At 35.9% G+C, this 72,089-nt stretch overlaps 3 protein-coding genes and 1 long non-coding RNA gene across 4 annotated transcripts; 2 read left to right on the top strand and 2 right to left on the bottom strand.

The window, feature by feature from the left end:
* Positions 1-10,906: 10,906 nt before the first annotated feature.
* LOC138337868 (secreted RxLR effector protein 161-like) lies at positions 10,907-12,621 on the top strand. The gene is made up of 2 exons (XM_069288305.1): positions 10,907-11,090; positions 12,020-12,621. Exons 1-2 carry the CDS (start codon positions 10,907-10,909, stop codon positions 12,619-12,621), a joined length of 786 nt encoding a protein of 261 aa, XP_069144406.1.
* A 29,579-nt stretch (positions 12,622-42,200) lies between these two features.
* Positions 42,201-43,927, top strand: LOC109120873 (uncharacterized). Its single transcript, XM_069288304.1, has 3 exons — positions 42,201-42,775; positions 42,873-43,423; positions 43,527-43,927. The coding sequence occupies exons 1-3, from the start codon at positions 42,201-42,203 to the stop codon at positions 43,925-43,927; spliced, it is 1,527 nt and encodes a 508-aa protein (XP_069144405.1).
* Positions 43,928-45,576: 1,649 nt separating this feature from the next.
* LOC138337634 (uncharacterized) lies at positions 45,577-48,028 on the bottom strand. The gene is made up of 5 exons (XM_069287754.1): positions 47,911-48,028; positions 46,786-47,697; positions 46,581-46,713; positions 45,960-46,488; positions 45,577-45,860 (listed from the first exon to the last, which is right to left on the bottom strand). Exons 4-5 carry the CDS (start codon positions 46,409-46,411, stop codon positions 45,635-45,637), a joined length of 678 nt encoding a protein of 225 aa, XP_069143855.1. The 5' UTR covers positions 46,412-46,488; positions 46,581-46,713; positions 46,786-47,697; positions 47,911-48,028; the 3' UTR covers positions 45,577-45,634.
* Positions 48,029-48,518: 490 nt separating this feature from the next.
* LOC138337635 (uncharacterized) lies at positions 48,519-50,459 on the bottom strand. Its single transcript, XR_011211005.1, has 2 exons — positions 48,846-50,459; positions 48,519-48,730 (listed from the first exon to the last, which is right to left on the bottom strand). It is a non-coding gene; the product is annotated as an uncharacterized lncRNA (long non-coding RNA).
* Between the last annotated feature and the right edge of the window lie 21,630 nt (positions 50,460-72,089).

Below are 72,089 nucleotides of genomic sequence, written 5' to 3'. Positions count from 1 at the left end.
ATGAGTTGTGAAGCGACCGCCCATACAATCCCTTGTACACACACTTAAGAGATCCTATAGATTCTCTAGAATAGAATCATTCTCACTTAATACACCAACACATTCATGATATGACATTCTCCTTCCAAAGAATATCAAAAGACCTACTTAAGTAAATCAAGAAGATAACGTCCATAATTGACCTTTTCAAGCTTACCTAAATAATCCTTAAGACTACCTATGTCTTAGATCATGTCCACAAAACTAAACATCTTCCCTAACTAAAGTCATCCTCAAGTTTTCAAAGATAAGACATGAAGAGATCATCTCTTATGCCCTCTTCACACCTTAGATAAGGAATCCTTAAGTCACTTTAGATAAGTTATTTATTCATTTACATACTTCTTAACATAAGTAATTAGTTCATTATAATACACATACATCACATAAAGGACATTCAAGTAATGGTCTTAGACAAGGCCTAGGAACTCCATATAACACCTTCAAAATATATTGTGCAATGTCTAGATAGTTTTCCATACCACAACCTAAACCTCATAAACTTCTCTAATGCTAATAGGTATTCCATATGATGAGAATAGTCAATAAATGACATAGACCATGATAGCAAGACATGGAATCCGGTGTTCTATCCTACTTCAATGAGGTTGTTCTACTTGTCAAGGAATATGAAGTGCATACATTGTAATCTAGTCTCACTCTTAACTAGAACAACTCCCCTTGCCATACTCATTCGGTGCAAGCCTTCTTTCTCATAAAAGAGTTCCATAACAAGTTCATAACCCTATTACATTTACGCTACCAAAGAAGGTCCACTAGGGCTACCTCAAAATGGCGACAAGAAGCTCATGATGAATTTGCTAAGGATTAATATGATGTCATTCAAGTAAATTAAATTTAAGTCTATCATTCCTTTACCTTGAACGATACCATTACGGCTTACAACTTTAACAATATTAACCATACCACTAATTCAAGGTTTTCACATAAAAGACTCTCTTAAGTTCATTTAAAGTCACCTGTCATTCATACATTCAAGACTAAGAGTTCTAAAACCCTAAATAAAGACATCACGTGTTCATAACCAAATATACATCAAGCAAGGGACACAAGTCAACCAAGTCAAGACACAACATACTTCACTTTTAACTCATAATGCAAGTCATTGTAGATGCACCTAAAAACAACCCAAACATCTTCAAATCATATTATATACTATCATAACATCATCAATATAATCAACATAGACTCATATAGTCAAGTAGAAATAACTAAGGTCCAACCCTAAAACTACACATATAAGTTAAAGGCATAGTCTAACATGGTCACCTAAGACAACATGAATAGAAAAATACACATATCAGTGCACATGTAGATAGATATTGTCATGCTTCACTTAATAAACTACACAAATAGTCATATTACTTCAAGTAGTTTTCAACAAGGCCAAGATCATCATATTGCATAGAATAACTTCGATAAGGCCTCATCAATTGAAAGTAAAGCACATAACATTGCCACCATAAGTGGACCATACAAATCACAATAGAATCGAAGTATAAATAACATCAAATTAAATTAAATAGGTCAGCATACCCCCACATCATCCTCAACACTTCAATCCAAAGTCAACTTACTCAAATCGCTAATACAAGACACTTACTCAAGGCCATAAAAACAATTGAACATGAAAACTACATTAATCAATGAACTAGGTCAAATAAATGTAAATTCATAAATATAATACAACCTAGATATCAATTTACTACAATTATTACATCAATGAGTAACCTACATAAAACTACATAAGAATTCATCAACATTAGATCAATAATAAGTAACCCAAAACTTAGTCAAAAACTAGGCTTCATCCAATTCATGTGTTCAGTAATTTAGGTTAAAATAATCAATACAACATCAATCTAATCCATATTAGACGTTCAAAAATAATTGATGCAAGAACCATGGTAGAATCATGAAATTGGACAATTCAACTTTGAAAACTTTAGAAAACATCTAGAGAATTGGAGCTCCTTGATGAAACGAGTTTCAAGGATAAATATTCATACCTCAATGATTATAATTCTTTACTTTGATGAATAATTTCAACTCCAAACGTCACACCAAGATCTTCCTTGATTTTGGACTTCAACGGAGTTTTTGGGAGTTCTTATGGGATTTTGGGGTTTTGATTTCGAAGAAAGAAATATTCTAAGTGTTAAACACTTATATACTTGTTCAAAATACCCAAAAGACCCTTAATAAACCACCAATACATACATTTAGAAGTGGAGTGAAACTACAACATCACCCCTTAATTTAACAGTGAGTTGCACGCAGGCCCAGGCTCACAAAAGACTAACCCATCGACGGGGCGTCAGTCCATTTACGGACCGTGTTGTCCACCGTCGATAGGTTAAGATCGTGGAAAATGTAAGCTTGGTTTCCTATTATATGGATACAACAACACCCACCGCCTACGGTGTGTCGACCAGGCCACTGGCCGTCGATTGCCCTCCGTAGGTGGATTGCCTTTGGGTAGTTTTGGCCACCAACATAGGTCCTTCTTAAAGGAACCTCGTTTGGTCCTTGGGGATGTTTTCCCGGACGTTTTCAACCCAAACATGATCATATATGATTTTAACATCTCTCAAATGAATTTCATCCGAAATGAACACGTAAAACTCGATGAAACATGCCTAGACACACAAGGTAATTTTAAGGCACATCTTTCGAACATCATGTACGTTCTTGGACGTTTGACCTCTAAACTCCACGAAACTTGACACACTGACTATACATGATATAAAAACTCATTTAAGGACCTGAAAACCACATGAATCACACATACACACATAGAACCACATATGAGGCACCTAGATGACTTAGTCATCAAACGTCTTGGTCGTCCCTTGACGTTTGACTTCCAATGCACCTAATACTTTAGCTACTGCCTCTATGCCATATATTAGACCTATTTAGGACCTTATAACATCAATACAAAACATGTTAGGCTCCATTTCACCTAAGTTATTTTTGGGTTCTTACAATCTCCCCTACTTGGACAACATTAGTCCTCGAATGACACTTGCCACTCTTAGAACATTTTCAAGAATAGGGATTAAACTATAAGCTAATAAATATTCCATAAAACACATAACCAAGAAGAAAATATAAATTTCACAGATTCATAACACAACAAGAAACTAGAAAACAATTCTATAACTCATCATGCTAGAAAACTCACATGCTTAATTCCAAATAGTAAAAACTCATTTTGTAATAAATATAATACTTATATACATAAGTTATAACCACATTAGAACAATTTTAGACCAAAGAATCAAATAGCCAATTTTCCAAAAAATTTTATAGTGAATAGTTTTCCATGCTACAATGATTTTTACAAAATTTTTCAAAAATTCAAATTTTAGGCAATTCATGATATAAACATACTAATATGCAAAGTAACATCATATATACACATCTTACAATATAACCATAACTTCATAAAATACACAATGCAAGAAGTTAAATAAATTCTATTACAACCAAACTCCTAAACACCATGCACATGCAACATGCTTTTATATCATTCTATTCCACTCTACTAACCATACTCCCCCACTTAGAAGGAACTCATATTACCATAAATAAGAAAATAGAACTAACCAACATCATCATCACTCCCATCCGGCTTCTCCCCTCTAGATCGGAGTGCATAGAAACGCCTCTTTGTTGGAGCATCATCCTTCGGAATACTAGGAGCAACTTGCTTACCCTCTCTTCCTCTAGAAGCAATCATAGGACATTATCTCACCTTGTGTCCTTCCTTACCACAACCAAAGCAACTCCCGGTACCCAATAGACACTCACCATAATGTTTCTTGCCACATTTGGCACAAGTAGGTTTGACCTTTTGAGAACCACCTCCTTTCTCCAATTTTACCTTATCACTCTCAGGATCCCTCTTATTAAACCTAGTTTTCTCTTGATCATTAGCACCACTCCTTTTCAAACTTCTAGCCATCCTCCTAGTTTAGACTCTTCAAATGATTGTGCATACACCATGAGTCTAGCTAGGGTCATATCATCATGTAGAATAGCGGTATGGCATTCCTCCATCACTAAGTCGGCTACTCCCATCACAAAACAACTCATTTAATCACTTGGATTAGACACAAGAGAAGGGGAATACCTACACAAAGTTAAGAATTTCAAAGAGTACTCCTCAATAGAACCCGATTCTTCCGGCCTATAATCTTTCCATTGAGTGTACCATATTTTAGAAACATCCCTCAATTGGTAAGAAGTCAACTCCGTCTTATCCCTAGATGTAACTCCCATAGCACTCAACACCTTATACACCCCAAGAAACTCTTGTGGATCCTCCACCTTAGATCGAAGAAATATAGGAGGATTCATCCTCATGAAATCTCTCAACCTAGATGTCATAGTGCTCTCTACAACCCTAAGAACCATACTCAAATTAACTTGAGTAGTCACGGCTCGGGCTAAAGCAAGAAAAGCCTCTCTAATCTCTTGATTAGTCAAATCCGGATGAACTATCGGCAACTCATTACGTCCTTCACATTAGGAATATGATCACCTTGGTGAGGAAATTGAGCACCTTGGACACCTTTCCCATCGTGAGGAATGTTCTCATATTGAGGAGGAATCTTCTCATTCATGCTCTCCTCTTTCAACCATCTAGCGGTCATCCGTCTAGTATTCATCTCCTAGAAACACAGGGAAAAAGATTAAGAAGGATACTCATAACATTTATTATACCGCACGACATAAGAGTAGAAAAGAAGGGAAACTCTATCGTCCTATAGCCTCTTGCCCATATATGTGGCGTCACTCACACTGATTGTCAAGAATCTACTAGACGTGACTTAATGAGACTTTTCGATTCATAATACTACTTTCACAAACCTATGCTCGGATACCAAGCTTGTCACATACCAAGACCATACCCTAGAAGTTAGGGTATAATCTTGGATTGTAACCGGCATACTTGACCTCTCGGAGGTCTTATACAAGCCCTTTCATATCATTTACTGCAAAACATAGTGAAAAATAGTGCAGAATTAAAACTTTTCACAAAACTAAACACAGTCTTTAAAAACTTTTTCATATAAATCAATAGGAAATACTAAGTCTCAATATCATCATCTTAATACACAAGAATACTTGGGACACGGCCCATACTTCAAAATACTAATATAGAAATACTTGGTCTATTACGATACTTCAAATGGAAAACAAAACAGACATATATGCCTCGAGTCAAATGAGAACATACTTCAACTTCTCTTAAGTAATGCTACGGTCCAAGTCTTAAATTCCCAAAAGCTCCTCACCTATCAAGAACTATATAGATAGATAAAAGCATAGAGTTAGTACAACCACATGTACTAAGTATGGCATTATGCATAAAAATCATGATAACGGACATTTATTGAAAATATGCATCTTTTCTTTTAGAAATCATATTATAATCATAAGAACAAACTCTATAAACTTATGAACATATAAGATAACATTCAAACCAAAAAATCATATTTTTGAAGCAACTTTACATTGACCTCAACATACTGTTACAGTGAATTTCTTCATTGTACAGTGAAGGTGCAAACCTTCACTTTAGACACCCTTTATCATGTAATTATCCCACTCAAAGCTATCCTAGTAGTCACTTAAGTCACACAAAAAGATACTGCCCATACACCCTCTCTACATGTGCCTAAACGACACTTAAGATTACTTATATTGAGTCACATACACTTACAAAGCATCATAAACATCAAGGTAAGATTCTTCTAGCAAAGGTGACTCTAAGTCTGACTTGAGTGAGTTGTGAAGCAACCGCCCATACAATCCCTTACACATACACTTAAGAGAACCTATAGACTCTCTAGAATATAATCATTCTCACTTAATACACCAACACAGAAATGATATAACATTCTCCTTCCAAAGAATATCAAAAGACCTACTTAAGTAAATCAAGAAGATAAGGTCCATAATTGACCTTTTCAAGATTACCTAAAGAGTCCTTAAGACTACCGAAGTCTTAGATCATGTCCAAAAAACCAAACATCTTCCCTAACTAGAGTCATCCTCAAGACTTCTAAAGATAAGACATGAAAAGATCATCTCTTATGCCCTCTTCACACTTTAGCTAAGGAACCCTTAAGTCACTTCAGATTAGGTACTTATTCATTTACATACTTTTTAACATAAGTCATTAGTTCATTAGTTCATTATAACACATATACCTCACATAAAGGACATTCAAGTAATGGTCTTGGACAAGACCTAGGAACTCCAAATAACACCTTGAAAGTCTATATTGCAATGTCAAGATAGCATCCCATACCACCACCTAAACCTCATAAACTTCTCTAATGCTAATAGGTATTCCATATGATGAGAATAGTCAATAATCGACATAGACCATGATAGCAAGACATGGAATTCAGAGTTCTATCCTACTCTGATGATGTTGTTCTACTTGTCAAGAATAGAACTTAGACATATCCCATGTAGGCACATGGTTAAAGAATATGAAGGACATACTCACTCGGTGGTAGAACTCTTTCTCGTAGAGTAATTCACACATTAGGTTCACGTCAAAGGGTTCCATAACAAGTTCATAACCCTATTACAGTTACCCTACCAAAGAAGGTCCACTAGGGCTACCTCACAATGGCGACAAAAAGCTCATGATGATTTTCCTTAGGATTAATATGATGTCGTTCCAGCCAATTAACCTTATGTCTATCATTCCTTTACCTTGAAGGATACCATTATGGCTTACAACTTCAACAATCTTAACCTTACCACTAAGTCAAGGTTTTCACATAAAAGACTCTCTTAAGTTCATTTAAAGTCACATGTCATTCATATATTCAAGACTAAGAGTTCTAACATCTTAAATAAAGACATAACATATTCAAAATCATATATACATCAAGCAAGGGACGCAAGTCAACCAAGACAAGACACCACATACTTCACTTTTAACTCATAATGCAAGTCATTCTAGAAGAACCTAGAAATAACCCTAATATATTCAATTCATCTTATATACTATCATAACATAATCAATGTAATCAACATAGACTCATATAGTCAAGTAGAAATAACCAAGGCTCAACCCGAAAACTATACACATAATATCAAAGGCATAGTATAACATGGTCACCTTAGCCAACATGAATAGAAAAATACATATATCACTTCACATGTAGATAGATATTCTCATTCTTCTCATAATCAACTACACAAAAAGTCATATTACTTCAAGTAGTTGTCAACAAGGCCAAGATCATCATATTGCATAAAATAATGCCGACAAGGCCACAATAATTGCATATAAAGCACATAACACCGCCACCATAAGTGGACCATACCAATCACAATAGAATCGAAGTATAAATAATATCAAATTAAAGAAAATAGGGAATCATACCCCACATCATCCTCAACACTTCAATCTAAAGACAACTTACTCGATTCGATAACACAAGACCCTTACCCAAAGCCATAACCAACAATTCAACATAAAAACTACAATAATCAATATAATACAACCTAGATATCAATTTACTACAATTATTATATCAACGAATAGCCGACATAAAACTACAAAAGAATTCATCAACATTAGATCAATATCAAATAACCCAAAACTTAGTCAAAAACTAGGGTTCATCTGATTCATGGGTTCATAAGTAATTTAGATTAAAATCATCAATACAACATCAATCTAATCCATAATATATGTTTAAAAAATTGATGCAAGAACCCATGGTAAAAAAATTGATGCAAGAACCCATTGGACAATTCAACTTTGAAAACTTTAGAAAACATCTAGAGAATTGAGGCTCATTGATGAAACGAGTTTCAAGGATCAATATCCACACCTCAATGATGATAATTCTTAACTTTGATGAATAATTTCAACTCAAAACGTCACACCAAGCTCTTCCTTGATTTTGGACTTCAATGGAGTCTTTGGGAGTGTAAGGGATTTGGGGGTTTTGATTTGGAAGAAAGAAATATTCTAAGTGTAAAACATTATATGCTTGTTTAGAATACCCAAAATAGCCTTAATAAACCGCCAATACATACATTTATAAGTGGGACGAAAATACAACATCACCCCTTAACGTAATAGTGAGTTGGCAGCAGGCACAGGCTCACAGACGACTGACCCATCGACGGGGCTTTAGTTCACTTATGGACTGTTCTATCCACCGTCGATTGGGTCAGAGCCTTGAAAGTGGAATCTTGGATTCCTAGTCTAAGGATACAACGATTTTCACCACCTATGGGGCGTCGACCAAGCCACTGGTCGTCGATTGCCCTCCGTAGGTGGACTGCCTTTGGGCAGTTTTGGCCACCAACATGGGTCCTTCCTCAAGGACCCTTGGTTGGTACTTGGGGATGTTTTCTCGGACGTTTCCAACCCAAACATTATATTATATGAGTTTAACACCTCTCACATGAATTTCATCCAAAAGAACACGTAAAACTTGATGAAACATGCCTAGACACACAAGGTCATTTCAAGGCACATCTTTCGAATATCAAGGATGTTCTTGGACGTTTGACCTCCAAACTCTAAAAAAATTGACACACTGACTATACATGATATAAAAACTCATTTAAGGACCTTAAAATCTCATGAATCGCACATACACACATAGAACCACATATGATGCACTTATATGACTTAGTCGTTGAACGTCTTGCTCGTCCCTTGACGTTTGACTTCCAATGCACCTAATAGTTTAGATACTGCCTCTATACCATATATTAGACCTATTTATGAACTTATAACATCAACACAAACATGTTGGGATCTAGTTCACCTAAGTCATTTTCGGGGTCTTACAGATTATATGTCTTTAAGATGGCTGAGTTGGCGAATGTGTGTGACTTCACTCTCTTTAAGGCGAGTGAATAGCTTTTTTAGGTTAAAAAAATTAAAATAAAAAAAATAAATTAAAAAAGAATTTACTAAAAAGTGTTCTTCTTCCCCCACTTTCCCAATCTTTTTGCCATTTTCACACCTAACCAAATTCTTTTTCCCTTTTCCACGAATTACCAACAATGGAGACCAGCACTCGTCGGAGTCCAACAATTTCTTCACCGGAGATTAGCGCTCGCTAGAGAGAAACAATTAATTTACTCATTTTTTATCAATCTTTATCAAGAACCCACTAAGTCGAGATTCCTCCAAAATCCAACTCAATTTTTTGAGAAAATACATTCTTGCGTCAATTTCCTTCATACCCATTTCATAAATTTCCAGAAAAATACTTTTTGTATCATTTTCATAATACCCATTTCAAGAAATCCATAAAAGTACGTTATTGAATCGGGAAACTTTTGAATAGGAGAGAAAGCAACATCAAATCATATGCCTCTTTACTTCTCTTCGTAACAAAAGTAAGCTTGTTCTTGATTCTCTCATAAGTCTTCTAAGTCTTCTTTCCAGCACCATTGTGGATTCCGGTGAGAAGGAACTACGTCGGAGATGGAGGATTTGAATAAGCAATTTTCATCGATGGATTAAAGTTATAAAATAATTAAGTACAAAATATCCTTATTCTTTATCAACTATTCCATTCTTAACATCTTGAGTCCACTGATTAACTGTGGTGAGAGAGAGTATGTTTGATTTTTCCGGCAAAACTGGTGACGGTGATGGATTCCGGTGGATGTTGGTCGGGAAGAGTGAAAATTGGGAGAATAAAATGTATGGTGTTTTACTTTAATGAATTAAGTAAAATTTTGTTATTTTACCTTTTATCAAATAATTTTAATTAATAAATTTAAAAATTATTAATGATAGGGATCTAATATATATATGACGTGGATATGACATGTCATTTATGTAAGGAGAGTGAGCTACACACATGGTTTTAAGGGGCTTAAAAGTCTCATTTTAAATGAGTTTAAGGGTTCAGTTGACAAATGGTTAAGTAAAAGGGTCTAGAATACAAATTGATACATGTATAAGTGTCTATCAGACAATTCTGCCTTCTAAGAATTGTGAAAATTATGAGGTAAATTAATATTTTTAGTCAAATATATATTGTACATACAAAGATGTCGTATATCTTTGATTAAAAATATTAAATTACCTATTAAAAATAAAATTGGCATTTAATAAACAATATGTCATAGTATCTACCCAAAGGAGAATTACGATATATTTTTATCATTTTACTGAATTCACATCATTTTATGATTTGTGAGCATGTATATCTATTTTGCAGCTATTCCTCTTCATTCGCATGATTCGTCTTTTACTGTGTTCAATGGATTGAACTTCTTTGAATGGCGTGAACAAGTGCAGTTCCACTTAGGTGTAATGGATCTTGACTTGGCTCTGCTGAATGATAAACCCACTACCATTACTGATAAGAGTAGTGATGATGACACGTCTTTTCATAAATCATGGGAACAGATTGAGCCTTATGTTCATGCGAATGATTGTTGCTGACAACATTAAGAGTACTATTCCACAAATCAAAAGTGTCAGCGAATACCTGAAGTTTGTGGAAGAACGTTTTCCTTCTGGTGATAAGTCTCTTGTTGATACATTAATGGTTGAACTCACAACCATGAAGTTTGATGGGTCCCATAGTATGCAAAATCATATCATCGAGATGACTAAAATTGCAGTAAGACTTCGAACCTTGGGGATGAAAGTGGATGACACCTTCTTGGTTCAGTTCATTTTGAACGCATTGCCTCTTGAGTATGGACAATTTCAAATTAACTATAACACTATTAAGGATAAGCGGTATGTTAGTGAATTCTCCAGTATGCTTTTCATGAGGAGTCAAGACTTAAGAAACAAGGTGGTCACTCCATTAATCTCATGGGTCAAGGAGCTAGTAAAGGACTTAAAGTTAAGGTCAACAAGATTAAGAAAAAGAAAGCACTTGTTGAAGTTCCACAGGATGCTCATAAGGAACTCAAGGCTGATGTGTGTTGTTTATGTAAAAAGGAAGGACACCATCAGAAAGATTGCCTGAAACGTAAAGTTTGGTTTGAAAAGAAAGGTATATTTAGTGCTTTTTTATATTTCAAATCAAATTTAGTAGAAGTTCCTAATAATACTTGGTAGCTTGATGCTAGTGCAATTACTCATGTATCCACTATGTTGCAGGAATTCATTACGAACCAACCCACAAATCCACATAAGGACTTTGTGTTAATGGGAAATCACATGAAGGCTCAAATTGAAGGCATAAGGACTTATCGATTGATCTTAGAGAATGTACATCACCTTGATCTATTACGGACTCTTTATGTTCCTTTAGTTTCCAAAAATTTGATTTTCCTTTCAAGACTTAATGTTTCTGGATTTGATTTTAAGTTTGGACATTGATGTTTCAATATATATAAGAATCTTATTTTTATAATTCTGGTGTTCTTATTGATGGTTTATATAGATTGAAACTCGATAATAATTTTTCTTAATCCCTACTTACTATTCATTAAGATGTTGGAATTAAACATAATTCACTAAATGAAAGTTTTGCTTATTTGTGGTATAAACGTTTGGGTCATGTATCCAAATAACGATTAAAAATATTAGTAAAAATGAAATTCTTCCGAATTTGAATTTTGTTGATCTTGATATATGTTTGGATTGAATTAAAGGAAAGCAAACAAAACATACCAAGATAGGTGCCACAAGGAGCACTCAGCTTCTTGAAAGTATACACACTGATATTTGCAGACCCTTTGATGTTTCATCTTCAAGTGGAGAAATATTTTATCACCTTTATCGATGATTTGTCACGCTATGGATTTATGTATTTATTAAAAGAAAAATCTCAAGCACCAGGCGTTCTCAAAGTTTCTCAAAAGGGTTATATCAAAAGGGTTCTAGAGAGATTTAATATGAACAATTGTTCAGCATGAATAGTTCCTATTCAAAAAGGGGATAAATTTAATCTCATGCAATTCCCAATGAATGATGTAGAACGAAAAGAAATGGAAACACTTCCTTACTCTTCTATTGTTGGAAGTTTGATGTATGTTCAAACTTGCACAAGACCTGATATTAGTTTTGCAGTCAAAATGTTAGGAAAATATCAATGTAATCCTGGAATTGATCGCTGGAAAGTTGCAAAGAAAGTCTTAAGGTACCTGAAAGGAACGAAGGATTACATGTTCATGTATAGGAGATCCAATCACTTAGAAGTTATTGGATATTCGGATTCAGATTTTGTTAGATGTGTTGACACTAGAAAATTTACATTTGGTTACTTGTTCCTATTAGCTGAAGGAGCAATATCGTGGAAGAGTGCTAAGCAATCTGTCATTGCTACATCCACAATGGAAGAAGAATTTGTGGCATGTTATGAAGCCACAATTAATGCATTATGGTTGCGAAACTTTATTTTAGGACTTGGCGTTGTCGACACGATTACCAAGCCGCTAAAAATTTATTGTGATAATATTGTAGCATTATTCTTCTCCAATAATGATAAGTACTCCAAATGTGTCAAACATATGGAATTAAAGTACTTTACTGTCAAGGAAGAAGTTCAAAAACAAAGAGTGTTACTTGAGAATATTTGAACAGGTCTCGTGATTGCAGATCCGTTAACAAAAGGCTTACAACCAAAGACATTTAAAGAATATGTTCAAAGAATGGGTCGTGGTTGTATTTAGATTAGTACATTTATGATGTTTTTACACTCTGAGTTCAAAATTATGTGTTTCTGAAATACATTAATGAATATCTTGTTTCTCGTAATGTTGTATACATTATTGTTTTAAGATTTTACAAGATAAGTCTCTATAACCCATTATTGTGGACCATAATGTTATATGTTTTATATCTTATGGACCTAGTATAATAAGTTGCTACTGTAGTATATGGAAGGAAGTATGTAGCTTAAAATTTATGTACAACCACCATAACTCACATTAGTAGTTTGTTATATTATGGTATGTGTGATGTACATTATATAAGAGATTTTTTATACGCGCAATTAATGCTTATTAAATATTAATGATATACGGTCATTGGGATAAGTGGGAGAAGGTAAGAATTATTATTTGATTATTATTAATTGATTCTTACTTATAGCCCAAGTTTACTTGTAACCCAAGTAGTATCATAAATAGTTTTAATAAGGAATAAATTTCATTCGTACATTGTTACTTGATGGACGTACCAGATTAAGTCAAACCTCTATAAATTGGTCCTTCCTCCACCCATTAGGGTTATCACATATTCTCTACAATAATCCATCGTTGACGATTGTGATAACATAAAGTTAGAGAAAGGAGGTACAAACTAATTTACAACTAACGGTTCCGCTTTTTCTCTGTAATAATATCTTCCTCATCATGCATGTGCCCCGATCTCTATGTAAGATTATCGTGTTCAAGATTCTATTATTATGTTATAAAGTATTTAATCTTACATCATATTCTAGTGGAACAGTGGGAAACTCCATAAAATGTGGATTTGAAAGTCGGATTCATTCAGAATTTGAAGGAATTGCGTCTCCAAGAGTACAACATTTCTTCGGGGAGAAAGTACTCTTACTGATTAGTTTGCTAACTTAGTTTTTGTGTTACCTGGTTAATTTTGTACAAGAAATTCTCAATGAAGGCACGAAGACTATATACTTGGATAAAGGTGGTACTCTTAGCATAAAATTTTATAGAATAGTAGGCTACACTAATGTTTGATGAAATTTTGTTAGTGTTTTGTGTTTTGCACTTAGTAAAAGCTCTGAGGTGTCCAAGTAATACTTGACCAAAACATTATTATTAATAGGGAAAAGACTCAAATATGTCATTGAATTTTCAGAAAAGACTCATTTATGTCATCAGTTAAAAATTTGGCTGATTTATGTCATTACTGTTAAAGAAAAGACTCATTCATGCCATTATTTTTTAATTGTGGTTTTTCAAAACCATTTTTGACACGTGGCTAATTATAATTCGGACATGTCATCAATTTTTTTAATTAAAAAATTGAATTAATTTTTTATTATTTTTTTATTTAAAAAATTTATGATGTGGCCTATTATAATACGGTCAAGTCATCAATTTATTAAATAAATAAATTAATTCAAATTTTTTTCAGAATTATGATTTTTTTTAAAAAATGATGACATGACCGATTTATAATTGGTCACGTGTCAAAATGGTTTTGCAAAACCACCGTTAAAAATAATGGCAAGAATGATTTTTTTCTTTAACAGTAACACTTTTAATTGATGGCATAAATTAATGAGCCTGTTTTAAAAGTACGATGACATATTTGAGTCTTTCCCTTACTAATATTAGAGTAGTTTTATTAACTATATTTGTTACGCGAATCTGCAAAGAAATTACATGGTATCATATCTTTAAAGATTGTACTTTAAAAGTGTGATTTATGTTTTAGACTAAAATTTAGATGGTGATATTAATTTATTTTGACATTTCATCTATCAAAACTTTTAGTTTAGAAAATTTATCCATAAAATTAGAGTTGAGTGTAGATTATTTTGTTCCATCACATGAGCATAAAGAAACGATCTAGTATATGCATAGTGACGATATCAATAGATTTAGTAGTATATGATAATTTCTTAGATGAGGCAAGATCCTCTATATATGAGGTCTGCTCAAAGAACACTATCAGTCTTGAAGCTCTAAGGATCCTAGCTCCTGTTGCGAGATAGAGAAGAGTGAATTTCTTTTGATTTTCAGTTAGAAGTGAAGATGGAGACAACAAGTAGCTCACACATTTAATTATGGTGCTTCTTTTGGGGATCGGAAAGTGACAGCAGCAACCTTGCCTTTCCCATGACCTGATTTCAAGATATGTTGTTGAGCTTTGTTTATTTGGTCCTTTTTTTCTTATTTTCATTTTGCTCTTATTGGACCAGGCCACTTTTGGGCGTTGTCTTGTACAAAATGATGTTATATTTTGCATTAAAAGGGGTCTATGGCCCGACATTAAATTTTTATTTTTAAAAATCTCTAATACAATATTACATGTTTGCTATACCACAAAAATTCCTAGATTTGAACTTTGGGATATATTTGGCCCTTTTTTTGTTTTTCAATTATAAATATCATTGAGTAATTTTGAAGGATAAAAGCTTAACTTAAGTAATTTAATTAATACTAAATAGAGTGACTTAATATATATATACCACAAAAATTCCTAGATTTGAACTTTGGGATATATTTGGCCCTTTTTTGTTTTTTAATTATAAATATCAGTGAATAATTTTGAAAGATAAAAGCTTAACTTAAGTAATTTAATTAATACTAAATAGAGTGACTTATTATATATTAACTCATTTTTAGCCTTAAGTACTGCACTCGTGTGTTCTTGGATACGTTATTAGTACAAGTTGAGAATATATTAGTGCAATTCGTGTGTGCCTTTTAACGTACGTGCTGCCTAAAAATCGAACTAGGTTCAAAGAATCTCTAAAATATTTTTGATGTTGGAAGGCTGTCACGACCCAAATCGGAGCCGCGACTGGCACCAACACTTACCCTCCTATGTGAGCGAACCAACCAATCTAAATCTTAACATTTCAAGGTAATATCAACATAAAGTAATGCGGAAGACTTAAACTCATTAATAAAATCAATAACTATTATTATTCCCAAAATCTTGAAGTCATCATCACAAGAACATCTATAATAAAATTACTAAACTAAGAGTATTCTAAGAAGCTAAAAATACATAAGAAGTTAGTCCATGCCGGAAGTTCAAGGCATCAAGACTTGGAGAAGAAGATCCAGTCCAAGCTAGAAGCATTAGCTCACCCTGAATTTCTGATGAAGTAAGACTGGCTTGAGTTACTGTTGAGTCGAAGATGACGGCACGTTTGCTGCACTCCACATATAAACAAGAAGAAAACAATAAAAGTAGGGGTCAGTACAAAACACGGGTACTGAGTAGATATCATCGGCCAACTCAAAATAGAAAACAGTATGTATTAAGCAATATCATAAAATCAACTAATATCCTTAGCATGCAGCATTTACAGTTACCATAACCCTTGGTTACAACACCAAGCACATCAATGAGGACTCACACCTCCTCATCATACTCATTTGAGAATTTAGTTCATTAGATTGGATATATTAACATATTTCAAGATTCATTATCTTTATTCCCCTCGTGTTGGTACGTGACACTCCGCTCCTCAATATACTATCCTGGTGTCGAAACGTAACACTCCGATCCTCATTCTATCCTGGTATCGAAACATGGCACCCGATCCATATTCTATCCTGGTGTCGGAACGTGACACTCCGATCCTCATATACTATCCTGGTACCGGAACGTGGCACCCGATCCATATTCTATCCTGGTGTCGGAACGTGACACCCGATCCATATTCTATCCTGGTACCGGAACGTGGCACCCGATCCATATTCTATCCTGGTGTCGGAACGTGACACCCGATCCATATTCTATCCAGGTACCAGAACGTGGCACCCGATCCCCTAATCTCACTACTTTCATTCATCAAGCCTTCTTTCATACCAAGGCATCATCATTATCAAAGTAGATTAGGGTTTCTTTTCAAGATTTGGGATTCAATAGCTTCATCATGCTTATTTATTCATAATTACATAATCACATCATTCATGCAAGCATACAATTAAGCATATAGAAGGGTTTACAATACTACTAACACATATCATTCACTATTAAGAGTTTACTACGAATAGCATGAAAACCATAACCTACCTCCACCGAAGAATTGAAATCAACAAGCTATCTTCTCAGAATCCTTGATATCCTTTTCGTTTCTCTCTCTTTCTACTCGTTCTCTTTCTTTTTCTGTCTCTTTTTGTTCTTTCTTATTTTTCTTATTCAAACCCTCTTTCTTTTACCCTAATTAGTATATAATTAAGAATAAAAGATGGCAATAATACCCCACTAATTAACTTAGGGTTACCTCTTTTAACCCCCAAGAATTTGAGTTATTAATATAAACCCACGAAATCTATAATTAAGGAAAGAATAGTCCCAAAACGTCCCTTAAAAAGTGTAAGGAAATCTGATTCTGCCTGGGATTTGCGGAACCTGTGACGGGCCGTCGTGCCTGCTACGGTCCGTCCTGCAGGTCGTCGCAAAGTTCAGAGAATGGATTTTCACTGAAGTCTCCGTGACGGTCCGTCACGCTTGTGACGGTCCGTCCTGCCATTCCGTCACGAAGTTCAGAGAGTCGATTTTCAGTACCCAATTTCAGATTTTCTAAGTGTTTTGAAACGGGACCGTGCGACGGTCCGTCGTGCCCTTGACGGTCCGTCGTGGGGTCCGTCGCTTCTGCCAGTTTTTCCAGAATTGAAGTCTGTTGCTCAAAATGACTAAACAGGTCGTTACAAAAGATACCAATTTACCTATCGTTCGTCCCCGAACGATCAAAAGAAGGAAAACAAGGGCGAAAAGGAGTACCTGAATCTGTAAACAGATGTGGGTATTTTTCTCGCATATCCGCCTCCTTCTCCCAAGTGGCTTCTTCAACGGGTCGATTCTTCCATTGCACCTTGATGGATGCAATCTCTCTTGACCTCAACTTGCGAACTTCTCTATCTAAAATAGCAACAGGCTCCTCCTCATAAGACAAGTTCTCATCAAGCAAAACTGAATCCCAACGGATAATGTAGTTTCCATCCCCGTGGTATCTTTTCAACATCGACACATGGAATACCGGATGTACTTCGGACAGCCCTGGGGGCAAGGCTAACTCATAAGCCACCTCCCCTACTCGCTTGAGTACTTCAAATGGTCCAATGTACCTTGGACTTAGTTTACCCCTTTTTCCAAACCGCATCCCCCCTTTCATGGGTGAAACTTTCAACAAGACTTGTTCACCTTCCATGAACTCTAAGTCTCTAACCTTTCGATCTGCATATTCTTTTTGTCTACTTTGCGCCGCTATAAGCTTTTCTTGAATAGACTTCACTTTCTCTATCGAATCCCTCAAAAGGTCAGTACCCCAAGGCCTAACCTCAAATGCGTCAAACCAATCAATGGGAGACCTACATCTCCTACCATACAATGCTTCGAATGGAGCCATATCAATGCTTGAGTGATAGCTATTATTGTATGAAAACTCTGCTAAGGGTAGGAAGCTATCCCAATGACCACCAAACTCTATCACACACGCACGAAGCATATCCTCCAACACTTGAATCGTTCTCTCAAACTGACCATCGGTCTGAGGATGGAACGCAGTACTAAGGTCCAACCTAGTACCCAATTCCGCCTGCAATGTTTTCCAAAACATAGAAGTAAACTGCGTACCTCTATCTGATATGATGGATAATGGAACCCCATGCAATCGCACCACTTCCGAGATGTAAAGTTTGGCTAACATTTCTGCATTGTAAGTCACCTTGACCGGGATGAAATGAGCATATTTAGTTTGCCAAGCAACAATCACCCAAATGGAGTCATACTTAGCCATTGTCTTCGGAAGGCCAACCACAAAGTCCATTGCAATTCTTTCCCACTTCCATTCCGAAATGGGCATTCTCTGAAGTGTTCCTCCGGGCCTTTGGTGTTCATACTTTACTTGTTGACAGTTTGGACATTTGGCAATAAAATCCACAATGTCACGCTTCATTCTACTCCACCAAAAGTGTTGTTTTAGGTCACGATACATCTTGGTTACAGCCGGATGTATAGAATACCTTGAACTATGAGCCTCTGTCAGAATAGTGTTGATCAAATCATCGACGCGGGGTACACATACCCTTCCCTTGATCCTCAAAACACCTTCCTCATCAATTTGTGCTTCATTAGCCTCTCCTCGCAATACCTTATCTTGAATTCTGCGCAGTTTCTCATCATCAGACTATTTTCCCTTAATTTTGTCAAGAAAAGAAGATCTTGACTCCACACAAGCCAACAATCCTCCCTTCTCATTTACTTCTAATCTCATCAAGTTGCTAGCTAGAGTTTGAACCTCTCTAGCCAATGGGGGTCAAGAAGCTTGCAAGTGAGCTAGACTTCCCATGCTTCCCGCCTTCCTACTTAAAGCATCCGCTACAACATTCGCCTTCCCCGGATGATACAAGATAGTGATATCGTAGTCCTTTAGTAACTCTATCCATCTCCTCTGTCTTAAGTTCAAATCTTTCTGAGTAAAGACATACTGAAGGCTACGATGATCCGTGTAGACCTCACACTTAACCCCATATAAATAGTGTCTCCATTGCTTTAATGCAAACACTACCGCAGCCAATTCCAAGTCGTGGGTCGGATAGTTACGTTCATGCACCTTTAGTTGCCTTGAAGCATAAGCAATCACACTCTTCTCTTGCATTAGTACTGCACCCAAACCAGAATAGGGTGCATCACAATAAACAATGAAGTTCTTACCCTCTACTGGAAAGGTAAGGATAGGTGCGGTAGTCAACAAAGTCTTGAGCTTCTGAAAGCTTTCCTCACACTCATCCGACCATACAAATGGAACATTCTGCTTAGTCAAGTTCGTCAATTGTGAAGCAATAGAAGAGAATCCCTTGACAAATCGGCGGTAGTAGCTAGCTAACCCAACAAAGCTCCTTATTTCTGACACATTAGTAGGTCTTACCCAATTCTTCACTGTCTCAATCTTAGAAGGATCCACCATCACTCCATCCTTAGAAACCACGTGCCCCAAGAAGGACACTGCATCTAGCCAAAATTCACACTTAGAGAACTTAGCATAAAGCTTTTTCTCCCTCAACATTTCCAATACCATTCTCAAATGTTCTTCATGTTCCTTCTTGCTCTTTGAGTATACCAATATATCATCAATAAATACGATCACGAAGAGGTCCAAATATGGTTTAAAAATCCCATTCATCAAGCTCATGAACGCAGCAGGGGCATTCGTAAGACCAAAGGACATCACTACAAATTCGTAATGCCCATACCTCGTTCGAAAAGCAGTCTTTGGCACATTCGTTGCCCGTATTTTCAATTGATGATAACCGGATCTCAAGTCAATCTTAGAGAAGACACAAGCACCTTGTAACTGATCGAACAAGTCATCAATGCGGGGAAGAGGATACTTGTTCTTTATGGTTACCTTGTTTAGTTGTCTGTAGTCTATACACATTCGAAAACTCCCATCCTTCTTCTTTACAAACAAAACCGGAGCACCCCAAGGGGATGCACTTGGTCTAATGAAGCCTTTGTTCAATAACTCTTGAAGTTGTGTCTTTAACTCTCTTAACTCCGCGGGAGCCATTTTATAAGGGGGTATAGAAATGGGGCGAGTACCGGGTTCAAGATCAATACAGAAGTCAATATCCCTATCCGGTGGCATACCAGGAAGGTCTGCAGGGAACACATCCAGAAACTCACGAACTACTAAAACCGACTCAATCGAAGGTACTTGGGTAGTGTCATCCTTGAGATGCGCCAAGAAAGCTAAACACCCTTTACTAATCATTTTCTTAGCACGAAGAAAGGAGACGATGCAGACCGGATTGGAAGTGTAGTCACCCTCCCACACTAACGGGTCTGTCCCAGGCTTGGCTAACGTCACCGTTTTAGCATTACAATCCATGATCGCAAATTGCGGAGAAAGCCAAGTCATACCCAGAATTACATCAAAATCATCCATTTCTAAGATAACCAAATCTACATAAGTGTTGCTCCCCACAAAGTTCACCAAACAAGACCTATACACCTTTTCAACTACCATAGACTCACCCACCGGAGTAGAGACACGAATAGGCATATCAAGTAATTCACAATGTAAATTTAGACCATTAGCAAATGAGGAAGATACATAAGAAAACGTAGATCAAGTATCAAACAATACAGAAGCCATGCAATCACAAACCAGAAGATTACCTGTGATGACAGCATCAGATGCCTCCGCTTCAGACCGCCCAGGGAAAGCATAACAATGGGCCCTATCGTTCGTCTGTCCGTTGCCCCTACCATGTTGTGATGTAGTGGCTCCAGGTTGCCCATCACCTCGGCCGTTCTGGTGACCACCATTACCTCGACCACCACGTCCTCCAGAATAACGGCCTCTGCCATGACCGGCCTCTGCCATGACCATCTCTACCTCTAACATTTGGAGGTCTATAACTCTGTTTTGGACAATACCTCTTAATATGTACAATCTCCCCACATCCATAGCACTCTCTGGGTTCATGCATAGGTCTCTCAGAGAAGTGTTGACCGGTCAGAGGTGGACCCCCAACTACAGTCTGTAGTGAAGACTGAATGGGTCGAACTGAGTAACCTCCGGAACTCTTTCCTCTAGAGTGGGAACCATTAAACTCACCCTCCTTTCGAAACCTTTTTGATGTCGGTGTCGAGGTGAAGTCATCGGGCTTCACTCCTTCCACCTCTATCACGAAGTCTACCAATTCTTGGAAGGATTTTGCTGTAGCCGCTACCTGTAAGGCCGAAATTCGCAACTCTGATCTCAACCCCTTCACAAACCGGCGAATCCTCTCTTGTGGATTGAAACAAAGTTGCGTGGCATATCTGGATAGTGCGCAAAACCTAGCCTCGTAAGCATTAATCGACATACTACCGTGCTCTAGGCTCAAGAACTCATCCCTCTTCCTATCCCTCAAACTCCGAGGGATATACTTCTCCATAAACAAGCTAGAGAATGAGGCCCAAGTCATAGGTGGTGCCTCTGTCGGTTGACACTCAACATGTGATCGCCACCACATTGTGGCGTTCCCTTGAAACTGATAACTCACGAACTCAACACCAAACCGTTCTACTATACCCATCTTGTGTAGTAGCTCGTGACAGTCGACCAGAAAATCATAAGCATCCTCCGATTCAGCACCCTTGAAGACTGGAGGTTTCAATTTTAAGAACTTACTGAAAATTTCATGCTGATCATTTGTCATTACAGGCCCTGTAGTCAGACGAGGAAATGTGCTTATTTCTAATGGAACATCCATGCGGGGAGCCATAGTAGCCGCATGTTGTACCTCCGGAGCCTGAGGTGCTGGTGCAGAAAACACTGGGGGTGTCTGGCCCTGATCAGATAACCCGCTAAGATAAGCCAGAACCTGATTGATCATCTCTGGGGTAGGTTGGGGTGGCATTTCCTCATTTTGCACTTGTTCATTCACCCCATCCTCCCCCTCTCTTATCACTTCCTCAGTCGGTGGGGGAGTCACTGCCCTAGTATCAGATGGGCTAGGTGCTCGTCTTCTTCCTCTAGAGGACGTCCTCCCACGACCTCTACCACGGCCTCTTGCCGCTGCTCTTCCTCGAGCTACAGCCCCAGTGGCTGGCTCAGACGCACCCTGTCTCGCCGGTGTTGGTGTTTGTGTTGGCGTAGTCGTTGCTCTAGTTCTAACCATCTGCGAAAGAGAGTAAAGATGGTTAGATACCAATTCGTATCGCCTAGATACCAATTGGACTCAAGTAGTAGCACGAAAGAAAGAATGGAAGAGTGAAATTTTCCTAAAGTCTTATAGCCTCTCAAGGAAAAGTAAAGGCATCCCCCTACCGTTCCTTAAGACTCTACTAAACCTGTTCTTGTGTGATGAGACCAACGAACCTAATGCTCATTAATAAAATCAATAACTATTATTATTCCCAAAATCTGGAAGTCATCATCACAAGAACATCTATAATAAAATTACTAAACTAACAGTATTCTAAGAAGCTAAAAATACATAAGAAGTTAGTCCATGCCGGAAGTTCAAGGCATCAAGACTTGGAGAAGAAGATCCAGTCCAAGCTAGAAGCATTAGCTCACCCTGAATTTCTGATGTAGTAAGACTGGCTTGAGTTACTGTTGAGTCGAAGATGACGGCACGTTTGCTTCACTCCACAAATAAACAAGAAGAAAACAATAAAAGTAGGGGTCAGTACAAAACACGGGTACCGACTCAATCGAAGGCACTTGGGTAGTGTCATCCTTGAGATGTGCCAAGAAAGCTAAACACCCTTTACTAACCATTTTCTTAGCACGAAGAAAGGAGATGATACGCACCGGATTGGAAGTGTAGTCACCCTCCCAAACTAACGGATCTGTCCCAGGCTTGTTTAACGTCACCGTTTTAGCATTACAATCCAAAATCGCAAATTGCGAAGAAAGCCAAGTCATACCCAGAATCACATCAAAGTCATCCATTTCTAAGATAACCAACTCTACATAAGTGTTGCTCCCCACAAATTTCACCAAACAAGACCTATACACCTTTTTAACTACCACAGACTCACCAACCGGAGTAGAAACACGAATAGGCATATCAAGTAATTCACAATGTAACGTTAGACCATTAGAAAATGAGGAAGATACATAAGAAAATGTGGATCCAGGATCAAACAATACAGAAGCCATGCAATCACAAACCAAAAATTACCTGTGATGACAGCATCCGATGCCTCCGCTTCAGACCGTCCAGGGAAAGCGTAACAATGGGCCCTATCGTTCGTCTGTCCGTTGCCCCTACCTTGTTGTGATGTAGTGGCTCCAGTTTGCCCATCACCTCGGCCGTTTTGGTGACCACCATTTCCTCGACCACCATGTCCTCCAGAATAACGGCCTCTGCCATGACCACCTCTACCTCTAACATTTGGAGGTCTGTAACTCTGTTTTGGACAATATCTCTTAATATGTCCAATCTCCCCACATCCATAGCACTCTCTAGGTTCATGCATAGGTCTCTCAGAGAAGTGTTGACCGGTCGGAGGTGGACCCCTAACTACAGTCTGTAGTGAAGACTGAATTGGTCGGACTGAGTAACTCCCCGAACCCTGTCCTCTAGTGTAAGCACCATTAAACTCACCTCCATTTCGAAACCTTTTTGATGTCGATGTCGGGGTGAAGTCGTCTGGCTTCACTCCTTCCACTTCTATAACAAAGTCTACCACCTCTTGGAAGGATTTTGCCAATGCCGCTATTTGTAAGGCCGAAATCTGCAATTCTGACCTCAACCCCTTCAAAAACCGGCGAATTCGCTCTTGTGGACTGAAAGACAGTTGGGTGGCATATCTGGATAGTGCACGGAACTTAGCCTCATATGCAGTAACCGACATCCTACCTTGCTCTAGGCTCAAGAACTCATCCCTTTTCCTATCCCTCAAAGTTCGGGGGATATACTCCTCCATAAACAAGCTAGAGAATGAGGCCCAAGTCATAGGTGGTGCCTCTGTTGGTTGACACTCAATATGTGACCGCCACCACATTTTGGCGTTCCCTTGAAACTGATAACTCACGAACTCCACACCAAACTGTTCTACTATACCCATCTTGTGTAGTAGCTCGTGACAGTCAACCAGAAAATCATAAGCATCCTCCGATTCAGCACCCTTGAAGACCGGAGGTTTCAATTTCAAGAACTTACTGAAAAGTTCATGCTGATCATTTGTCATTATAGGCCCAGTAGTCAGACGTGGAAACGTGCCTATTTCCAATGGAACATCCATGCGGGGAGCCATAGTAGCCGCATGTTGTACCTCCGGAGCCTGAGGTGCTGGTGCAGAAAACACTGGGGGTGTCTGGCCCTGATCAGACAACCCGCTAAGATAAGCCAGAACCTGATTGATCATCTCTGGGGTAGGTTGGGGTGGCATTTCCTCATTTTGCACTTGTTCAGTTTCCCCATCCTCCCCTTCTCTTATTACCTCCTCAGTCGGTGGAGGAGTCACTGCCCTAGTATCATATGGGCTAGGTGCTCGTCCTCTTCCCCTAGAGGACGTCCTCCCACGACCTCTACCACGGCCCCTTGCCGCTGTTCTTCTTCGAGGCACAGCCCCAGTGGCTGGCTCAGTTGTTTCTTGTCTGGCCGGTGTTGGTGTTAACGTGCTCGTTGCTCTAGTTCTAACCATCTGCGAAAGAGAGTGAAGATGGTCAGATACCAATTCGTATCGCCTAGATACCAATTGGACTCAAGTAGTAGCACGAAAGAAAGAATGAGAGAGTGAAATTTTTCCTAAAGTCTTATAGCCTCTCAAGGAAAAGTATAGGCGTCCCTCTACCGTTCCTTAAGACTCTACTAGACCTGTTCTTGTGTGATGAGACCAACGAACCTAATGCTCTGATACCAAGTTTGTCACGACCCAAATCCGGGCCGCGACTGGCACCCACACTTACCCTCCTATGTGAGAGAACCAACCAATCTAAACCTTAACATTTCAAAGTAATATCAACTTAAAGTAATGTGGAAGACTTAAACTCATTAATAAAATCAGTAACTATTATTATTCCCAAAATCTGGAAGTCATCATCACAAGAACATCTATGATCAAATTACTAGACTAAGAGTATTCTAAAAGCTAAAACAAGTAAAAGCTAGTCCATGCCGGAACTTCAAGGCATCAAGACATGAGGAAGAAGATCCAGTCCAAGCTAGAAGCATTATCTCACCCTGAAGATCCGATGTGACGAAGACTGGCTAGAATTGTGGTTGAGTTGAAGATGACGGTACGTTTGCTGCACTCCACAAATAAAGAAGAAGAAAACATAAAAGTAGGGGGTCAGTACAAACACAAGTACTGAGTAGATATCATCGGCCAACTCAAAATAGAAAACAGTATGTATTAAGCAATATCATAAAATCAACTAATATTCTTAGCACACAACATTTACAGTTACCATAACCCTTGGTTACAACACCAAGCACGTTAATGAGGACTCACACCTCCTCATCATACTCATTTGGGAATTTAGTTCATTAGATTGGATATATTTACATATTTCAAGATTCATTATCTTTGTTCCCCTCGTGTCGGTAGGTGACACTCCGCTCCTCAATATACTATCCTGGTGTCGGAACGTGACACTCGATCCATATTCTATCCTGGTACCGGAACGTGGCACCCGATCCATATTCTATCCTGGTGTCAGAACGTGACACTCCGATCCTCATATACTATCCTGGTACCGGAATATGGCACCCGATCCATATTCTATCCTGGTGTCGAAACGTGACACCCGATCCATATTCTATCCTGGTGTCGGAACGTGGCACCCGATCCATATTCTATCCTGGTACTGGAACGTGGCACCCGATCTCCTAATCTCACCACTTTCGTTCATCAAGCCTTCTTTTATACCAAGGCATCATCATTAACAAAGTAGATTAGGGTTTCTTTTTAAGATTTGGGGTTCAATAGCTTCATCATGCTTATTTATTCACAATTACATAATCACATCATTCATGCAGGCATACAATTAAGCATATAGAAGGTTTACAATACTACTAACACATATCGTTCGCTATTAAGAGTTTACTACGAATAGCCTGAAAACCATAACCTACCTCCACCGAAGAATTGAAATCAAGCAAGTTAATCCTCAAAGCTTGGTGCTTTCCCCTTCTCTCGATCGTTTCTCTCTCTCCCTTCTTGTTCTTTCTATTTTCTTATTTCAAACCCTCTTTCTTTTACCCTAATCAGTGTATAATTAAGGATAAAAGATGGCAATAATGCCCCACTAATTAACTTAAGGTTACCTCTTTTAACCCCCAAGTAATTAGACTTATTAATATTAACCCACTAACTTTATAATTAAGGCAAGAATAGTCAAAAATGTCCCTTAAAACGTATCAAGAAATCCAACCCGGACTGGGATTGCGCAACCTGTGACGGGTCGTCGCGCCTGTGACGGGCCGTCGCGCCTGTGACGGGCCGTCGCGCCTGCGACGGTCCGTCCTGCTGTCCGTCGCATAGTTCAGAAACTTGATTTTGGGTGAATGGCCTGTGACGGTCCGTCCTGCCACTCCGTTACAAAGTTCAGAGAGTCGATTTTCAGTACCCAATTTCAGATTTTCTAAGTGTTTGGAAACGAGACCCTGCGACGGTCCGTCGTGCCCATGACGGATTGTCGTTGAGTCCGTCGCCTCAGCCTGTTTTTCCAGAAATAAAATCTGCTGCTCAAGACGACTAAACAGGTCGTTACAATATTAAGTTAATGTCCTTAGATGATTTTTACAAGCTCAACTTTTAGTGTGAAAAAACTTTTTCCCCTCAAAGTTTAATTGAATAAAACATCTAATTCCAAAAATGATATAAGAACTGAATTGTTTAGTTATCTCTAATCTCTGAATATCTAAATGAAATTAATACCAACACGCATACTTGATCGATTTGTTTGTAACGTAAAATAAAATTAATAACCCGAATTGTAACCCAATGTTAAAGCAACCGATCATTTTATCTTAATTGAACGATGTGACACCCACCACCTCCAAATCCTAGATCTGCCTCTACATCTAGTAGTCGTGGTATTAAAATAGTGAATTCAAAAAATGTGACAAGTCATGATCCCCAGCACCTTTGAATGCAAGTTGATGAGTGGTAGACTTATACTCATTTGAGGGTTTATTTTAGTTTAAAAATTAGTGTCCTAAATGCATGCATAATAATGTCTTATTCTGATTATATTTTGATGATTTACAGCTATGAAGCCTAAATGACAAGATGAGGATGTATGCTTGAAAGAAAGGCCAAGAACTTTGATAGAAAGGCCAGGACGAGCTCGCCATATCTTGATTTCTTGAACACTGAAACTCACAACGTTAAGGTTGAAAGTGAGGAATGCTTACCAGCCGATCAATTCTCTCGTCTCTCATTTTTATTTTGTTTTTAACTTCATTCACTACTTTCAAATTTAACTTATGTAGAAATAATATATTATATGATTATTTATACACATACACAAATGCATGAAATTTACCACCTACAATTATTTTATATGATTATTTGTAATTTTGTGCACCTTTTGATACGTGGTACACGCCATGACTCCACGTAATTGAGGCGTGTAAAAGATATTTGGATGTCACGTAAACCAAAAAGGTGCAATAAATTTTTAAAAAAAGTTCAAGGGTAATAGAATCTTAATTTAAAGGTCTGTCTCAACTAAGATTTTGATCATAGTCAATGGGTATTATTTCCCCAGAACTATTCAACAAATTGGTCATATAGATATTGTATATTGTATAATGTACAGGAAGATGTTTTTAACTTCATTCACTTCTTTCAAATTTAACTTATGTAGAAATAATATATTATATGACTATTTATACACATACACAAATGCATGAAATTTACCACCTACAATTATTTATATGATTATTTATAATTTTGTGCACCTTTTGATACGTTGTACACGTCGTGACTCCACGAATTGAGGCACGTGAGAGATATTTGGATGTCATGTAAATAAAAAAGGTGCACAAATTTTTTTAGAAAAAGTTCAAGGATAATAGAATCTTAATTTTAAGGTGTGTCTCAGCTAAGATTTCGATCATAGTCGATGGGTACTATCTCCCCAGAACTATTCAACAAATTGGTCATATAGATATTGTATATTGTAAAATGTACAGGAAGATACTATATATATATATATATATATATATATTTCAAACTATTTTTGTTTTGATAAAAACACGTAAATAATGTCTAATTTATCCTAAGTTTTTTAAAAAGTAACCTAACTTTCATATATGTTTCAAAATTAATCATATATGCCCTGTTACACCACCAGAAATGGCAATGCGCAAAAAAATTTTAAAAATATAATACAAAAGAAAAAGAAGTAAAATTAAAGAAAGAAAATGAGGAAGAAATTGCAGATGAAAAATAAGATAAAATGGGAAAGTGTAGTTGTCACAACCCTAATCGGGCCACGACTGGCACCCACACTTACCCTCCTATGTGAGCGAACCAACCAATCTAAACCTTAACATTTCAATATAATATCAACAGAAAGTAATGCGGAAGACTTAAACTCATTAATAAAAACCAATTCAATAACTTCTAAAAAACTCAACAACTATTATTATCCCCAAAATCTGGAAGTCATCATCACAAGAACATCTACTTCAAATTACTAAATCTAAGAGTATCTAAGAAGCTAAAATACATAAAAAGCTAGTCCATGCCGAAACTTCAAGGTATCAAGACATGAAGAGGAGGATCCAGTCCAAGCTAGAAGCATTAGCTCACCCTGATATCCGGAGTAATGAAGACTGGCTAGAGTTGCGGTTGAGTTGAAGACGACAGTACATTTGCTGCACTCCACAATTAACAAAGAAAACAAATACAAGTAGGGGTCAGTACAAACACAAGTACTGAGTAGGTATCATCGGCCAACTCAAAATAGAAAACAGTATATATCAGATAACATCATAAAATCAACTAATATCCTTAGCATGCAGCATTTAGAATTACCATAACCCTTGGTTACAACACCAAGCACATCAATGAGGACTCACGCATCCTCATCATACTCATTTGGGAATTAGGTTCATTAGATTGAGTATATTAACATCTTTCAAGATTCATTATCTTTATTCCTCTTGTGTCGGTACGTGACACTCTGCTCCTCATATACTATCCTGGTGTCGGAACGTGACACTCCGATCCTCATTCTATCCTGGTGTCGGAACGTGACACCCGATCCATATTCTATCCTGGTACCGGAACGTGGCACCCGATCCATATACTATCCTGGTGTCGGAACGTGACACTCCGATCCTCATATACTATCCTGGTACCGGAACGTGGCACCCGATCCATATACTATCCTGGTGTCAGAACGTGACACTCCGATCCTCATTCTATCCTGGTGTCGGAACGTGACACCCGATCCATATACGATCCTGGTGTCAGAACGTGACACTCCGATCCATATACTATCCTGGTGTCGAAACGTGACACTCCGATCCTCATTCTATCCTGGTGTCGGAACGTGACACTTGATCCATATACTATCTTGGTGTCGGAACGTGACACTCCGATCCTCATATACTATCCTGGTACCAGAACGTGGCACCCGATCCCTCAATCTCACTACTTTCATTTATCTAGCCTTCTTTTACACCAAGGCATCATCATTAACAAAGTAGATTAGGGTTTCTCAAGATTTAGGATTCAATAACTTCATCATGCTTATTTTATCACAATTACATAATCACATTCATGCAAGCATACAATTAAGCATATAGAAGGGTTTACAATACTACCCATACATATCATTCGCTATTAAGAGTTTACTACGAATAGTATAAAAACCATAACCTACCTCCACCGAAGATTTTTGATCAAGCAAGCAATTTCCCAAAGCTTTGTTCTTCTTCGTTTCCCTCTTCTCTCGATCATTTCTCTTTCCCCCTCCTTGTTCTTTCTATTTTTCTTATTCAAACCCTTCTTTCTTTTACCCTAATTAGCATATAATTAAGAATAAAAGATGGCAATAATAACCCACTAATTAACTTAAGGTTACCTCTTTTAACCCCCAAGTAATTAGACTTATTAAAATTTACCCACTAACTTTATAATTAAAGCAGGAATAGTCCAAAACGCCCCTTAAAATAATTACAAAAATCCGAACCAGCCTGAGATTACGCAGCCTGTGACGGCCCGTCGTGATTGTGACGGTCCGTCCTGCTGCTCTGTCACAGACTTCAGAGGCTCAATTCTCTGAAGAGTCTGTGACGGTCTGTCCTGCCATTCCGTTACAAAGTTCAGAGATTCGATTTCAGTACCCAACTTTCAGAATTCTAAGTATTTTGGAACGAGATACCCTCGACGGTCCGTCGTGCCTACAACGGTCTGTCGTGGGGTCCGTTGTGTCTGCCAGTTTTTCTAGAATCAAAGTCTGCTGCTCAAAACGACTAAACAGGTTGTTACAGCAGTTGGGCTGAAACAAAGAAAAATTAATAAATTGTTGGTTGATTGATCATGGTATTGCTTGCTAAAACGGTAACTTGAGCATTGTTAAATTGAGATGTTTACTCCTTTTCTCTACAGACTACATTATATCCGCTAGCAATATAATGAAAGAAAATTCCTCTTCCTTTTGTGTTAAAAACATAAAACTTGCGTACCTCTTTTCCATTCCATTAATCCTTCCCGTCATAGCATTTCACCTTCCTACTCTTAACATCGAAGACCTCAACAATCAAATCGTCACACTGAAATCATTGTCTATTGTTTTATTTGCCGCAGTACTACTCTACTTCAAAGGGCGTTCATCAAGAGTGTACAAATTTGGAAGAAGAGTTGAGAAAACAAAAAAATTTATTCAAACGGAATTTTCATATATCTCATCATATTACAAAGGGTAGAGAAAAGGGTCAAATGCCCCCTCAAGCTTTGGCCATATTTCCAACTACACACTTAACCTTTGTGTGGATCCTATTACCCCCATCAATATTTTTTTATATATTATTTCACCCTCAGACGCTAGCGTGGTCACATACGTGAACTCACCTCCGTCTGGCGCGTAAGAACGTGATAAAATGTCCATGTGGAGTCCAAATAAGCCTTCCAATGGTAACTTTACTCTTTATTTAACCATTCATTTTTTTTCACTTTGTTCTTCATCCACCATTGTTATTTGTTCATCTTGAACAAAATCTCCCTCCTTCTTTGTTCTTCATCCACCATTGTTATTTGTTCATCTTGAACAAAATCTCCCTCCTTCTTTGTTCTTCATCCATCATTGTTCTTTGTTCATCTTGAACAAAATCTCCCTCCTTCTTTGTTCTTCATCCACCATTGTTCTTCATCAACCATTTTTCTCTTATTATCAAACGTTTTAGTAACTTCTTCAACTAAGGTTGAAGTTAGGATTTTCAATTTTGTCAAATTTTAGTTTGATTTTCCCTCCAATTCGACGGATTTTTTTGTTACTAGGGTTAGTAATGTCTAATGTGAAATTGAAAAAGCTATGCATAGAAGAATCAGACCCGATGCTCAAAGCCATAGTAAGATGTAAACATGGAAATTTGTTGCATATGCACAATTCTTGGTCGAAGTCGAATCCCGGTAGACGATTTTGGTCATGCCCCTACTATGGTGTATGTTACTTTTCTTCAGATATTTGATTTTGTTTAACTGATGTGAATGTTAATAACGTAATATATTGCTTTTATTTTTTCAGTCGAACAATTGTAATTTTTTTCGATGGAGATATAGAGATCCCAATTTATCCTCCAAAATTGGTGAACAAAATTTCAAAGTTGGAAGATGAAGTTTGGAAGAGACAGATTCAAATCAATGGGCAACAAATTCTGATCGATAAATTGACAGGAGAGAAGAGGTTCAAACGAAGAAATTTGAAATGTTGTACGTTTGATTGGAAGGTCATTTTATATATTTTGATTTGTGTTGCAGCTTTGTTCATGAACAACCTATTTCAAAGTAGGGTTCATTCAAGTATTGAAGTAATTGAATTGTCATAACATATGGCAGTAGTTAGTAGTCAGAGGAGTTGAAACTCTATATTGATTGTCATATGTTTTATTAGAATTTTTTTAAATAATATCATTAATCTTTTCGATTGTAAAATATGTCTTTAGTAGACAAACCTAACACCATTTTTAAGAGTGTTTATATTAGTGTCTATACTACGACAAATAAGGATAAGCATAACATAATTTGTAAGAGAAACGACCTTTAATAGACATAATTGATTGTAAAACAAGCCACACGCAATGTCAAATTACAATAAAAGATAAAAAAACAATTTGATGTTCAATACTTGTACATCATCATTCAAAATGGGAAATGTTTTCTTGCCTACTTAAAACAGTACTACAAAATCATTACTTCCTAGATTGGATTGGTTGAACTACTTCCTTTCGATTTTCTCTGTTCCCCTCTCATTTGTTGAAGTTTTCTCGTTGTGATTGCTGCTTTTCCATTCCATTTCAACTTGGGTGCAGTACTTGGTTTGTAACCAATATCACCACTAACATCAGCAGATTTTGTCACCTTTGTTGAACCAGTAGAGAAGATCTTACAACTTGACATTCCAGGCTGTATTCAAAGTATGAAATATTACTGACAGAATTTGTAGTTAAACATTAAAAAATTGTATAACTGAATCAATAGAAAACACTTACATTAAGAGCTTTGAATCTATCTTCAGCTTGAAACACACCCATTGCAATGACTGCTTGCCGTTTGTATGAGGTTTGGTTTCCCCTACCCCTTCCTCTTCCTTTGTAACTATTATCAGGCGATGGGCATGTAGAAGGTTCACTAGGTGCTGCAGGTGGTCTTCCTCTTGCACTCTTTTCATGTGTTGTAGATGCATTAGGTGCACTAGGTGTGGCAGGTGGCCTTCCTCTTGCACCTTTTGTAGGTGTTGCAGATGCACTAGGTCCTGGAGATGCACTAGGTGCAGCAGGTGGCCTTCCTCTTGACCTCTTTGCAGGTCCTGGAGATGCACTAGGTGTTGTAGCAGATGGTCTTCCTCTTGAACTCTTTGCAGGTCCTGGAGATGCATTAGGTTTTGCATGTGGTCTTTCTCTTGACCTCTTTGTAGAATTCTCAACTTCTATTTGTGCATTCTATATACATATAGTTAAAATAAATGTAATTATTACATATGAGAGTAATATCGCATACCAAATTAAAGTTAAAGATTTTACCTTTGGTCTGCCTAAACCTGAAGTTTTGCCCTTTCCCGTGTCTGTATTTGATGGTTCTTCCCTTGCCGATGACTCAACCCTTTGTGGACATCCTCTCTTCTTGTGGCCTCTAACATTACAGTTACTACATGTCATGGCAAGTCTAGTTCTAGGTAGCTTTCCATATTTTTTACTTTCACCGGCTTCCTTCTTTCTAAGTTTACCTAGCCTGCCAGGCATGCTTTTTATTTCAGGTGCTGCAACTGTGGGGTTAGTAGATTCAGGCCAAATCTCCATGTCTGTGACAGGTTGAAAGACATGGATATAAGTCTTCAAGTAAGTTGCCTTACTATAATAGTTGTCAATGTAGTGACGGGGTTCACCTTTCTTAAAGTAAATAGCAGCCACAACATGTGCACATGGTATGCCTTTTAACTATCAGACCCTACAACTAAAAATCCACCTACCAAGATCCACACTATGTTGAAATGATCTTTCTCTCACTTCAAACCCATCAACTCTATTAAATTCAATATTACAATTCATTGACCTATTAATATTCTCTTGTAGTACCTTTAGACACATTGGAGAAAAATCACACATCCAAGTATTTGTAAACTTGATACACTCAAACTTACTTCTCAAATAAGAAGTAAAGCGGTCGTGTCAAGTAAATAACCCAACTACTGAGGTTGGGATCGTTCCCACGAGAAAAATAGTCTAGACTTAACTTCAACCTGTTATTACGATTTTTTGGTCAATGACTTCCTTGGAAAGTAAAAATCAATAAAAGGGGGATTTCTAATTCTAAATGAATGAAAATAACTAACGCAATTGAAAGATACACTTAACAGCTTTGAATGTTGGATTTTAATCAATTAATCAAAGTAACTAGGGTTTACGTGTTCCTCACAGGTTCATAACTTGATAATTCTAACTATAACAATTATTTCCTAGTATCTTGCATGCAAAGTGATAAGTTATGTATTTCTATATCCTTGGTCCGGCATCTAGAAAATCTCACTCCGCACCTTGGTCTAGCTACATTCGTTGCTTTCCTAACCCTTATATTTACCTCATATTAAGCATCGTATTCGATATTTGACTAAGTTATTACCTCATACCAATCAATACTAGCCTATTAGATAGTATATACTAAATCTATGTTGATAATTCTTTTCCTATTATCTACCTCCTTGGTTCGGCAAGTAGCATTAAGGCGAGTTCTAACGTTGGACATCCGTTAAAAATACTTTTAAGCGAAAGAATTATTAATACATGCAAGACACCATTCTAGAATTGTTATTTTAGTTAGGTTTTATCTCATTATTTGCCTATGGTTCCCACAACCCTAGTTATGGAGTTTAGTTACTCATAGTCATAATCACAATATTCAAATATATTAAAGAAGAATTCATGTACTTACTTCAATGAGAAAGAGTAAAATCCAAAAGTTTGCTTGATTTAATCACCAAAAATTATCAACAATCAATGATAATCAAAAGTTTAACAATACAATGTTTTCTAATATGGTGTCTAACAATACGGAGTCTCACAATGATCCAGAGTCTAACCTAACAGAGTCTAACCTCAAAAACGAGGTTTTTCGAACTATTAATAGAAAATAAAAACCTAATTAAACAAGGAATCTATTTGCTGGAAATCTGCCAAAACGCAGCTAGGTCGACGAACCTCGCGACTGATCGTCATGGTCACGACGGATCGTCATGGACTCCGTCGTCCCATACTTATGCAATTTCTTCTACTGCTCTTCTTCATTACCCTTGACGGCAAGTATGACGGACCATCATAGGCACAACGGTCCGTCGAGGGTCTTCGTTCCAAAACACTTCAACTGTTGGAGTATGGGTACTGGGATTACACCTCTGAACTTCATGACGAACCTGCAGGACGGACCGTCATAGACACGACGGACCATCACAAGCTTCGTAACCCCACACTTAGTCAGACTTCCCCATCTTCCTTCAGCAGTTGCACTACACTGCCACCTACGGACCGTCACAAGCACGATGGACCGTCATAAGCTCCGTAGGTGGTCTCTTCTGCATTTCTTCGCTCAAAATCTCCGCATTCAGCTTTGGACAGATTTCCTGCAAAATAAAAAGAAACTTATATAAAAATTAGCACAAAAAGTCTTATGGACACACTAAACTTAAGGAAAAAGTATTAATAATACCGTGAAACCACAGTATATCAACACCCTCAACTTAAATTCGTTGTTTGTCCTCAAGGGACGCACTATGACTCAATACAAAATCTTTGTACAATAGTATCCATGTTTTATCCTTTGCAATCATTTGGCTATCAATTCCGATTAATCTCATCAAATCTATGCATGCTATCACTATTAGGCTTGAATTATGTGGGATCAGAACATGACACAGACTCACCATGCACTAACACCTATCCTCTTCAATTTCTCACCGAGGTGCTAACAATTCCGGTATTGCAACTAGTGTCCTCACTTTAAAACAAAATCCTCCTTTTTCACACAATGATTTCTATTTGAGTATAAGGATTACTTTTCAACACTCACTCTCAGAACAAAGTCACACTAATTCATACCTATTGCCATAAGCTTGCCCTTATTTTCACTGCCTTAAGTTCTCTATACAACCCTTAGGATCACGATAGGACTTTTTTTAGCTAGTAACATAGGCTCACGGTCAGGTAGGGTATATTTAGGTATACTTTAGTGACTTTTTGCCCTCCTTGACATATCGGCTAAACCTTCCACTTTCTATCATTTTATCTCGCCCAGTTTCTCATATTCTTTCACTTTGCTATTTTCTCTTCTTTCTTCATTTGTGTAAGTGACTCTCTTCTTTTCTTGCTTGTATTTCTTGTATAATTTTCTTTTTATTTACTTTTCTTTCGACTAATTCTTGAGTCACTTTACTTTTGTTCTTTCTCTCTCTTTGTTCTTTCAACCCCACTTTCCAGAGCATTCCTCATAATAGCCACCCTCAACTCATGGCTTTGCCATGAGTCAAGGTACACAATACCCAAAGTTGGGCCAGGGCCATAACGAAGGTTGTTTACTGCATTATCCACCCTCAACTTATGCTTTTGGCATAAGCTGAGGTGCACATGTCCAAGGAGGGACCAGGGCCAACAAATTGTTCCCAGAAAAGATCAGTTGGGGTAAAAAAGAAAGGTCTAATTTAAGCTCAGATCATTTGGATCAAAGAAGGATAAATTTCATTTGGTTTCTTTTATTTAGGCTAGAAATGAGCTATATTGAATAAGGGCCTATGATCCTTTCCTAATTGTCTATTACAACTTACTTTTAGCAGGACTAACCAGGCAAGTTCTAGCTCAGTACCAATAGTGGACTATTCAAATCTTCCTCACACTCACTTGATATCTTATCACTATACCAGATTATCAGACACCTATTTAGAATTTAAGACTTAGGGTAATGCAATGGTGTAACTCTATGTCATGCTTAGAGCCACACAATTATCAGTTACTATGCCTAGTCATGCATCATTTTCCAGTTTATCAAGATATCATTTTAGCCATCATGCTCCAGAATTAAACTATGTACAAAAGATATAGACATGCCGGTTCAATAGAAAAAATAACCAGTCTTTTGGGGAAAAAGAACACATGCAAGAAAACCCCAAAGAGGATAGTGAATTGGGCTACTCAGACTTCACCCTAACACTCACTTTCCATTTACCCCACCCCCAACCAAAAGAACATGCAATTGTCCCCAATGCATAAAAATTTAAATACTAGAGTGGTAGGTGAAGCAAACCTGTGGCGCAAAGCGCCGTCGATCAGCAAGGTGGTGGGTCCGGTTCCCCGGAACCCACGTCCTCTGCAATCTGGACACCCTCAGTGGTGTCCTCAGCAACAACCGCACCATCAGTAGTGTCTCCTGCTATCTCCACAGTGCGGGAGCTAGACGCCCCAGCCGCTAACTCTGATGCTCTCATCTGGTGTGCCTCCTCCTCAGCAAGTGAGGCTCTCCTCGTAGCTTCTATCTCTCGGCGCTCCTTCTTCCGTGCTCGCGCCTCGTCCTCTGCTCGACCCCTATGCCTCTTGGCATTCTCTAGAGGGGGAGGTGGTGGAATCTCTGAAGTGGCAAATAGGGCCGCCAACACGGTGTCTTCAGCAGGCTCGACAGAAGGGGCCTCAGACTCCGACACCCTAGCCACTAAGATCGTGTCGATATCTGCACGAAGACTGTCAACTGCCGCCTGAAGAGTCGACACATCCACCCGAGGGGCTGGTCGGGCTAACACCCTCAACTCAAAGGCGTCCAAACGCTGGTGAACCTCAGCGATCTTCCGCTCTGTATACTTGACCATTTTCCTCTATAGGCGCTCTTCTGACTCAGTAATCGACTTCTGCAATGTACAATATAGTAAATAAAAATATTACTATATAATAAACATAAAATTATAAGAATTTTTATGTTACCATTTCATTCCTGGAATAGTTTAAAACTAATATTAATTTTTATTATATAAATATCTACTATTTAAAAAAAATCAACATATAAAAAATTTAAGTAACCAATTAGAAATTTTGATGTAATTTCTTATAAAAATATTTTTAGTAATTAATATTTAAATTTAAATTTGTGGTTTAAAAATTGTTCAATACACAGTTACACACCCACTTCTACACAATCTCTAAATCTATCTAATTATCTATTGAATTTTTATAAAAAAACATTTTAAAAATAAAAATAATATTTCAAGTACAAATAATTGTCCCTATAATTCCTCATCCACTTGTTTAACTTCCTATTCCCAAAAAAATTCAACTGTATCATTCAGTAAACTTAAGAATATAATTTAGTCAGTCTTTTCTTTAGTTTTCTTGTGAAAAAAAAAATGTCAATAAAGGTGAGTCAAAATAATAATAATCCTTATTATTCATTCATGGGAAGGTAAGTGTTTGCATAGTTCCAATATTCTTCTTTTGTTTCATGTTTCTACATTATTAATATATAACGGTACTTTATTTTGAAAGTTTTAGATTTTGAAGATGATCGATTTTTTTATAAAAGAAAAATCAAAGAAAGAGATTTTTATAACTGTACTTTATTTTGAAAGTTGTAAATCTTGAAGATATTGAGTTTTTTATAAAAGAAAAATCAAAGAAAATAGAAATCGTTTAATGAAGATGGGATCAAGCAATTTGGTGTTGAATCTATGTAGTTGAAGAAGGAGAAAGTTATAAGCAAATGAGTGATGATCGTATTACAAATCAATATTTTTTTTAGGGATAATGTCCAAGTACCCCCTCAATCTGTGCCCGAAATCTCAGATACCTTAGTATAGTATAAGTGTGTCTCTGAGATTTCGGGCATAGGTTGAGGGGGTACTTGGACATTATCCCTTTTTTTTATTGTATCCAAACTTGAATTCATTTTTTTCATTCTAATATTATTCATTTGATTTTTAATACGAATTGAAAATTTGAATTATAAATTGAAAGTTAATCTACATCGTCATGCAATTTATTTATTTATATAAATCCTTACTAACATTTCTTTAAAAAATTGTTTTTTTCAATTTAACAAACAAATAAAAAAGGATTACATAAAGAATGAAAGAAAAGAAGACATGCAGGTAACAAGTTCATAAGTAACGAAGAATAACAAACTGATTCATATTTCATAACTTGAATTGTACTTTGTTTAAATTTAGAGAGTTTGATTCTGATTCATGTATTGTTTTGATATTGTTCATAATTGATGAGTTGCAATAAAATCTAATAACATACTTTGGACTTTTTAGAATAAAGAAATATCAACCATATTCAAATTACAATGAAGAAAGAAAATTGTTGAGGAAGAAAATTTGAGGTTGGAAAGGCTTACCAGAAATTAGAATTTCCTTTTAATTTATTTTATCATCAAAACTATCCTTTCCATTTCGTGAAAAGTTACACTTCTATAAAAAGTCAGGACTTTAATGAAGAGTTGTGACTCTTATGAAAAGTTTTGACTTTAATGAAGAGTTGCAACTATTATGAAAAATTGTGACTTTAATGAAGAATTGTGACTTTTATGAAAAGTTGTAACTTTTATGAAAGGTTGTGAGATTTCCAAAAGGTTGCAACTTTTCCAAATAGTTAAAACCTTTCTGATGAAGCACAACACTACCCTTTGTTGTCTATAAATAGAGGGATTTTCTTTCATTATAAAACTACGAAAATTCTACACCTCTTAGTATTTCTTCTCCTTCTCCTCCTCCTCATTCCCAATTAAATGTTTGTGTACGTATTTCTTCTCCTTCTCCTCCTCCTCCTCCTCATTCACAATTAAATATTTGTGTACTTTGCTCATGTGAATGACTCTCTAAGACCATTGCTTATGTTAAAAATCCTGATATATCTTTTAACAATCATTAATTTATGCTTATGTTACAAGGATAATGGTAAGATGTATAATTTTTATTTTCCCTTACATCATTAATGTTTGTTATTAAGTAATCTTGCATGTAAGATAATAGAGTGTTTTAGTGATAATACCGAATATACTTTAAGTAATACTTTATAATTTTTGTAATATTTAATTCCCGCGCTTTACTAGTTTATATTATAATATAGAAAAATATTTTCAAATTTTGTAAATGTATAGGTACTCATTTTCTTTTTTTCTCGCTCTAATAAAAAAATTGTTTTATTTTCATACAAATATTTTTGATAATGCGTTAAAATTATTATTTTTAAAATAATATTTTTTACAATAAAAAGTTAAAAGGAAAAGCATAATATTATTATTTATTAAAAGAGAAAGAACGGAAAACTGTAAATAATGGGAACATTTTTCATTCATCCAAAGAGTAATACATAATTAGATCAATTAATAAATAGTTATAATTTAATATTCACAATTTTTTATTATAAAAAATCAATATTAATAATAGTTTTATTGATTTCAAATGAAATTTAAGATATGTGTGTTGTGTAAGGAGATTTTATTATAAAGATGTTAAATTTTATTTGTTCATCTTACAAATTTTCTCAAGAATATATTTAAGTTATTTACATTTTTAATATGCACGACTCTATTTTGTGGGTAATTATCATTTTTTAATATAAAATATTTAAACTAACTTTTTAGAGTTAATTATCATTCTTTATAAATTGTTAAATAATAATAATAATAAATAACAGTAAATAATAATAATATTAATCTATATTATAGGAAATGTGAGTTTTTAGAAAATTTTATGTTCTTTATAGTATTTATATAAATTCAAAGATAAAAATTCAAATTTGGACATCAACCAATTGTCATACTTATTTTTTTAGTATAGTTTTATATTGCAACTATAAAAATATATAAAACAAATTGAAAGATAAAAGTTTATTCAAATTAGTATACAATTAAAAATAAATTTTACTAAATACAATTAATTTTTAAAACTTTGAATTTGAGTGGGAGGTCAGCAATGATCTTTCAAAATTTGAATCAAAACTAAATCTATACTAGATAAAACCAAATTTCAATCCATTTTTTCCTATATAAGCTAATTTTACATCAAAATATTTGTTTTATTTTCTACATATAAATATATTTATTAAAATTTGAAATATAAAGTTTATTATAAACACTGAATTTTTTCAATTTTGAATTTGAACGAAAATTGCCATTGATTTTTTAAAAATTTGAATTGAAAACTTTCTATACTAGATAAAATCAAATTTCAATTTCTTTTCTTTCCTATATAAACTAATTTACCATCAAGTATTTTTATTTTACTCTCTAAATAAAAAAAATTAAAAGAGAAATTTATTAAAATTAACTTACAGATAAAGAAAAAATTTATTGATTTTTTGAATTTTGAATTTAAATAGGAAGTTATTATTGATTTTTTAAAATTTGAATCGTAAATTTAAGGGAAAATTTCATATATGGCAAACTTATTAGATTAAATAACATTATATGAGTTTAGTTTACCTAATTACATTATATGGGTATAGTTAAGTTATTAAAGGTGTCTTTAATTTTGTATATAATTTTTTTTTATTATTTATACAATTCTATTTTAAAAAAGTTGTTTGTAACTGAATCCTTAAATATGGTAACAATAAATCAAGATAATGCCACGTATTTAGGGAAACGTCCCAATTTTCAAACCAAGCGTTCAAATTCAAAAAAAAAAATCATACGGCCATTGAAACAAAAAAATAATAATTTTTTTTTCTCTTTGTGAAACTGAAGTTCAGCAATTTTGGCAATCGAATACAGGTTAGTTTTTATTCGATGAAATTTCATGTTTATTGATTTTAGAATTTGTGAAGTGTTTTCGATTGTTTGGTTTTTTTAAAAAAAAAATTCAAAATATGATTTTGTTAAGCTGAATTTGTGTTCATTCGTTAGTGTGAGTGGTTTTTATTTTTTTTAAAAAAATACAAAATATGATTTTGTTAAGATGAAAATTTGCAATATACAATTATATACTGTTCATGTAATTGTATATGTGATTCGCGGTATTTGTATATTTTGAAAGCGTCATTATTAATATCAGTGTTCATAATTGTATAAATTCATAAATCATGTGTTTTTTTTATATAATTATATATTATTGTAGATGTAGTTTTTGTATATTAAAAAGAATAATAATATAAAAATTCTATGTCATACAATTTATTTTTGGAAGAAGTATACGCTATTGTAGATGTAGTGTTTGTATATTAAAAATTCTAACAGTATAAAATTTCAATAATTTGATTGTATAAAAATTGTTGTATTAATTGTATATATGATCTCATTGAATTATTTGAAATATATATAAATATTCCTTTTCATAAATGTACAGATAATGGGCTCATTAGATATTTTGGTTATGCATTCTGGAAAATGGGACGATACAAATTGTTACGTTGATTATACTATAGAGGGAGTAGTTTTTAAGGAACAATCAACGTTTCTTGATTTTTATACTACTATTGCAAAACAGATTGGTGTTGATTTGAATAATAAGACTTTGAAGATTGAGTACAAGGTTGAAGAAAGCAATAAACGAATGGTTATACACAATGACATGGGTGTCAGGGTGTACGTAATGCTAAAAAAGGCGAACATTGATTTTAACAAATTTCCTATTTGTATAACTTTTTTGGATTCATGTGATAGACAGATTTCTCAGTGTAAAGAGATGGGGGTGTTGGCAACTGTTGCAGAAAATGATTGTCATGATATGATTGTTGTTGAACCGGAGGATATAAATGTTGCATGTTTATCGATTGATACAACTTGGGTGATTTCAGACGAATCTAATAAGCATGTTGAGGTTGATCAAGTATACAAGGACAAATCAATTTTGAAAGCAGTCATGGAAAGATATGCGATTAAAGAGAGATTTCAGTATAAAACTACTCGGTCAAATTCAATAAGGTAGTGTGCCTCTCAAATATTGACTTTTAAACTGTATAAATGTTTTTATTGCCTATTGTAAACTAAATTTGTATACTATATTAAAAATTATATGCAGTTACACTCTGGAATGTTTTTCTAAAGGATGTGAATGGTTAATGAAGGCCTCTAATATCAACAAATCTGGAATGTTCAGAATTCGAGCATTCAACCGAAAGCATACATGTCCTTTAAACGATAGAGTTTATTCGCAAAGACATGTAACTAGCAATTTAATAGGAGGGATTATGAAACCTAAATTTGTAGATCATAAACGTAAATATACACCAGCTGATCTAAGAAAGGATGTTAAGATTGATCTAGGAGTTGATGTTAACTATATGAAGGCTTGGAGGGCCAGGGAGAAAGCATTAAAAGCTTTGAGGGGTACACCAGCTGCATCATATGCAAAGTTACCTGCGTATTTGTATATGATGGATATCACTTACCCGGGGTCTCATATACGTATGAAAAAGAGTACGAATAATGAGTTCTTGTATCTATTTGTTGCATTGAATACATTTATTCAAGGATTCAATCATTGTAGACCAGTAGTCGTGGTGGATGGTAGTCATCTGAGAGGTCCATATAATGGTACATTTGTTGCAGCAAGCACGACAGATAGCGCAGGTGTATATATATATATATATATATATATATATAATAATCTATATGTATAAACGTGAATCTGTTGTATATGTACATTTAATATATGATTTTGATATTATTGTAGGACATATATTTCCACTTGCGTATGGTATTATCGATTCAGAAAATGATGCTGCGTGGACTTGGTTTTTTGAGCAACTTAAAGAAGCATACGGTGAGAGGAGTAACATGTGTGTTGTGTCTGATAGAAATGAGAGCATTATAAAGGCTATTACAAATGTATACAGTAATGTCCCACACTATGCTTGTATGTGGCATTTATGGAATAACGTTCAGAAAAAGTTTAGAAAATCTCATGAGAAGTTATCTGGTGTATTCTATACAATGGCAAAAGCTTGCACAAAGAATGAATTTGATATGTTAATGGAGACTGTAGAAAAAGAAGATATAAGAGTGAAAGAGTATTTGGATAAAGCTGGATATGAAAAATGGGCTCTTTGTTATGCACAAGTACATAGAGGATGACACATGACATCAAATATTGCTGAGAGTATAAATGCAGCACTTGTTTCAGCAAGAGAATTGCCTATTTTTGAATTTCTCGAAGAGGTAAGGCTATTATTTGGAAGGTGGAATCATGACTACAAGAAGGAGGCAACCTGCACATTCACATCATTGATTGGAAAATACCATGATATACTAACAGACAATGAAGCATTGAGCACAAGAATGACGGTAATATTTAATAATAAGTATATATTTAGGAGTGTTGACAAAATTTATTTGCATATATTAGTATGAACATCATTTCATTTAATTGTATTTATAAATGAGCAGGTTGTACCGTCAACGGAATATGTGCACAATGTTAATGATGATGGGAGATATTTTGTTGTCTGTCTAAAAGCAAAAAAACTTGCACCTGTGGAAGATTTCAGTACGAGGAAATACCTTGTGAACATGCTTGGGCGGTATTGAAATGGAAGAGTCTACCACCAGATGAATATTGCTCGAATTTATACAAACCAAAGACAATGTTGAAGACATATAATATGCCTATACATCCTTTACCGGATGTAAAGGCATGGTTGATTCCGAATAGCGTTATTGCTGATGACGTATTACCTCCAAAATTTAAAAGACCTCCTGGCAGGCCAAAGGGTAAGCCTCGGAAAAAAACAGCAAGAGAGTTATCGAGGATTAAGGGGAAAAATACATGTAGCACATGTGGAATGGCAGGTCATAATAGGCGTTCATGTAGAAATAAGCCAAAAGATATTTAAGGCTGATTGTTTTTTCCTAATTAAATTTGATTTGAAACTATATGCATTATGACTTAATTGAAATCTTTGTTTTTGTATACTTATATTACTTAAACTACGTCTTAATTTTGTTATGTGTTGTACATTAATGTGTGTGTTGTATGACTTACAAAAGTAAATATCTACTCAATATGCGTAAATTAAATTTGTATATATACACGCAACATGATAAAATGTTCAACACTAAACAAGTAGATCGTATAAAAATAAAACTCTTTTATCCTATATACAAATAAAACCTGAACTACGTATTGAATATGCATATATAATTAATAAAAACAATGAGTAAGTGCTATTATATACTATATACAAATAAAAACCTGAACAACATATATCTTTTGCAATTTGTACATGTATATTTATTCCATAAGATAGAATTTGTATATATATAGCAATCTAATTGTATGTGCATATACATTTAATAACATACATTGAATACGTGATAGTATATACTATATACAAATAAAAAATTGAACAACATATATATATGTATTTATTTATGTGAATATAACAGTTAAGAATATACTATATACAAATAAAAACCTGAACACTAATATATAGTATATACCTTATACAATGAAATGAGTGTGACTATAAAATATATACAAATAAAAACCTGACAGTATATCTTTTGTTGTACAGATTCGTAAATGTAAGACTCTTAGTTTTAAAAGTAGTTTTTATACCATTAAATTGTATATGTATATATGTATTTATATGCTACTTTATACTAAATAACACAAAAAGATAGTGTCATATATTTTTATAACACTAAAAGGATAGTTCAAAACAAAGAAAATAATATTACGAGTTAACTAAAACAAAAATTATCGTAAAATTGTTAATCTCCAACTAATTTCTAAAACTGTCAATGCAAAAATCAAAACAATGCTACGACTAAGGTATCAACCTACTGGATTGTAATCCTTTCAGAACTGTTGTTTTGTGTGCGATTCCTAACGGGTTTTAAAGGCGCTTCAATATCACTGGCAGCTCCAGCTTGTATCTTTTGATTGCCGTAATTCCACAACAATGCACCGTATCTAAGGCGAATTTCTTCTGGGTCTAAGACTGCTGGAATGTCTTTCCTCTCACTCAAGAACTCCGCGTATGACGCAACATACACTCCACAGTCCCTAAAAAAATTATATAAAAAAACAGCTCAACTGTTACTATACTACTTAAAGTGTAACTATGTTCAATAAAATATAAATTTATTGAATTTTATAACTTACAAACTAGCAGTTGGTTGTTGGGGAAGGTCTTCCACATATACAATTTCGAATGAATCATATACGGTATGACCTTGATATCGATGGTGGCTTGCAATATCCAGACCTTTCTTTTGATAGAAATGAGACTTTACAAGATACATTGGTATAAGCTGTGCATACTTCTTGATGTGATTGACAACAAATGAGTGGTGAAGAGAATTGTTGATTGAGTCATACACCTTGATGCATCGATCATTGAAAGATATGACAATCAGAATCCAATGTAACCTGCCTTCTAAGTTAACCGGGATGAATACATCATCGACTGTGTGCCATGGTGCATACGCTAGCATCTTGTATCCATTAATATAATCAATAATCATCTCGTCTAACACTTCCTTAGAAAGGTCACCTTTTATTCCATAATATGCATTCCAAGCATTTAGAAAAAAATAGTGTTGAAATTGCAACATAGATTTGTGAATTTGTATGTGCTACTGTTGGAGTATTTGGCCTTTTTCCTTATATAGTAGAATAAGACATCTATGTGCTGTGATATAAAGAGTAATAATGTTATAATTTATACATTATACAATTTCATTTAATTTAAACATTTTTAATAATATAAAAACAGAAACATACCGAGTTATCAATCAACTGGCGCTCAAACCCGATATTGTAGAACCAATTCTTGTTGTCAATTGTCGCTACACCAAAATTAAACAATTGTGGTAATATTGCCTTTCCTTTCTTGTAGCGATCCTCCGCATAGTTTCTATTAAACATAATACAAAATAACTACACAAAATAAACAATAAAAAATGCAAGTGTATAAAAAAAATGTTACTTTTTGTAATGCTTGACGAGTAAGTCTTCTTTCAGCCATATCCAAAAATTTGAAAACAAATCAGACTCTTCCTTAGTAGACAATGAAACAAATGGATGTTTCATGTAAAACACAACTGGCTGTCGGGATGAACTACCTGAAAAGATATGTATAAAATATTTACATCATGAAAACAATATGCTTATTTATGAAAATGTAAACATAAATAATTGTTGCTTACCAGAATCCGAACCAAACAAAGTCATGTACGGAGATATGTTGAATGGACCTGGGCGTCTATGCCTAACAACTGGCATGGGTGTTACTTCAGCTTCAACTTGTTTTTGTAATACAATATTTTGCAGTGTGTTCACGCTTGGAAGAAGATGTTCTGGCAATTCAACCTGTGATTCAGTTACAACTGTTTCCTGATTTGAATCAGGCATGTATACCATTTGTATAGGCGCTGCAACTAAAATAGACTCCTCTGCTTCTGCAATTCGCTCGTGAGATGCAGCATTGTATATGTTATATATTACCCGACTGTTTGAGCTACTTTCAGTTTCCCTTTGGACATTTTGCTGGGCATCCACATCAACATACAACACTAATTGATCTTGTGAGGCAGTGCCACTTACATCATTCAAATTATCACCCAAAACAACATGATCCAACAGTGGGGAATTCTGGTTTAGTTCTTGCAAGTTATCTCCCAGCTTAAAAAGAAAATAATAACTTAAATATCTAACAAATTGATTATAAACCATTATATTAAATTTTAAAATGTATATAATCATTTACGTATACCTCACGATCTTTTAATGCACTATGATGACCTATCGGCTTTTTTTGTGCACCTAACTGTGAAGACTTGGTATTTAACTGATGAACACGAGTGATATGCGTTTCTTGCATGACATCTTCAAATGTAGCCTGATTATAATTTAAACAATATAAGAAAATATGTTGTAGTATATTCAATATAAAAATAAGTAATATGCTTGTGTATAATTTGAGCTATACTAGTATATAGGTCTTAATTATTTAATTTCAATATCTCTATAAACTGAATTTACTTATATACAATTTATTTCATTTCAAAATGTGTATAAACTGAATTAATGTATAAATAAAGCAAAATAATACCTCTTGTTCTGTCACATTTGCAGCTTGACTTTGGGGTTCATGTGGAGTGTATGTGGGCTTGTGATGAACATCTCCGATGGGTAATTCTTGATCATCATCAACGACATTACCCTGGAAAAAAAATATATACTTGTATTCATAAGTATAAAGTATATTGTATATAAATAATTAAAACAAAAAATTTATACATGTGATCCCTTGGAATTCATGGCTTCCAACACTATTTTGAATTTGTCTTCAAGCATTTTTCTCAAATCAGCGAACTCGTCCTTGACCTATGTGAAAAAGGTGCATATTTTATTAATAACTGTATATAATATTTTCAAATAACATATATTTGAATTGTATATTTGATTACCGATTTTTTGAATGCTTCAAATTCATCACGCGATATTGTAATGCTTGTTGACTTCTTAATTTGCCCCATTTGTGTTCTGTCTTGTACACTTTTCTGCTCTACATTTTCATTGTTGTGTGACGTACCTGCAGCACTGTGTTTCGCAACACTGTTGATATTGATGGACTGTAATCGTGTGGCTTTGCGCGCCATTGATCTTCGTGTGTATGTCTTAACTGCCTTTGTTGAAGAGATGACTGTAACAGATTGCTTTTTCTTTTTCCTAATCGGTGAAGAACATTCAATAACTTTTTCTTTTCCTTTTATGCTTGTTATACTGGGCGGGTTTTGGAAATCATCATCCGGATCTGTAACTTTATTGTGATCAGTCTGCAGGCCCTGAGACATTGATTGTTCTGTCGATTGTGGAAGTTTGAGGATTTTAATTTCCATCGCTGTTGGCTCAATATTTCTGAACTTAATCTGCATAATAATTAAAAATTATAATTCAATATAATAAAAATGTAATATAAAACTTGTAGAAAGTAAATGTATACTAACTTCTATAATTTACAAATTGTATTAAGTAAATGCATACCGGATTATCTGCATCATTAAAAATTGTTTTCATGAAATAATCAAACCGAGGATGGTCGTTCTTAGTCACCCAATTGATAATCCGAGGAATGTGACTAGAAACCTTGACAGCAATCTTGTCATCAACATAAGAGCAACATTCATAGAACCAAACTTGCATTGGAAGTGGAAAGCCCTGAATTCTGTAGTACTATCCACATGGCTTTATCTTGTTGTTTATGGATTTAGCACGTTCATTAAAAGCCTTCCGACCCCAAGGATAATCCATAAATCTACCTGTTTCAACCAGATCAAAGTCCAACCTATCTATTGTTGTTGTAGTAGGTTCTGCGGACATGATAAACTCATGTATATAATATAGAATCCCAAACTTGTATGCATCTTCCTGATTGTCACCCCATACCTTTGCTTTAAAAGCTTCAGCCAAACGAGCTTTAGTGACAGGAGAATTCCCTGGAAAATACTCATCGATGATTCTATTGGGTTGATCAGTATCAAAGTTGAAGTCAGCAGCATTATCTGAACAATTCAAACCAGAAATAATGGCAAATTCTCGTATTGTGAATCGAAGCGTTGTGCCATTTATATAAAAAATTATTGCATTCACAGAACTACCTTCCAACTCCTTCAACATAATGCATCTAAACAGTTGTGCTTGCACGTGACATCGTCTCATTGCTGTTAACTGTGCAAAACACGATGATGCACATATACGATTATATTGCTTTGGAGGCAGTTTATTCTGAAGCTCATGCAATGTGTTTATTTGCGTATAACATTGCATGTGAATTGTCCTTTTTTCACGGTTATTGCAAATATATCTGACTTCCTAAAAAATAAAAAAAAGTGTATGAAATAAACATAGTATATATATATTAAAAAAACAATTTTATAATAAGTCATGTACAAATTAATTTCTGAATATACATACCTACCTATATATACAAAAAAAATAAAAAATAAGTCATTCACAGATTATAATCTGTGTATATATATGAACCCATATATTTTTGTATATAGTATATAGTATATAACTAATAGAATATACACATTCTAATCATATATTCAAATTTTCCATCTGTATACCTAATTCCAATTAATTTTGAAGGATCCGACACGCACTCGCCGACATTTTTGAAGAGATCGAGCAACATAACAAATGAATATACAAATATCATGCTTGAGAAGTTCCATAAAACACAAGGCACAACACAGAAATATAAAAACTTTACCTATGCCCCTTTATTCCACAACACTAAACAAGTCACAAACACACAAAACAATCATGGAACATAATCAAAAGTCAAAACCATTTTGACATTTACCTAATTCAAGACATGAGCAGAGCTATAAAACACAAAGAAACCCCAGAGTAAACTTATCCATATTTTGTATATATATACAAAAACCAAAGTTGGGTTGATCAGTATCAAAGTTTTTGAAGAGATCGATCAACATAACAAATGAATATACAAATATCATGCTTGAGAAGTTCCAGAAAACACAAGGCACAACACACAAAGACAAAAACTTTACCAATGCACCTTTATTCCACAACACTAAACAAGTCACAAACACACAAAAAGAGCATGGAACATAATCAAAAGTCAAAACAATTTTGACATTCACCTAATTCAAGAAATGAGCAGAGCTATAAAACACAAAGAAACCCAGAGTAAACTTATCCATATTTTGTATATATATACAAAAACCAAAAAATAACATAAACATGCAATATACTATATACAATTACTCACATTGAATATACTATATACAATACTTAATTTAATAGTTTTTGTATATTGACAACTAATTAACAAAAAAATTGTATCTAAGTTTGTGTTTTAAGACACTACCTCATGATTATGAATTTCTTCATATCCGACAACTTCAGAATCATTTTCCTCCGATTCAATGATTGCGGCTTTCCTCTTTCTTGTAACTTGTACAATTTTAATGCCTCTAGCTTTGGCATTTTTAATCACTTGTTGAACTGTCATAGGGTCGTTTTTCTTCTTTGATCTCAGCTCTTCCATGGTTTGTTCTTGTATACGTTGCTTTGATTTTCCCAAAGACCCTACATTAACCCCAAATTCTTGAGTTAGCCCCATTGAAAAGGATGGTAAAATGTCAACAACATTGACATGCAAAGGACTACCTCTGGTAATCCTCAAAGATGTAGACGATTCGTTCATTGTTTGACGAATTTTTGATCTATCAAGAACAAAAAAACGATTATTTCATCAAAATATATGGAAAAAAAACAGAACACATATACCTACAATTTTTAGATAAGTTAGAAAAAAAAAGGTAAACAACTAAAATTTAGGATTACTTACAAAATTGACTTCGACTAAGGAAGGGACTTCAACTTGGGGAGGGACTTCTGAAAATTTGGACAAAATTCGAATTCAAATCTGATATTGGGGCTTAATTGTAGGTGAAGACGTTATAAAGAGGAAAGGAGAGAGAAAATTAATTGTGGAAAGGAGAGAGAAAATTAATTATGGAAAAGGAGAGAGAAAATTAGATTGTGTATAATTATATACAAAATTAGAAAATAAGTTTTTTATACAATTGGTTACATAATAGGTTGTGAGCCCCATTAATTATAGCAAAATAAAATAAACTATAATTATATAATGTAAATAAATTAAACTATACCCCTAATATATAATTAGTTATGAATGTTTGTCATTTCATATAATTTTCCCTAAATTTAACTCTATATTAGATAAAGCTAAATTTCAATCTATTTCTTCCTATATAAAGTAATTTTCCATCATATGTTTTTCAAAAAAAAAAAATCTGAAACAAAAAATAGCATAAAAACAAATTTATAATAATTCAAAAGACCATTAAAGATGAACAAACTTATTCAAGTTTGTTTAACAAACTTATTCAAGTTCTTTTTTTCAAAGAAGTTCTGCTCCGACTGCCCGACGACTCATCTATTTAAAAGGATTTCTCCGCAGTCCACCAATGCAACGACCCGTTTAGTCGTTTTGAGCAACAGACTTCAATTCTGGAAAAACGGGCAGAAGCGACGGACCCCACGACGGACCGTCAAGGGCACGACAGACCGTCGCAGGGCACGACAGACCGTCACGGAGACTTCAGTGAAAATCCATTCTCTGAACTTTGCGACGACTTGCAGGACGGACCGTCGCAGGCACGACGGCCCGTCACAGGTTGCGCAAATCCCAGGTAGAATTGGATTTCCTTACACGTTTTAAGGGACGTTTTAAGACTATTCTTTCCTTAATTATAGATTTCGTGGGTTTATATTAATAACTCAAATTCTTGGGGGTTAAAAGAGGTAACCCTAAGTTAATTAGTGGGGTATTATTGCCATCTTTGATTCTTAATTATATACTAATTAGGGTAAAAGAAAGAGGGTTTGAATAAGAAAAATAAGAAAGAACAAAAAGAGACAGAAAAGGAAAGAGAACGAGTAGAAAGAGAGAGAAACGAAGAGGATAGCAAGGATTCTGAGAAGATAGCTTGTTGATTTCAATTCTTCGGTGGAGGTAGGTTATGGTTTTCATGCTTTCATAGTAAACTCTTAATAGAGAATGATATGTATTGGTAGTATTGTAAAACCCTGCTATGTGTTTAATTGTATGCATGCATGAACGTGATTATATAATTGTGATTATATTAAGCATGATGAAGCTATTGAATCCCAAATCTTGATAAAAACCTAATCTCTTGTTAATGATGATGCCTTGATATAAAAGAAGGCTTGATGAACTAAAGTAATGAGATTGATGATGCCTTGGTGAGAAAGAATGCTTGATGAATTGATAGAAAGAGATTAGGGGATCGGGTGTCACGAACCGACACATAGATTAGGGGATCGGGTGTCACGAACCGACACATAGAATTAGGGGATCGGGTGTCACGAATCGACACGTAGATTTAGGAGATCGGGTGTCACGAACCGACACGTAGATTTAGGAGATCGGGTGTCACGAACCGACACGTAGATATGAGGGAGCGGAGTGTCACGTGCCGACACAAGAGAAATAAAGATAATGAATCTTGAAAGATGTTAATATACTCAATCTAAAGAACATAATTCCCAAATGAGTATGGTATTGAGGCTTGAGTCCTCATGTGTGAACTTGATGGTAATTGTTAATGATCTAGTACTTGTTGTTGCTACATGTTGAGTATTATAATTGAGCTTATGATATTACTTTGTATATACTGTTTTCTATTTTGAGTTGGCCGATGATATCAACTAAGTACCCGTGTTTTGTACTGACCCCTACTTTTATGTTTTTTTTCTTGTTATTTGTGGAGTGCAGCAAACGTGCCGTCGTCTTCAACTCAACAGTAATTCTAGCTAGTCTTCGTCACACCGGATCTGCAGGGTGAGCTAACGCTTCTAGCTTGGACTGGATCTTCTCCTTCATGTCTTGATGCCTTGAACTTCCGGCATGGACTAGCTTCTTATGTATTTTTAGCTTCTTAGAAACTCTTAGAATTAGTAGTTTAAAGTAGATGTTCTTGTGATGATAACTTCCAGGTTTTGGGAATAATAGATGTTGAATATTGATAGTTATTGAATTGGTTTTATTAATGAGTTTACGTCTTCCGCATTACTTTATGTTTATATTATATTGAAATGTTAAGGTTAGATTGGTTGGTTCGCTCACATAGGAGGGTAAGTGTGGGTGCCAGTCGCGGCCCGAATTTGGGTCGTGACAAACTTGGTATCAGAGCATTAGGTTCGTTGGTCTCATCACACAAGAACAGGTCTAGTAGAGTCTTAAGGAACGGTAGGGGGACGCGTTTACATTTCCTTGAGAGGCTATAAGACTTTAGGAAAATTTCACTCTTTCATTCTTTCTTTAGTGCTACTACTTGAGTCCAATTGGTATCTAGACGATACGAATTGGTATCTGACCATCTTCACTCTCTTTCGCAGATGGTTAGAACTAGAGCAACGACTACGTCAACACCAACACCGGCCAGACAAGAAGCAACTGAGCCAGCCACTGGGGCTGTGGCTCGAGGAAGAACAGCGGCAAGGGGCCGTGGGAGGACGTCCTCTAGGGGAAGAGGACGAGCACCTAGCCCATCTGATACTAGGGCAGTGACTCCTCCACTGACTGAGGAAGTAATAAGAGAAAGGGAGGATGGGGAAAATGAACAAGTGCAGAATGAGGGATTGCCACCCCAACCTACCCCAGAGATGATCAATCAGGTTCTCGCCTATCTCAGTGGGTTGTCTGATCAAGGTCTGGCACCTCCAGTGTTTTCTGCGCCAACACCTCCGGTTTCAGAAGTACAACATGCAGCCACTAGGGCTCCTCGTATGGATGCCTCATTGGACATAGGGACATTTCCACGTCTGACTACTGGGCCTGTAATGACAAGTGATCAGCATGAACTTTTCAGTAAGTTCTTGAAATTGAAACCTCCGGTCTTCAAGGGTGCTGAATCGGAGGATGCTTATGATTTTCTGGTTGACTATCACGAGCTACTACACAAGATGGGTATAGTAGAACGGTTTGGTGTGGAGTTTGTGACTTATCAGTTTCAAGGGAACGCCAAAATGTGGTGGCGGTCACATATCGAGTGTCAACCAATAGAGGCACCACCTATGACTTGGGCCTCATTCTCTAGCTTGTTCATGGAGAAGTATATCCCCCGGACTTTGAGGGATAGGAAAAGGGATGAGTTCCTGAGCCTAGAGCAAGGTAGGATGTCGGTTAATGCTTATGAGGCTAAGTTCCGTGCACTATCCAGATATGCCACTCAATTATGTTTCAGTCCCCAAGAGCGAATTCGCCGGTTTGTGAAGGGGTTGAGGTCAGAATTACGGATTTCGGCCTTACAGATAGCGGCAACGGCAAAATCCTTCCAAGAGGTGGTAGACTTTGTGATAGAAGTGAAAGGAGTAAAGCCAGACGACTTCACCATAACATCGACATCAAAAAGGCTTCGAAAGGGAGGTGAGTTTAATGGTTCTTACACTAGAGGACAGGGTTCGAGAAGTTACTCAGTCCGACCAATTCAGTCTTCACTACAGACTGTAGTTGGGGGACCACCTCAGACCGGTCAAGACTTCTCCGAGGGGCATATGATCGACTCCAAAGAATGTTATGGATGTGGGGAGATTGGACATATTAGGAGAAATTGTCCCAGACCAAGTTATAGACCCCCAATAGCTAGACGTAGAGGTGGTCATGGTAGAGGCCGTTATTCTGGAGGACGTGGTGGTCGAGGTAATGGTGGTCACCAGAACGGCAGAGGTAATGGGCAAACTGGGGCCACTACATCACAACATGGTAGGGGCAACGGACAGACGAACGATAGGGCCCATTGTTACGCTTTCCCTGAGCGGTCTGAAGCGGAGGCATCTGATGCTGTCATCACAGGTAATCTTCTAGTTTGTGATTGCATGGCTTCTGTATTGTTTGATCCTGGATCCACGTTTTCTTATGTATCTTTCTCATTTGCTAATGGTCTAAATTTACATTGTGAATTACTTGATATGCCTATTCGTGTTTCTACTCCGGTGGGTGAGTCTGTTGTAGTTGAAAAGGTGTATAGGTCTTGTCTGGTGAACTTTGTGGGGAGCAACACCTATGTAGATTTGGTTATCTTAGAAATGGACGATTTTGATGTGATTCTGGGTATGACTTGGCTTTCTCCGCAATTTGCAATCTTGGATTGTAATGCTAAAACGGTGACGTTAGCCAAGCTTGGGACAGACCCTTAGTGTGGGAGGGTGACTACACTTCCAATCCGGTCCGCATCGTCTCCCTTCTTCGTGCTAAGAAAATGATTAGTAAAGGGTGTTTAGCTTTCTTGGCACATCTCAAGGATGACACTACCCAAGTACCTTCAATTGAGTCGGTTTCAGTAGTTCGTGAGTTTTTGGATGTGTTCCCTGCAGATCTTCCTGGTATGCCACCGGATAGGGATATTGACTTCTGTATTGATCTTGAACCCGGTACTCGCCCCATCACTATACCCCCTTATAGAATGGCTCCCGCGGAGTTAAGAGAGTTAAAGTCACAACTTCAAGAGTTATTGAACAAAGGCTTCATTAGACCAAGTGCATCCCCTTGGGGTGCTCCGGTTTTGTTTGTAAAGAAGAAGGATGGGAGTTTTTGAATGTGTATAGACTATAGACAACTAAACAAGGTAACCATAAAGAACAAGTATCCTCTTCCCCGATTTGATGACTTGTTCGATCAGTTACAAGGTGCTTGTGTCTTCTCTAAGATTGACTTGAGATCCGGTTATCATCAATTGAAAATACGGGCAACAGATGTGCCAAAGACTGCTTTTCGAACGAGGTATGGGCATTACGAATTTGTAGTGATGTCCTTTGGTCTTACGAATGCCCCTGCTGCGTTCATGAGCTTGATGAACGGGATTTTTAAGCCATATTTGGACCTCTTCATGATCGTATTTATTGATGATATATTTGTATACTCAAAGAGCAAGAAGGAACATGAAGAGCATTTGAGATTGGTATTGGAAATGTTAAGGGAGAAAAAGCTTTATGCCAAGTTCTCTAAGTGTGAGTTTTGGCTAGATGCAGTGTCCTTCTTGGGGCACGTGGTTTCTAAGGAAGGAGTGATGGTGGATCCTTCTAAGATTGAAACAGTGAAGAATTGGGTAAGACCCACTAATGTGTTAGAAATAAGAAGCTTTGTTGGGTTAGCTAGCTACTACCGTCGATTTGTCAAGGGATTCTCTTCTATTGCTTCCCAATTGACGAACTTGACTAAGCAGAATGTTCCATTTGTATGGTCGGACGAATGTGAGGAAAGCTTTCAGAAGCTCAAAACTTTGTTGACTACCGCACCTATCCTTACCTTGCCAGTAGAGGGTAAGAACTTCATTGTTTATTGTGATGCATCCTATTCGGGTTTGGGTGCAGTACTAATGCAAGAGAAGAGTGTGATTACTTATGCTTCGAGGCAATTAAAAGTGCATGAACGTAACTATCCAACCCACGATTTGGAATTGGCTGCGGTAGTGTTTGCATTAAAGCAATGGAGACACTATTTATATGGGGTTAAGTGTGAGGTCTACACGGATCATCGTAGCCTTCAGTATGTCTTTACTCAGAAAGATTTGAACTTGAGACAGAGAAGATGGATGGAACTACTGAAGGACTACGAATCACCATTTTGTATCATCCGGGGAAGGCGAATGTTGTGGCGGATGCTTTAAGTAGAAAAGCGGGAAGCATGGGAAGTCTAGCTCACTTGCAAGCCTCTAGACGCCCATTAGCTAGAGAGGTTCAGACTCTAGCTAACGACTTGATGAGATTAGAAGTAAATGAGAAGGGAGGATTGTTGGCTTGTGTGGAGTCAAGATCTTTTTTTCTTGACAAAATTAAGGGAAAACAGTTTGATGATGAGAAACTAAGAAGAATTCAAGATAAAGTATTGCGAGGGGAGGCTAAGGAAGCACAAATCGATGAGGAAGGTGTTTTGAGAATCAAGGGAAGGGTATGTGTACCCCGCGTCGATGATTTGATCAACACTATTCTGACAGAGGCTCATAGTTCAAGGTATTCGATACATCCGGGTGCAACCAAGATGTATCGTGACCTAAAACAACACTTTTGGTGGAGTAGAATGAAGCGTGACATTGTGGATTTTATTGCCAAATGTCCAAACTGTCAACAAGTAAAGTATGAACACCAAAGGCCCGGAGGAACACTTCAGAGAATGCCCATTCCGGAATGGAAGTGGGAAAGAATTGCAATGGACTTTGTGGTTGGTCTTCCGAAGACAATGGGTATGTATGACTCCATTTGGGTGATTGTTGATAGGTTAACAAGTAAAGTATGAACACCAAAGGTCCAAACTGTCAACAAGTAAAGTATGAACACCAAAGGCCCGCAGGAACACTTCAGAGAATGCCCATTCCGGAATGGAAGTGGGAAAGAATTGCAATGGACTTTGTGGTTGGTCTTCCGAAGACAATGGGTATGTATGACTCCCTTTGGGTGATTGATGATAGGTTAACTAAATCAGCTCATTTCATTCCGGTCAAGGTGACTTACAATGCAGAAAAGTTAGCCAAACTTTACATCTCGGAAGTGGTGCGATTGCATGGGGTTCCACTATCCATCATATCAGATAGAGGTACGCAGTTTACTTCTAAGTTTTGGAAAACATTGCATGCGGAATTGGGTACTAGGTTGGACCTTAGTACTGCGTTCCATCCTCAGACCGATGGTCAGTCTGAAAGGACGATTCAAGTGTTGGAGGATATGCTTCGTGCGTGTGTGATAGAGTTTGGTGGTCATTGGGATAACTTCCTACCCTTAGCGGAGTTTTCATACAATAATAGCCATCACTCAAGTATTGATATGGCTCCATTCGAAGCATTGTATGGTAGGAGATGTAGGTCTCCCATTGGTTGGTTTGATGCATTTGAGGTTAGGCCTTGGGGTACTGACCTTTTGAGGGATTCGATGGAAAAAGTGAAGTCTATTCAAGAAAAGCTTCTAGCGGCGCAAAGTAGACAAAAAGAATATGCAGATCGAAAGGTTAGAGACTTAGAGTTCATGGAAGGTGAACAAGTCTTGTTGAAAGTTTTGCCCATGAAAGGGGTGATGCGGTTTGGAAAAAGGGGTAAACTAAGTCCAAGGTACATTGGACCATTTGAAGTACTTAAGCGAGTAGGGGAGGTGGCTTATGAGTTAGCCTTGCCTCCAGGGCTGTCCGGAGTACACCCTGTATTCCATGTGTCGATGTTGAAAAGATACCATGGGGATGGAAATTACATTATCCATTGGGATTCAGTTTTGCTTGATGAGAACTTGTCTTATGAGGAGGAGCCTGTTGCTATTTTAGATAGAAAAGTTCGCAAGTTGAGGTCAAGAGAGATTGCGTCCATCAAGGTGCAATGGAAAAATCGACCGGTTGAAGAAGCCACTTGGGAGAAGGAGGCGGATATGCGAGAAAAATATCCACATCTGTTTACAGATTCAGGTACTCCTTTTCGCCCTTGTTTTCCTTTTTTTGATCGTTCGGGGACGAACGATGGGTAAATTGGTATCTAATGTAACGACCCGTTTAGTCGTTTTGAGCAACAGACTTCAGTTCTGGAAAAACGGGCAGAAGCGACGGACCCCACGACGGACCGTCAAGGGCACGACGGACCGTCGCAGGGTCTCGTTTCAAAACACTTAGAAAATCTAAAATTGGGTACTAAAAATCGACTCTCTGAACTTCGTGACGGAATGGCAGGACGGACCGTCACAGGCGTGACGGACCGTCACGGAGACTTCAGTCAAAATCCATTTTCTGAACTTTGCGACGACCTGCAGGACGGACCGTCGAAGGCACGACGGCCCGTCACAGATTGCGCAAATCCCAGGCAGAATCTAATTTCCTTACACGTTTTAAGGGACGTTTTGGGACTATTCTTTCCTTAATTATAGATTTCGTGGGTTTATATTAATAACTCAAATTCTTGGGGGTTAAAAGAGGTAACCCTAAGTTAATTAGTGGGGTATTATTGCCATCTTTGATTCTTAATTATATACTAATTAGGGTAAAAGAAAGAGGGTTTGAATAAGAAAAATAAGAAAGAACAAAAAGAGACAGAAAAGGAAAGAGAACGAGTAGAAAGAGAGAGAAACGAAGAGGATAGCAAGGATTCTGAGAAGATAGCTTGTTGATTTCAATTCTTCGGTGGAGGTAGGTTATGGTTTTCATGCTTTCATAGTAAACTCTTAATAGAGAATGATATGTATTGGTAGTATTGTAAAACCCTGCTATGTGCTTAATTGTATGCATGCATGAACGTGATTATATAATTGTGATTATATTAAGAATGATGAAGCTATTGAATTCCAAATGTTGATAAAAACCTAATCTCTTGTTAATGATGATGCCTTGATATAAAAGAAGGCTTGATGAACTAAAGTAATGAGATTGATGATGCCTTGGTGAGAAAGAAGGCTTGATGAATTGATAGAAAGAGATTAGGGGATCGGGTGTCACGAACCGACACGTAGATTAGGGGATCGGGTGTCACGAACCGACACGTAGATTAGGGGATCGGGTGTCACGAACCGACACGTAGAATTAGGGGATCGGGTGTCACGAACCGACACGTAGATTTAGGGGATCGGGTGTCACGAACCGACACGTAGATTTAGGGGATCGAGTGTCACGAACCGACACGTAGATTTGAGGGAGCGGAGTGTCACGTGCCGACACAAGAGAAATAAAGATAATGAATCTTGAAAGATGTTAATATACTCAATCTAAAGAACATAATTCCCAAATGAGTATGGTATTGAGGCTTGAGTCCTCATGTGTGAACTTGATGGTAATTGTTAATGATCTAGTACTTGTTGTTGCTACATGTTGAGTATCATAGTTGAGCTTATGATATTACTTGGTATATACTGTTTTCTATTTTGAGTTGGCCGATGATATCTACTCAGTACCCGTGTTTTGTACTGACCCCTACTTTTATGTTTTTCTTCTTGTTATTTGTGGAGTGCAGCAAACGTGCCGTCGTCTTCAACTCAACAGTAATTCTAGCCATTCTTCGTCACACCGGATCTGCAGGGTGAGCTAACGCTTCTAGCTTGGACTGGATCCTCTCCTTCATGTCTTGATGCCTTGAACTTCCGGCATGGACTAGCTTCTTATGTATTTTTAGCTTCTTAGAAACTCTTAGAATTAGTAGTTTAAAGTAGATGTTCTTGTGATGATGACTTCCAGGTTTTGGGAATAATAGATGTTGAATATTGATAGTTATTGAATTGGTTTTATTAATGAGTTTAAGTCTTCCGCATTACTTTATGTTTATATTATATTGAAATGTTAAGGTTAGATTGGTTGGTTCGCTCACATAGGAGGGTAAGTGTGGGTGCCAGTCGAGGCCCGAATTTGGGTCGTGACAACCAAAAACCTCCCGTTGTGAAAATCCATCTATGGTAATAAATAGTAAAAACTCCATAGAGTTGGTCTTTGAACCCGCTTCAAGCTTTCATGACAACTTTACGAATCTTGGGGTAAACAATCTCTCTTATGTTTACTTTTTTCACCATTTGATTCTTGTACATAAATGAGACTCAACTTTGTTACTGGCCTAGACCGAGATATTGATGGTGATTTTCGAATCTCACGTAACAGAATGTGATACGATGAGATAAAATGCAATAGAAATAAAGACCAGAGGGCTCCTAATCAAATATTTCTATACTCTCAAGGATCATGTACCTGACCGAAATAATTAAAACTTTAATTGAAAAAAGTTATTTTATTGTCAGACTGAGCCTAAATATTTGTTCTATTGGGGCTCTTTCTTTATAGCAAACGCGTTCGAATATTACATTAAGAGGAAATAATTATAGGCAACTAAATCAATAGACTACTTGACTTTCAATTTGAGTATTTTCTCAACCTCCAAATAATTAATTATAATTAGTAGTCTTAAAATAAGTTTTAACACTACAATTTGACTCACTTACTACAAACAAAAAATAATTTATAATTGAATTGAAAAAAATTAAATAAAAATAAAAGAGAAAATATTGGTTCAGTTGAGGATTTTGAGTAGTTAAATACTCATTATTTCAAATTTTACTTTAAATTAGTAAAATAACAGGGCTGAGAAAATAATCAACGAATATTTTATTATTATTTTTATTAAATTAATTTTTAAATTTAATGTTATTTAAATGCTATATTTTTAACTAAATTCCTATCATGCTTAATTTTATTATGTAATCTTTTATAATATTAATTTTAGCTTTTAAAGTTGATGTGTATTCTTTGAAACTTGAGAATTTTGTGATAAATTGTATCATGTTTGATTTTTTTCATAAATTACAAAGTGTTCAAGATGTGTCAAGAAGTGCAGAAAAACTTGCTTAGCAAATCATTTCAGAAATATTAATAACTCACTGATATACTAATTTACATTAAAAAAAATTGAACACATAACGTATACATAATTACTTTCCGGGCGCGTTGGTACGTTTACTAGTTATACTTAATAAACAAATGTAATAATAAAGATTGAATAAAAAAAATTCAAATTCTTTTTTACAAAATTAGAATTTGTATAAAAAAATAATATAAAATACTTCACAGTGAATATTTTGTTCTGCTATATACATGTGAATAGTTTACACTTAAAAAGATACAAAAAGAAATTTCCTTTAGTATGTTTAAAAAAAGTTGAAAAAATATCATATCGAGAGAAATATCAATAATATTTTATATATCCGACACTAAACTAAATCAAATCAAAATAATATGATAAAAGAAAGCATCTAAAAAACCCTAGCTAATGTAGACATAAAATATACTATAATGAATGTTATAATAACAAGTGTACGGCTATTCTATAAGCAAGAAAAGATTCCAATGAGCCAAATTTAATCTTTTCATCAGAAAGAAGGCAATCATCTTGTGAATTGAACCATTCCATTGTAGAGGGCTTGTTGACATGCCATTCTTCACCCAATACCTTGTTAGCCAATTTCTCCACACTACAATTATTAGCAATTTCACCAAAAGTAGCCATTTCTCTAGCCTTATACCTCAAGTCCACCCATTTGCTAATCTTCATATTATAATCCTTCTCTAACTTCTTCACAACTTGTTCAATCCCTAGCCCAACTACTATGGTGTTGTTATCAGAGAATAGTTTCCATAAAAGCAATGGATATTTCCCATAATACCTATCTAAATCAAAGAATAGGCAATGATTATCAACACAAATTTGTAATAGCTCAAAGGGAGCTTTTGTTATATTGTGTTTATAATAATAATATGAAAAGTTGTTATTCTTGTATTGGGCACTACGATCAGCAAAAAGACTCAAGATTAGAGGCTTTTCTTACTTCTTTTCTTGAATCTTTTTTATTTTGGATACCCAATTGTTGACTAACGCACAATTTGATGAACTATTCCATAAAGTCTCCACTATAATGGGTTCTTTATTTAATGGACGTATGGTTGTTGTGTACATCATCTCATCCACCTCGTCCTGTTCAATTCTCACCTCCATCTCTATCTCTATGCCCCTATCACAAAAGTTTAATTATTTATTTTTTGTTAGGGTTTTAGGGCATCCTTAATTATTTATAGGCTAACGATATTAGCCGACCTAATTATATTTTTTATTTTTTTCATAAAATGAAATTTACAACTCCTAATTCCAATCGATGTAGTATATGTTTTTCCTTTCCGCTTACGTTTCTTATATTTTTCTTTTCTTAATTATTAATTATTTACTTAAAGTATGAATAGATAGTTTAATTTACGAAACTAGATTATGCATATTAAAAAAAAGAATGTATTAGACATTATAATTTTATTCAAAAAATTTAACACGAAAAAACTAATGGTGGACAAAATTAAATAATGAAAATGTAAAACGTTACTACTGAGCAAGGGTGTGCAAAAATCAAACCAAAAATTATGTTATTGGGCCATTGAGTTTTAAATGGGTTTATATAAAAAGGGGAAATTATGCGTTTAAACAAACTTATACTACTTAATTACTCATCATAACTATAGTTTGTTATAATTATCACTCGCAACTAATATTATACATTAATTACGCGGGTTGACTTTGTGTTTGTATAATTAGTCACGTTTACATATATATAATTCGTCAGAATATACAAATGCATATGTATAATATACAATTATCTAAAAGATATACGTTGAAACAACCTGTTTAGTCATTTCGAGCAGTAGAATTATTTTTGATAAAAACTGACTGGGTCGATAGATCACGCGACGGACCGTTATGGTCACGACGGACCGTGATGGACTCCGTCGTCCCATACTTGTGAAATTCTCCTGCTGCGCTCCTCATTACCCTCAACGACAGGTAGGGCGAACCGTCATAGGCACAACGGTCCGTCGAGGGTCTCCGTTCCAAAACACTTCAACTCTGAAATTTGGGTACTGGGATCAACTCTCTGAACTTCACGGCGGAACTGCAGCACGGACCGTCGTATATATGACGGACCGTCACAAACCTCTTTATTGAATTTAACTCTCTGAACTTTGTGAAGGACCTGCAGGACGGACCATCGCAGATACGACGGGCCGTCACAAGTTGCGTAACCCAAACTTGGCCGAATTTCTGCTAAAAGTTTTAAAGGGGTGTTTTGGACTATTCATGACAAACTTTATGAAATTAGTGGGGTAAGTTTAATAATTTATTTACTTGGGGGTTAAAGAAGATAATAAGGAAATAAATAGTGGGTTACGTGTATCATCTTTTATAATTGATTATATGATAATTAGGGTAAAAGAAAAAGAATCTGCAGAAGAAAAATAAAAAGAACACTAAGAGGGGAGAACGAGCGAGAGAGAGAGAACAAAGAAGAAAGAAAAGGCATTGGGAAGTAGCTTGCTTGATCACGATTCTTCGGTAGAGGTAGGTTATGGTTTATGCTATTTCATAGTAAACTCTTAATAGTGATCGATATGTATTGGGTGGTATTGTAAAGTCTTCTATATGCTTGATTTTGTGGTTCTATGTTGTGATTGTGTAATTATGGTGGATTAGAATGATGAGACTGTTGAATCTTAATCTTAAATCCTCTCAATTAATGATGACGCCTTGAATAAAGAAGGCTTGATGAAATAAAACAACGAGATAAATGGATCGGAGTGTCACGTTCCGACACGTAGTAGTAGGGGATCGGAGTGTCACGTTTCGACACGTAGTAGTAGGGGATCGGAGTGTCACGTTCCGACACGTAGTAGTAGGGGATCGGAGTGTCACGTTCCGACACGTAGTAATAGGGGATCGGAGTGTCATGTTTCGACACGTAGTAGTCGGGGATCGGAGTGTCACGTTCCGACACAATAATAGTAAAGAGAAGTAATCTTGAATTATGTTAATATACTCAAATTCGAAGAACCTATTTCCCAAATGAGTATGGTGTGGAGGCTTGAGTCCTCATAGGTGTGCTTGATGTTGTTGCCAATGGTTCTTGTACTTGTTGTTGTCACCTGTTAAGTATTGTAGTTGATTTTATATTATTATTCAATATATATTGCTTTCTATTTTGAGTTGGCCGATGATACTTGCTCAGTACGTGTTCCTTGTACTGACCCCTACTTGTATTTTTCTCTTTGTTATTTGTGGAGTGAAGCAAACGTGCCATCGACTTCGACTCGTCCGCAACTCTAGCCAGTCTCCAGCATATCAGATTTCAGGGTGAGCTATTGTTCCTAGCTCGGACTAGATTCTCTCATTCACGTCTTGATGTCCTTGAAGTTCGGACATGGACCATCTGTTTACTTATTTTAGCTTCTTAAATACTCTTAGATTTAGAAATTTGAGGATAGATGTTCTTGGTGTGATAACTTCCAGATTTTGGGGATAATAATTGATAAACTTTAGAAGCTTAATTATTGGTTATATTAATAAGTTTTGGGTCTTCCGCATTATATTTTGTTCATTATGGTTTAAATATTGGTAAATGTTGGGGTTTAGATTTGTTGGTTCGCTCACATAGGAGGATAAGTGTGGGTGCCACTCGCGGCTCGTTTTGGGTCGTGACATACGTATACAATTCACCTCTCTCCTACTCTGCTAGCTTGTCTCTCTCATCTCTCTCCCACTCTCTGCCTTAGCTTGTCTCGCTCACCTCTCTCCTACCTCTCCCAGTCTTGCTCGCTTCACTCATCCCTATCCAATCTCGATTGTCGTATATACAAATCCATATGTATAATACACAATTATCTAATCGATATACATATACAATTCACCTCTCGCGATCTCTGTCTTCTTTTGCTCACATCTCTCCTCCCTCTTCCAATCTTGTAGCTCACTTCTCTCCTCCTTTCTCCAATATCGCTTGCCATATATACAAATACATGTGTTTAATATAAAATTATCTAACCGATATACATATATAATTTACCTCTCTCCCACTCTTTTCCCTCTTTCGCTCGCCTCTCTCCCATCTCTCCCAGTCTCGCTCGCCTCTGATCTCTCCTTCCTATAACGTGTAGCTACAAATTGTAATTATCAAACTATAGCTATGAAGAGTAATTAGACTATTTTTTATTGGCTTTATGTGAAATTTCCTCTTACAAAAAAGTTATTGGGTTATTAGTTCGATTTCAGTTTTTACTATTGGGTTATTGAGTAATAGATAACCCAATAAGACGGTAATAATCTAATACTTTATCCTTCCTAAATATTAAATATTAAAATTTAATCTATGACTAGACACTATAATTATATCAAATTAGACATATTTAGTCTTTAATTTATTATTTAACTCAAAATCTAAAGAGTAAAGTAAGTGTTCACAATTGTAGTTATGTGATTTTAGTTTTAGTCTTGTTGGAACATTTAATTTTAGTTTTAGTTTTAGTTTGTAATTGTTCGATGTAATTTTTGCAAGTTTGTAAAGATCTATAATTTGATTAACATCGTAAATTCTATCATATGTTTTGATGGTGACATGTAATTATAGCATTCATACTATATTTTCTCGTATTAATGCAATTTCTCACCATCTTTCTTATTTCACTATATCAAAGCATTTAGATAAGTGAGAAGTCAAACAATAATTTATGGACATTTTCATATTGGGTAAATCGAAAACCGAACTGATATCGAACAAAAATAGGATGAATCAAAAACTAATAAAAATATCTTTGTTATTAGGTTAGCATATTTAAAAATAAAAAAATCGATAAATCGAACCGATAATATATAAAATTGAACTGGCCAACACCCCCTACTACTAACAACAATATTTTCTTAATTTACTAGATAACTTACTTCCACTTCGGCCGATAATTCATGACATCATTAAGATTAAAATAATTATTTTTTAATATCCGAATATTACAAAATTTGATATTGTCACATATTTTAAAAACTTGAAAGATTATAAAATTCTTACTCTTTAATGAATTTTTTATTCTACATATTTTCAATTATAATTTTGTAACGACCTGTTTAGTCGTTTTCAACAGCAGATTTTATTTCTGGAAAAACAGGCTGAGGCGACGGACCCCACGACGGACCATCATGGGCACGACGGACCGTCGCAGGGTCTCGTTTCAAAACACTTAGAAAATCTGAAATTGGGTACTGAAAATTGACTCTCTGAACTTCGTAACGGAATGGCAGGACGAACCGTCACAGGTGTGACGGACCGTCGCAGACTCTTCAGAGAAATTGAGTCTCTGAACTCTGTGACGGGGCAGCAGGACGGATCGTCGCAGGCGCGACGGGCTGTCACAGACTGCGTAATCCCAGTCTGGGTCGGATTTCTTTATACGTTTTAAGAGACGTTTTTGACTATTCCTGCTTTAATTATAAAGTTAGTGGGTTAATGTTAACAAGTCTAATTACTTGGGGGTTAAAAGAGGTAACCTTAAGTTAATTAGTGGGTTATTATTGCCATCTTTTATTCTTAATTATATACTAATTAGGGTAAAAGAAAGAGGGTTGGAATAAGAAAATTTGAAAGCACAAGAGAGGGGGAAAACGAACAAACAGGGAGAGAAGAAGAACAAAGCTTTGGGAATTTGCTTGCTTGATTTCTAATCTTCGGTGGAGGTAGGTTATGGTTTCTCTTACGATATTCGTAGTAAACTCTTAATAGCGAACGATATGTATTGATAATATTGTAAACCCTGCTATGTGCTTAATTGTATGCTTGCATGAATGTAATTATGTAATTGTGATTATATAAGCATGATGAAGTTATTGAATCCCAAATCTTACAAAACCCTAATCTCTCTGTTAATGATGAGGCCTTGGTATAAAAGAAGGCGTGATGAACTAAAATAATGAGATTGATGATGTCTTGGCAAGAAAGAAGGCTTGATGAATTGATAGAAGGAGATTAGGGGATCGGATGTCACGAATCGATACGTAGATTTAGAGGATCGGGTGTCACGAACCGATACGTAGATTTAGGGGATCAGGTGTCACGAACCGATACGTAGATTTAGGGGATCGGGTGTCACGAACCGACACGTAGACTTAGGGGATCGGGTGTCACGAACCAACACGTAGATTTAGGGGATCGGGAGTCACGAACCGACACGTAAATTTAGGGGATCGGAGTGTCTCGTACCGACACAAGAGGATTAATGAATATGAGGGAGCGGAGTGTCACGTACCGACACAAGAGAAATAAAGACAATGAATCTTGAAAGATGGTAATATACTCAATCTAATGAACATAATTCCCAAATGAGTATGGTATTGAGGCTTGAGCCCTCATGTGTGAACTTGACGGTAATTGTTAATGATATAGTACTTGCTGTTGCTACATGTTGAGTATCATAGTTGATTTTATGATATTACTTGGTATATATTTATTTCTATTTTGAGTTGGCCGATGATATCTACTCAGTACCCGTGTTTTTACTGACCCCTACTTTTATGTTTTCTTCTTGTTTATTTGTGGAGTGCAGCAAACGTGCCGTCATCTTTGACTCAACAGTAATTCTAGCCAGTCTTCGTCACACCGGATCTTCACGGTGAGCTAATGCTTCTAGCTTGGACTGGATCTTCTTCCTCATGTCTTGATGCCTTGAAGTCCCGGGATGGACTAGCTTTTATTTGTTTTAGATTTTTAGAATACTCTTAGTTTAGTCATTTGATCATAGATGTTCTTGTGGTGATGACTTCTAGATTTTGGGGATAATGATAAGTTTTGAGTTATAGAAGTTGATTATTGATCTTGTTAATGAGTTTTAAGTCTTCCGCATTGTTTTCTATTTATTATGTTCGAAATGTTAAGGTTTAGATTGGTTGGTTCGCTCACATAGGAGGGTAAGTGTGGGTGCCAGTCGCGATCCGGTTTTGGGTCGTGACAAGCTTCTATTCTTTGATACAATTGGCTTCTATATGGAGTTGTTTTTCATATATTAGTCAACTATCACTTTCTATATTGTTTGGTACATGTGCATGTAAAAGTATACGATGCTCAATTGGATGGCTTATTATTCATTTTTTTAGCCCATAAAATCTAGTTTTCCTTATTATTCCATGTCATTGTCCATAATTAACACTTCTAAATATGTCATAATAAATCGATCATGTGAAAGAGAGCAACCCCTCATATCTTAAATGTGTGCTCCTCGATTATTCTAGATCTAGTAAATCATAAAAAGATCTCATTAACTTTGTACAAAGATTTTTAATCATATTTAATAAATTAAAAATATTTTGAAATACATTATTTTTTACAAAAAAAAAAAGAAGATAACAACTAAAAAATTATAAATAAACCAAGTCACATGTTTGTTATTCTTGAGGGGGCCATCTAGAAAAAGTAGAAAAAATAAAAGAATTACAAGTAATTCGAAGAATCAATAGAGGTTATAAGAGTAGTTTTATTTATTTAGACTCCCCAACTTTTTCTTCTACTTACCATTAACAAAGAATATAAAAGTAGTAATTGAATTATTTGAACTTTTCGAGATAACATCTATCTATCTATCTTTTTGTGATAGATCTATCCTGAATATTAAATTATTATAATATCGTTAATTTAAAATATCCGATTTAATATATCAATAATTTTTATATTAAGAAAGTTGACATCACATATGTATTTAAGACTTTATATTACCAATCATACATGTACGTTTTAATAATTATTTAAAATATTAGTTTAATTATAAGTTTTGACAAACAGGAATAATTTTATATTAAATTTAGGTAAAAGGGACAAATATATTCCCGAACTTTCAAAAATGGTACATCAATACCCTTTGTCATACTTTTCGTCCATAAATACCCTCGCCATCCAATATCTAGTGCACATTTGCCCTTTCCACTAACGTAAGAGTCATTTTGTACACGTGGAACAATCGTACACCTCAATCCGGATTGATCAAATATTTAACCCAAATTTCAAATACCCATTTAACCCGCCCATAACCCATTTAACTCACCCAATACTGCCATTACCCACATCAGAAATTGATGTTCATGTTTGAGAACCCCACGTAAAATTCTCAAACATATGTTGAAATCTGAATCTGAATCGGAGTTCTTGGATTCGTGGGGTTGAGGATTTGAATTTATTTTGTGATCTTAGTTAAGAAGAAAAAGATTCCAGAAACTTTCCATAACTTTGTTTACATTTGGGGAAGAAACATAAGTTGTATTAGCTTAGAATTTCATTTTCCTTTCATGGAGTTTGTTTTTTTCTTTGGAATAATTCTACATTTTTCTTTACCAAAAAGGACATAGAAGTAGCAGACAATGCAAATAATTGCAATGTTTTGATTTGGTTATGTTTTATCTCTAATGAAATATGAATTTTTCAATTACTCTAATTAATTTTTTTTATGTTAATTAATTTAATTTATAGAAACTTTATTCAAGACAAAGTGATTATGAGTTTCTTCTTTAAGATTTTAGTGTGATATTTTACTCTTCACAAAAATAGATGCTTTGGATTTTCAATTTCTTTTGTTTAAATAGTTAAGTAGATGAATGAAAAAATATATGAAAAGATAAAAGAAGAAAAGACACAGGAGGTGAGGGGTGGGGATGACGACCACCTTTAGATGAAGAAGAAGAGGTAAAAGTAAATGGACCTTTTTTTTTCTTTAGGATTGTAGATAGTTTGTAAAATGGGTAATGGAGCGGTTAAACGGGTATTTGAAATTTGGGTTAAATATTTTGGGTTGAGGCGTAGGATTGTGTCACATGTACGAAATGACTATTCCATTAGTGGAAAGGGCAATTGTGCACTAGTTATTGGACAACGAGGGTATTTACGAACGAAAAGTATCACGGAGGGTCAAAACCCTAATGAACTCATGTTTATGCATATTTCAAACTTTTGGCTTAAGAAATATGTTAAATGAGCATGGTTGTCTAGGGTATGAACTTTGATTTTCTTGTGTTGTTATTATGATTTAGCTACTGCCCTAAGGTCCTTATTATGATGAAATACTGAGAAAATGATTATAGGTGGTGATGACTTGGTTAAATGGTGAGTTGCTTATATTGTGTATTTCTTATGATAAATTGCTCTTGAGTGGTATGGTCCACCTTCTTGGTGGCGGTGTTTATTTGATGAACTTGATATTACTTAGTTTTTATTATGAGTGTGGATTTTGAAGGCCTAATATGTGAAATGAAGTGATATTGAAGATAAGTCTTTTATTGTATTTTGTGAAGTTGAATTGCATGTTTTGCTTATGTTATGTCTAAATGAAGAATATGATTATGTAAAGCATAAGAATTGTGTGATTTGATGAATATAGGTTTAAAGCATGAATAGAAGTTAATATAAATAAATAGTGCTTATGTGCAAGGTGTGCTCACATGTACAAACACACTCACACTTGAATGAATGTATGAAGCAAAATTGAGTAAATAGAGGAGTTTTGGGATGAACACTCTTTGTGAGTTGAGATGAAGTGTTTAGTAGCAACCTCACTACATCATAAGAGCTTTCTAAGATAGGTCGAAGAATGAGTATCCTTCGTGAATTGAGATGTGGTGTTTACTAGTTATCCTTAACCTATAGATTATAATGTTTAAAATCTGTGCGGGTTAGTCTAGCATCGGGAGAATATGAAGAAGAGGTGGTTACACTCGTTAGTTGAGATGTTGTATTCCAATGTACGTCTTGAGATGAGTACTCCTCATTAGTACATAATGAGTTACTTAGTAGCAATATCCTTATCCCTTAACTATGTGCCCGCATATGTGTCTCTATTGGGAAAGCCATGTAAAAACTAAAAAGAATGACCTTACTCTAGGCAAGTGAGGATCCCTCATCCGATATGGTTATTGTCGGGATTCCATGTCTAGTTCTCATGGTATATGTCGGTTAAGATAACCTCCCACAAAATTAATGAATGTGCTAAGCCTTCCAAAGGAGTGTTCTACTTATGGTAGGTAGTGGAATGGGACGCTATTTATCCATTTCACTAGGTAGGCATTCCGAAAGGGGAGTCTTTGTGAGTCTTATTTGAATTGAATGAACTAAGTCTTCTAAAAGAACATATTACTTAGGGTAGGTAGTGGTATGGGACACTATCTATCCATTGCACTAGGTAGGACCTTCCGAAAGGGGAGTCTTGGTGCCAAGTCTTCTAAAAGACTGTACTACTTAGGGTAGGTGGTGGTGTGGGACTCTATCTACTCATTGCACTAAGTAGGCATTCCGAAAGAACATTCTTGTTGTGTTGTTGGGTGTTCTTCTATTGTATTGACATTAAGTAGGTGCTTGTTCTCCCGAGGTGAGTATGCC

This window comes from Solanum lycopersicum, chromosome 8 (assembly GCF_036512215.1).
Source record: "Solanum lycopersicum chromosome 8, SLM_r2.1".
NCBI lineage: Eukaryota > Viridiplantae > Streptophyta > Magnoliopsida > Solanales > Solanaceae > Solanum > Solanum lycopersicum.
This window is presented reverse-complemented; position numbering and strand designations above follow the sequence as displayed.

Coding starts and splice junctions, on each gene's coding strand:
- LOC138337868 (XM_069288305.1), top strand. CDS start 10,907: ATGGGTCAAGGAGCTAGTAAAGGACTTAAAGTTAAGGTCAACAAGATT. Junction 11,091..12,019: donor AGTTTGGTTTGAAAAGAAAG/GTATATTTAGTG, acceptor TGAATGATGTAG/AACGAAAAGAAATGGAAACA.
- LOC109120873 (XM_069288304.1), top strand. CDS start 42,201: ATGGGCTCATTAGATATTTTGGTTATGCATTCTGGAAAATGGGACGAT. Junction 42,776..42,872: donor ACTCGGTCAAATTCAATAAG/GTAGTGTGCCTC, acceptor AATTATATGCAG/TTACACTCTGGAATGTTTTT. Junction 43,424..43,526: donor AAGCACGACAGATAGCGCAG/GTGTATATATAT, acceptor ATATTATTGTAG/GACATATATTTCCACTTGCG.
- LOC138337634 (XM_069287754.1), bottom strand. CDS start 46,411: ATGTTGCAATTTCAACACTATTTTTTTCTAAATGCTTGGAATGCATAT. Junction 45,861..45,959: donor CAACAACCAACTGCTAGTTT/GTAAGTTATAAA, acceptor TAATTTTTTTAG/GGACTGTGGAGTGTATGTTG.